The sequence below is a fragment of the Mustela lutreola genome, chromosome 5 (genome assembly GCF_030435805.1).
Source record: "Mustela lutreola isolate mMusLut2 chromosome 5, mMusLut2.pri, whole genome shotgun sequence".
Classification (NCBI taxonomy): Eukaryota; Metazoa; Chordata; class Mammalia; order Carnivora; family Mustelidae; genus Mustela; species Mustela lutreola.
In genome coordinates, this window is record NC_081294.1 from 110,829,435 (window position 1) to 110,901,523 (window position 72,089).

The 72,089-nt window shown below is 35.5% G+C and overlaps 1 protein-coding gene and 1 pseudogene across 1 annotated transcript; both read left to right on the top strand.

The window, feature by feature from the left end:
* Positions 1 to 16,031: 16,031 nt before the first annotated feature.
* LOC131831172 (small ribosomal subunit protein uS10-like) lies at positions 16,032 to 57,498 on the top strand (annotated as a pseudogene).
* Positions 57,499 to 65,554: 8,056 nt separating this feature from the next.
* On the top strand, positions 65,555 to 66,109 carry LOC131831403 (BH3-interacting domain death agonist-like). The gene has a single exon (XM_059173485.1). It carries the CDS (start codon positions 65,769 to 65,771, stop codon positions 66,066 to 66,068), a length of 300 nt encoding a protein of 99 aa, XP_059029468.1. The 5' UTR covers positions 65,555 to 65,768; the 3' UTR covers positions 66,069 to 66,109.
* Positions 66,110 to 72,089: the final 5,980 nt, after the last annotated feature.

A 72,089-nucleotide genomic window follows, 5' to 3' on the forward strand; every position in this document is an offset into this window, starting at 1 on the left:
TACAGCAGATGAAACTGACTAGAAGTCATTTTAGATAATCTTTAATAGGGCTAATCATGTGTCATTTAATAGCTTTCCAACAGCAGACATATATTTTATACACCACTGCCCCATTTTTGGAGCACTATAAACTGCTTTAGGTCTAGGGGATACAAAGTTGCATAGTATCTGCCTCAAAATTCTATCTAGAATTTAGTTATTAAATGATTCCTCCATGTCAGTGCAGATGAGGTTATGTGAGACACTAGACTAGAATTTGCTCTTGCTATGTTTTTGTTTTGTTTTGCTTTTTCCTTTTCTCCTCTCTTAGCTCCTAGAAGTTACCTGTATTCCTTGACTTGTGGGCCCGTTCCATCCTCAAAGCCAGCAATGACTATGTGAGTCTCACAGTGTGTCAAACTGACACTGACTCTCCTACCTCCCACTTTCATTTACAAGGACCCTGAGATTTTATTAGGCCTATCCAGATAACCTAGGATAATCGCCTCATCTCCAGGTCTGCTGATTAACAAACTTAATTCCATCTGCAACTTTAATCCCCTCCATAACAAATTCATTGGTTTCCGGAATCAGGTTATAAAGAACTTTGGGGGCCATAATCCTACATTACCCTACTTACCACATCCTGAGATACAAGATTGAACTGAAGTAAGCGTGGACGACATTTATATATTTTCCGTATACCATAGTACATTGTGCAATTCTCTTAGCAACTTCAGAGCATATCTATATTTATGTATGTGTTAAATGAATAAATCTCTAGCTCCAATTGTTCTGACTTTGCTCTGCGCAAAGTTGCTGTCTCCTAAGCTGACTATGAGTAGAGACACACACAACTACTTTCAATTCAGAATCCTTTTGACTTAGAATCTCCTTTGATTGCATTTTTTCAGTTGGTGGCCACACTTTCCAAATTGTATATTCTTTGTTCCTTATTCTCAAAGTAAAATGGCCACAGATGTTACATAAGAAGATAATGAGAATGGGAACTACAGGAGGAATGAAAGGAGTAGCCCAGATAAGGGAAATCTCCATGATGGTGTAGTGAATCACGTACACCCTTGACCTTATGACCTGATCATCAGTTACCTTTTCTCTATGGGTCCTGATGATATGATTTCTATTCTTTATTTTTTCAAGGTTCCCTATTATCTGAGGTTTTCTGAGTATTACAGCATTGCAATCTGACAACGTCTAGTAAAAAAACTCCCTATTTTTCTCCCTCCATCTCCAAATCTGTGTTATCCATTTTAGTGACTGGTTTGACACACAGTTGCTCGAAAACCGAACTCATCTCTGCTCTTTATTCTCCTTTATCGTCCAAGCCAATCCTTTTAAGTCCTGTCTTCTCCACTCTTTCACCTCTATCTTTACTTCCAGAGCATACTCAGGCCTCCTCAGCTCATGCAACTTTAATCTGTCTCTTCTGCTTCCCATTTGTCTTTTACATATTGTCAGAAATAAATTTTCAAAATTCACATACGACTGTAATAATCTTCCACTTAAATTTTATCAAGGACACTCCATTTATTATAAACTCCTGAGCCTGGCATTTAGGGATGTTCATAATTTTACGTGAAACTATTTTTTCAGACTTCTGTGCAATCGTTCCTTTGGATATATCCAGTATTCTAATCCCCCTGACTCATTAGCAGTTTACACAGCACACACACTTACTTACAAGCCTTTATTCAGGGCTGCTATTAGGAATGCCCATCCTCTCTTCTGCTTCTTAGGTTCCTATAATTACCTAGGAAAACTGTGAATTCTCCTCAGCTTCCCCTACCAGCTCCCAAACCTGCTTAAGTAAAATCAATCCCTGTCTTCCTATTTCTTCCACATCTATTTAAAATTTCTATTATAAAGATGGTCTTTCCTCTTTTCTACTTTCTTTTTTTCTTTGTTTTGTTTGTTTGTTTTTCCAGTTTGGCCAAGAAGTATTTAGTCTGGTATTTAACTCTCTTGCATTGAGCTCCCTGACTTGAACTCGGATGGTATCCTGAATATGTACATATATAGTGTGTGTGCATAGATATCTAAAATTTCCCTCAGCTTGGAAAAAAAGAGCACTGAGTAGCAGAAAGAATTTCCCTACCCAGGCATGTCATACAAATGTACACAGCAAGGTCTGGACAACCTTCTAAGTTTGGGGGCTTTTTCATCTCCTTGTCACTCCCCAGAGTAAACCCTCAGGATGTTCCCCTCTCTTAGACAGATGCTCCCCTGAGAGCCTGGAGACTCTTATTCCTCAGGGTAATATAGCCACCCAATGCAGATTTAATAAATGTGCAAATAAATGACATCAAATGAAAAATAAAGCACCTTGGCCTCACTTCTTTTATGCTTTTCTCCCAGATGTGCACTGACCCATTACTTACATCAAACTTAGACTACAAATCTTTGCATTTACACATCTTTGGAGTTCTGTGAGTCAGACTTCACTTGAATAATTTTAAGAGGCTCCTGGGGGCAAAAGAGATGGAAAATTACATGTTCATCCAGAGACTAGATTACATCAATTATTATTACTGGGCTCTATTATCCTGCTACCAGTCTCCCCTCTGTGACCATTTTTATTACATAAATTTTCTATTACTATTATTTTTTTAATTTGTGAGTACTAAGTGTGCACTATGGTGCAGTACATGACATAAAGAATTCATCACTCTATTTCAGGGTTTTGCAATGTAAGTAATCAAGTTCAATATTTAGGCATTAGTGTTATTTTATACACACACATATATACAAATATACACACTACACGCACAAATATAAATGTCAATAAATGAACTGACTGAAAACCCATTTGCTAATACAAAATGATTTGTAGCTGCCTGATAAGGACAATTTAAAAGGAAGTATATATGATAGCTCACAATTTTAAATTACAGTAATTTTTTTTTCTATTTCTATTTTTCGAATAGAATTCCAAAAAATTAAAGAACTTCATGGCACATTCTACAGATAGCCTTTGGCACCATTACCACATATTCTCAAAGTACCCTGCATATTACACAGTCTCCTCTCATAGTTTAAAGCTAGAAAATGTCTCAGGTGGACATATCAAAGTCATTTACCGAATAGCTGAAAAGAAGTAGTAAAATAGTCCACATGAATTTCATGGAAATTAGATCTAAGTAGAATCAGAGTTATTAGAGGAAGAGTAATTGAATAATTAGGTAGTAAAACAAGAAAACACGCCATTTGGTGGAGATTTTACACCTTAAGTATGCTAGTGCAGGAGCTCATGACTGGTGTAGGTGCCAATGGCATGTTTTACTTTCGGTGACTAATAAATATGAAAGGACTTACTGCAGCCAGTTTAAGGGAGAAAAAGCAGGCTGTAGCAGTTGTAGGAGTAGATGGAGACAGAAAGAAGGCGCATCACCAGACTGAGCTAAAATCCAATCCTGCTTGAGGCCTAGCTTGGTGACTACTGAGACACTGTGCTCTACTTACCTAATGCCCCTAGAGATCGGTGTCATATGCCTTCAGTACTTCATGTATTCTGAAAATGCCTCTATTTACAACGTGAGGAAGCTAAAGGCAGGATAACTGAGAGGTGAGAGGTTGAGACAGAAGGAGAAAATTAAAAAGTAGGGAAAGGATGGATGGAGGGAGAGAGTGGGGGAGTGAGCAGGAAGGCTGAGATACTGGGGGTTTGGGAGAATCCATCAAAGGAATTAAGGGTGTAAAGCTACAATTGGGGGTACTGAGTTATTTTTATGACACAGATAATTTTCAATGTGTTTTTAACAAGTTTTGAAAATAACAAAAAATTACCTCCAAGGTATTTTTTTAATTGACTATTTTTTGATGAATTTTAGACTCCCGATAAACTGGTTCAGAAAGCACAAGGTTTTTATAAACCCCAACTCCACAAGCACAACCTCCCCACTATGGACATCCATGCCACAGTGGAACATTTGTTACAGTCAATAAACCTACACTGGCACATGATTGTCTAGATCTTTACACTGTTTCTGTCTTGCCTTTTCCTGAATGTCACACCGTGAGAATCATATAGTATGTAGCCTCTTCAAATATGTACTACTGTTTTATACAAGGAAAATATATGTGTTCTTCTGAAACATTTTATTATTTCAATGTAATACTAATAAAATTTTATCCATGTTATTCATCCAGCATGTATACCTGCTTCATACTTTTTATCTCCTGAAGGAATTGTAAGTATTAACTGTAGGTTGATCCATTCACTTTGAGGGATAGTTCACAAATATTATGGACAAATCCTTTCTCTTGAATGTTTCAATCGACTCATAGGACAATCTTCCAATTTTTTTCTGAGGGGTACAAGACTATGGCCATCTTTATAGGAACCAAGGGGTAAGAGATAAGAAGTAGGGTCTCTCCAGTTAGTACAACAAATTTTTCCTCGTAATTGCTCTGATTTTAGTATGTTACTTGGCCTGGCCCAGTGTTCTGAGACCACCTCTTCTAGGACAAGAGTAGTTTTCCAGGACAAAAGCTTCCAGTCATCAGACATTAGAGGGGAGTTACCTGGCAGTATAAAATCAAGAATATGTATGGAAGATTCTAGTTTGTTCAGTCATCTTTCTATTTTCATCCCCTTCCCAAAGTACTTCTTCAGTCAGAACTTTCTGCTAGGGGAAATCCATGAGATGTCCGTGCTATTGACACTTAGTACTCAGTCTCCTCTCTCCACAAATGGTATCTCCAAAATGGAGTCATCTCTACCTGCTATTTTTTTCCTGTTTTCTTTACCTATGTGGGCTCATATTTTATTACTATTGTTGATGCTATGAGTATTATTATTGCCATTATTGTGACTATTATGCATTTTCTGTCAGTTAAGTAAAGGCTTTGGAAGAATTTGAAATAAATATGTTACCATATTCTTCTGATATTATTTTTAAAGAAAGATAAAGAAGACACTTTACTTTTCTTTTCTTTTTTTTTTTTTTTTTTTACAGGTTTGGCATTTTTTTTTTAATTTTTTTATTTTTTATAAACATATATTTTTTATCCCCAGGCGTACATGTCTGTGAATCGCCAGGTTTACACACTTCACAGCACTCACCAAAGCACATACCCTCCCCAATGTCCATAACCCCACCCCCCTTCTACCAACCTCCCTCCCCCCAGCAACCCTCAGTTTGTTTTGTGAGATTAAGAGTCACTTATGGTTTCTCTCCCTCTCAATCCCATCTTGTTTCATTTATTCTTCTCCTACCCACTTAAGCCCCATGTTGCATCACCACTTCCTTATATCAGGGAGATCATATGATAGTTGTCTTTCTCTGCTTAACTTATTTCGCTAAGCATGATATACTCTAGTTCCATCCATGTTGTCGCAAATGGCAAGATTACATTTCTTTTGATGGCTGCATGGTATTCCATTGTGTATATATACCACATCTTCTTGATCCATTCATCTGTTGATGGACATCTAGGTTCTTTCCATAGTTTGGCTATTGTGGACATTGCTGCTATGAACATTTGGGTGCACGTGCCCATTTGGATCATCACATTTGTATCTTTAGGGTAAATACCCAGTAGTGCAATTGCTGGGTCATAGGGCAGTTCTATTTTTCAACATTTTGAGGAACCTCCATGCTGTTTTCCAGAGTGGCTGCACCAGCTTGCATTCCCACCAATAGTGTAGGAGGGTTCCCCTTTCTCCGCATCCTCGCCTGCATCTGTCATTTCCTGACTTGTTGATTTTAGCCATTCTGACTGGTGTGAGGTGATATCTCATTGTGGTTTTGATTTGTATTTCCCTGATGCCGAGTGATATGGAGCAATTTTTCATGTGTCTGTTGGCCATCTGGATGTCTTCTTTGCAGAAATGTCTGCTCATGTCCTCTGCCCATTTCTTGATTGGATTATTTGTTCTCTGGGTGTTGAGTTTGCTAAGTTCTTTATAGATTCTGGACACTAGTCCTTTATCTGATATGTCGTTTGCAAATATCTTCTCCCATTCTGTCAGTTGTCTTTTGATTTTGTTAACTGTTTCCTTTGCTGTGCAAAAGCTTTTGATCTTGATGAAATCCCAGTAGTTCATTTTTGCCCTTGCTTCCTTTGCCTTTGGCGATGTTCCTAGGAAGATGTTGCTGCAGCTGAGGTCAAAGAGGTTGCTGCCCGTGTTCTCCTCAAGGATTTGGATGGATTCCTTTCGCACGTTGAGGTCCTTCATCCATTTTGAGTCTGTTTTTGTGTGTGGTGTAAGGAAATGGTCCAATTTCATTTTTCTGCATGTGGCTGTCCAATTTTCCCAACACCATTTATTGAAGAGGCTGTCTTTTTTCCATTGGACATTTTTTCCTGCTTTGTCGAAGATTAGTTGACTGTAGAGTTGAGGGTCTATTTCTGGGTTCTCTATTCTGTTCCATTGATCAATGTGTCTGTTTTTGTGCCAGTACCATACTGTCTTGATGATGACAGCTTTGTAATAGAGCTTGAAGTCTGGAATTGTGATGCCACCAACTTTGGCTTTCTTTTTCAATATCCCTTCGGCTATTCGAGGTCTTTTCTGGTTCCATATAAATTTTAGAATTATTTGTTCCATTTCTTTGAAAAAGATGGATGGTGCTTTGATAGGAATTGCATTAAATGTGTAGATTGCTTTAGGTAGCATAGAGATTTTCACAATATTTATTCTGTTCAGTTGTGGTAGTTTATATGTTTCTAGGAATGCATCCATTTCTTCCAGATTGACAAATTTGTTGGTGTAGTAGTAGTGCTCATAGTATGTTCTTACAATAGTTTGTATTTCTTTGGTGTTAGTTGTGATCTCTAATCTTTCATTCAAGATTTTATTTATTTGGGTCCTTTCTCTTTTCTTTTTGATAAGTCTGGCCAGGGGTTTATCAATTTTATTAATTCTTTCAAAGAACAAGCTCCTCTTTTCATTGATTTGCTCTATTGTTTTTTTGGTTTCTATTTCATTGATTTCTGCTCTGATCCTTCTGATTTCTCTTCTCCTGCTGGGCTTAGGGTTTCTTTCTTGTTCTTTCTCCAGCTCCTTTAAGTGTAGGGTTAGGTTGTGTACCTGAGACCTTTCTTGTTTCTTGAGAAAGGCTTGTACCGCTATATATTTTCCTCTCAGGACTGCCTTTGTTGTGTCCACAGATTTTGAACTGTGGTATTTTCATTATCATTTGTTTCCATGATTTTTTTCAATTCTTCTTTAATTTCCCGGTTGACCCATTCATTCTTTAGAAGGATGCTGTTTAGTCTCCATGTATTTGGGTTCTTTCCAAACTTCCTCTTGTGGTTGAGCTCTAGCTTCAGAGCATTGTGGTCTGAAAATATGCAGTGAATGATCCCAATCTTTTGATACCGGTTGAGTCCTGATTTAGGACCGAGGATGTGATCTATTCTGGAGAATGTTCCATGTGCACTAGAGAAGAATGTGTATTCTGTTGCTTTGGAATGAAATGTTCTAAATATATCTGTGATGTCCATCTGGTCCAGTGTGTCATTTAAGGCCTTTATTTCCTTGCTGATCTTTTGCTTGGATGATCTGTCCATTTCAGTGAGGGGAGTGTTAAAGTCCCCTACTATTATTGTACTATTGTTTATGTGTTTCTTTGATTTTGTTATTAATCGGTTTATATAGTTGGCTGCTCCCATGTTGGGGGCATAGATATTTAAAACTGTTAGATCTTCTTGTTGGACAGACCCTTTGAGTATGATATAGTGTCCTTCCTCATCTCTTATTATAGTTTTTGGCTTAAAATCTAATTGATCTGATATAAGGATTGCCACTCCTGCTTTCTTCTGTTGTCCATTAGCCTGGTAAATTCTTTTCCACCCCCTCACTTTAAATCTGGAGGTGTCTTCGGGCTTAAAATGAGTTTCTTGGAGGCAACATATAGATGGGTTTTGTTTTTTTATCCATTCTGATACCCTGTGTCTTTTGACAGGGGCATTTAGCCCATTAACATTCAGGGTAACTATTGAGAGATATGAATTTAGTGCCATTGTATTGCCTGTAAGGTGACTGCTACTGTATATGGTCTCTATTCCTTACTGATCTACCACTTGTAGGCTCTCTCTTTGCTTAGAGGACCCCTTTCAATATTTCCTGTAGAGCTGGTTTGGTGTTTGCAAATTCTTTCAGTTTTTGTTTGTCCTGGAAGCTTTTAATCTCTCCTTCTATTTTCAATGATAGCCTAGCTGGATATAGTATTCTTGGCTGCATGTTTTTCTCGTATAGTGCTCTGAAAATATCATGCCAGCTCTTTCTGGTCTGCCAGGTCTCTGTGGATAAGTCAGCTGACAATTTAATATTTTTACCATTGTATGTTACAGACTTCTTTTCCCGGGCTGCTTTCAGGATTTTTCTCTTTATCACTGAGACTTGTAAATTTTACTATTAGGTGACAGGGTATGGGTCTATTCTTATTGATTTTGAGGGGCATTCTCTGAACCTCCTGAATTTTGATGCTCGTTCCCCTTGCCATATTGGGGAAGTTCTCCCCAATAATTCTCTCTAGTATACCTTCTGCTCCCCTCTCTCTTTCTACTTCTTCTGGAATCCCAATTATTCTAATGTTGTTTTGTCTTATGTTGTCACTTATCTCTCGAATTCTCCCCTCGTGGTCCAGTAGCTGTTTGTCCCTCTTTTGCTCAGCTTCTTTATTCTCTGTCATTTGGTCTTCTATATCACTAATTCTTTCTTCTGCCTCATTTATCCTAGTAGTGAGAGCCTCAATTTTTTATTGCACCTCATTAATAGCTTTTTTTATTTCAACCTGGTTAGATTTTAGTTCTTTTATTTCTCCAGAAAGGGATTTTATATCTCCCAAGAGGTTTTCTCTAATATCTTCCATACCTTTTTCGAGCCAGGCTAGAACCTTGAGAATTGTCATTCTGAACTCTAGATTTGACATATTACCCATGTCTGTATTGATTAGTTCCCTAGCCTTCGGTACTGCCTCTTGTTATTTTTTTTGTGGTGAATTTCTCTACCTTGTCATTTTGTCCAGATAAGAGTATATGAAGGAGCAAGTAAAATACTAAAAGGGTGGCAACAACCCCAGGAAAATATGCTTTAGCCAAATCAGAAGAGATCCCAAATCGTGAGGGGGGAGAAAGGAGATAAAAAGAGGTTCAAAAAGAAAGAAAGAAAAAAAAGAAAAAAAAAAAAGAAAAGAATTTTAAAAAGAAAATGAATAAAGAAAAATATGAAAAAGAAAAAAATATACATATATTAGATAAACTAGTTAAAAAACGTTAAAAAAGAAAAGGGTAAAAGTTAAAAAAATATTTCAGCAGAAGAAGAGAAAAAAATGAAAAAGAAAAAAATTAAATTAACTGCAAGACTAAAAAAATCACAGGGAGAAAGCCATGAGTACCATGCTTTGCCTTCTCCTCCTCTGGAATTCTGCTGCTCTCCTTGGTATTGAAACCCCACTCCTTGTTAGGTGAACTTGGTCTTGGCTGGATTTCTTGTTGATCTTCTGGGAGAGGGGCCTGGTGTAGTGATTCTCAAGTGTCTTTGCCCCAGGCGGAATTGCACCGCCCTTACCAGGGGGCCTGGCTGAGTAATCTGCTTGGGTTTGCTTTCAGGAGCTTTTGTTCCCTGAGCGCTTTCCATAGAGTTCCGGAGGACGGGAATACAAATGGCGGCCTCCTGGTCTCCGGCCCAGAGGAGCCGAGAGCCGGGGCCCCACTCCTCAGTTTCTCCTCAGAGAATGGCGCCCAGTAACTCCCGTCTTTCTGACCTCCGGCCGCGCTCCAAGCTCACTGAGCCTGTGGCAGGTTCAAGGTAACCCTGAGCTGTAAGCTTAGAGTCGTCTCTGTAGCCGGTTTTCCCATTCCAATACCCGCAAGCTCTGCGACACACAGATACCCCCGATCCTTCTGTGACCCTGTGGGACCTGCGGCCTGACCCCGCGTGGGCTTTGCCCCGGTTTAGCCTCTGGAGCAATGTCCCTCAGTGGGACAGACTTTTAAAAGTCCTGATTTTGTGCTCCGTTGCTCCGCCACTGGCTGGGAGCCAGCCTCTCCCCCTGGGGTCTATCTTCCCATTGCTTTGGATTTACTTCTCCGCTGGTCCTACCTTTCAGAAAGTGGTTGTTATTCTGTTTCCAGAATTGCTTTTTCTTCTTTTCAATCTGCCGATGGATTTTTAGGTGTTTGCAATCTTTAGATAAGCTCTCTAGCTGATCTCCTGCTAGCTTAAATAGTCTCAGCCTGCTACTTCACCATCTTGACTCCTCCCCAGGTTTTTTTCCATTTTGCTTTTTCTACAATAATATTGGTCTGTTCTGGTTTTCTGTTTGTACCAAATATTAAAATACATTTCTTAAAAATTATTTATTTCATGAAGATCTGAAAACTTTGTCAAAATAAAGCCACTTATGTTATTTCATTCAAGTATTCATCTAAGCAATATTTATTGTGTACTATTATACTCTATGCTCTGTTCTAGATACTTAGGATATGCTGGTGAACAATGCATACACAAATCTCTGCCTTCATGGAATTTTTCTTCTGGTGGAGAAGGGATGGATAATAAGCAATAAAAATAATGACTAAGTCAATTATATAGTACCTCATAATTTAATAAATACTATGATAAAAAAAGAATAGTTTATGGTAAGAAATCTGTATTACTCATTTTATAAAGAAATGCAGATAGATTACCAACAGAACACACATGTTAACCACTTTTGTTTACGATTTTTATTTATTGAGTATAAATTATGTGATATGTGATACTTGTAATGAATCTATGACTAAAACTGATTAGAACAGATTCCATCAAAATCTAATTTTATAAATACATATTTGTATTATAAAGTGAAACCTTCAAAAATAACCACAGAATGGTAAAAGTACACTTTTTAAAGAGTAACCTATGCCTTAGCTGAAATGCAAAGAAACTATGTGAATGAATCACAAAGTATGGATTTTGTAGTTTTGACCTGGATTCAATTAACCATTTTCCATTTTTATAATTTATTCGAAGGACTTAAAAGTTAGTCACTTCATATTTGATATAACTCAAGTAGTTTCAGATATTTCCAACAAAAATGAGAGTTCCAAACAAGGTTTTTAGGGAATGAAAACATACAAGGTAGAATATAATTTCACCTATTTATCAGTAGGTGTAAAGTTACCTTTATCAATTTTGTTTGATATACTGAGTGAAAATACACCTAACTACCTCTACAGCAGCATCTCTAGGGGAAGTTGGATCACTGGATATTCACATACATAAAAAATATATTCAAACACACTTACACTCATACTGTTAGTCTGTTCAAAACATTTGTAAACAACAACAAAAACAAAACATTTGCTAACAAATACCTTCCTTTGCCACTCTATTCTTCAGAGTACCTAATATCATAGGGTGACTTTATCAAAAGAGATTGCTGAGTGTAGCTCTATGTGATATGACCTCCATTTGATGTAACTGGCCATTTCTTTAATGGAAAGTGCTTAGAATTTCACAGCAATTGATTTTGTTTCTTTCCTATCGTGGCCAATAAGTGTTCCTACTTTGATTACTGTTGCATCATAAAGATACATTCAAAACTCCTGAGAAAACAATGTCAATAACTAGAATCACAATTTTGTTTCCGTAGTGTAGTGGTTATCACGTTCGCCTCACACAATTTTTCTTTTACAATATTAACTTGCATACTATACATACCTGTGCACAATTAACATAATTAAAATAAGATTCTTTTTAGAATCAAATTTTTCTTTGAAATCTGGCCCAAGGTTACTTTTTTGTCCAAGAATTTCAAGTGAATTCTCCATAAAAACTTACTTTTATCTTTCAACTTTATGCTTTATAAAATGACAACATAATTCTATAAGACATATATTACATTCAAAATAAATATTTAAAATGTATAAATGCATATTTTATATGCCTTAATGACTACATGAAGACATTTCTTTTGTAGTGTTTGGCATTCACATCAGATAGCTATGCTCCATATATTATACAAACATTTTAAAATTATAGTTAGTTGATTTCTGTTCTATGATATTTTGTTCTGTATAAGTGCTGAGAGTATTTCAAAGCTCAAGAAAATTTGCTAAGTATCCATTTTTATAACATTTTTATAACAAGGAAGAATTAACTAAATTACTGATATGATAATTATATATACATATATTCATATATATAGATATGTCTGCATAATTATTAATATAATTTAAGACTGCACACAATTTTTAGACAATAGCTTTGTGATTTTTATATAGTATCCTGGAAATATAAGAAACATATTTTTAAAATCATAAATGATATATTTTAGAAAAACAAAAATAGATTATTTTGCAAGTATTTTGGGTTAAAACGGCACTTTTGAAAGACAGTAGCCAAACACATTTAAAAAAAAGATTTTTTTTCTTTAAATAATCTCTATACCCAACGTGGGGCTTGAACCTACAACAATGAGATCAAGAGTCCCATGCTCTACTAACTGAGCCAGCCAGGCACCCCCAAACACATTTTTGCTCTAAATAAATCTATCTATTCATGAAGCAGTAGTTAAGGAAAATGTAGAGATTTTAAATCTAATTGGCATGAATACATTAATCAAAAAAGTATTTTATGAAATCAGTGGTTAGCAGAGAATAAAAATAAACTTTCCAGATGCGAAACCCTTAATGAAATTATTAGAGGTAATGCTATTATCACCTCAATCTACATAATTTTTAATATGTAAAAATGTTTTCCTTTTGCACAGTTTTCCTACTTTCTAGAGTTTTTAATATGTAAATGTTAAAAATTCTAAGAATCTCAGCTTTAATTTCTCTTTGTATTTTTGTTTTAAACTCATTATTTAATATTGACTTAACACTGTATGCACAAAAAGTATTCATTTGCAATTAGAAATTGGCTCTGGAAGATTTCCACTCCAAATTCACTTTATTTGCTTTTGAATGATGATAAGAGTAACAATACCCACCAATGTGTACAAAGCCCTCTGCCCTCAGTTTAGGTATTTATATGTGATATTTTATTTAATCATCATGATGACCTTGTTAGGTGAATACTATTTAAATAATTGTCCAATGTTCCATACCTAACAAATGAAGTAAGGGAACTTCAATCTTCTGGGTTGCAACCACTATTTTCTTAAAAATATTGAATCTACCTTTGTATAAGCATATATATAAATAATTCCAGACAAATCACTGACTACCTACAATGTGAAAAGTCACTTATTTTATACAAAATTCTACATAGCTGGGAAATGCTACATTGCTAGTTAACCTTAGAACTTGAATTAAATCCAAATTGCCTGTAGCACATTTTAAAAATGTTTATTAAATAACTCAAAACTCAAATTGCCTTTGTTTTTATTAACAGAAACTTGCTTGAACATTTTGGTAGACTTGATTAGCAAGGGAAGAAACAAAACAGATAATAAAAAGACAAACTATTCTAAACATGTTGATCGCTTTTGATGAACAAGTATTCATTAGTCAAAACATGTTTTATGCTTGCAAAACTATTACGTAGCATAGGAGGATATACATCACTATGACTCTTAAAGCTGCCTATGATTTTTCTGTAGGTTTAATGACAGATTGCAACATATTTCCTGACATTGTTTGAATCATTACATGTGCTAAATTCATAATTGTGGGTTATATGTACCTGTGAATCAAATAAAATATATAATCCTTTGTTTATTTCATCCATTCATTTATTCATCCATTCATTGGACAAATAACTTTAAGCATCTACTCCTTCCTACGATTATTCTATCTGCTGAGGATAGATTATGAAAAAGACTGGCTCCTTATACTTACAGAACTTACATTTTAGTAAGTGAGACAGACAATAAACAGGTAAAGCATTACATGAAAGAAAAAAATAAGATACTGCTTTAGAAATCAATGGGTCATCTCTAAAGACCTTTCACAGAAACTAAAATTTTTTTAAATTAATTTATTTATTTTCAGAAAAACAGTATTCATTATTTTTTCACCACACACAGTGCTCCATGCAATCCATGCCCTCTATAATACCCACCACCGGGTACCCCAACCTCCCACCCCCCTGCCACTTCAAACCCCTCAGACTGTTTTTCAGAGTCCATAGTCTCTCATGATTCACCTCCCCTTCCAATTTACCCCAACTCCCTGCTCCTCTCTAACACCCCTTGTCCTCCATGATATTTGTTATGCTCCACAGATAAGTGAAACTATATGATAACTGACTCTCTCTGCTTGACTTTTTTCACTCAGCATAATTTCTTCCAGTCCCGTCCATGTTGCTACAAAAGTTGGCTATTCATCCTTTCTGATGGAGGCATAATACTCCATAGTGTATATGGACCACATCTTCCTTATCCCTTCGTCCGTTGAAGGGCATCTTGGTTCTTTCCATAGTTTGGCGACCGTGGCCATTGCTGCTATAAACATTGGGGTACATTGGGCTACAGATGGCCCTTCTTTTCACGACATCTGTATCTTTGGGGTAAATACCCAGGAGTGCAATAGCAGGGTCATAGGGAAGTTCTATTTTTAATTTCTTGAGGAATCTCCACACTGTTCTCCAAAGAGGCTGCACCAACTTGCATTCCCACCAACAGTGTAAGAGGGTTCCCCTTTCTCCACACCCTCTCCAACATATGTTGTTTCCTGTTTTGTTAATTTTGGCCATTCTAACTGGTGTAAGGTGATATCTCAATGTGGTTTTAATTTGAAACTCCTTGAGGAACTACAGAACTCTCATGAAAGAAATTGAAGAAGACACAAAAAGATGGAAGACCATTCTATGCTCTTAGATCGGAAGAATAAACATTGTTAAAATGTCTATACTGCCTAGAGCAATCTATACTTTTAATGCCATCCCGATCAAAATTCCACCAGTATTCTTCAAAGAGCTGGAGCAAATAATCCAAAAATTTGTATGGAATCAGAAGAGACCCCGAATCGCTAAGGAAATGTTGAAAAACAAAAGTAAAGCTGGGGGCATCATGTTACCTGATTTCAAGCTTTATTATAAAGCTGTGATCACCAAGACAGCATGGTACTGGCATAAAAACAGACACATAGACCAGTGGAACAGAGTAGAGAGTCCAGATATGGACCCTCAACTCTATGGTCAATTAATCTTCGACAAAACAGGAAAAAATATACAGTGGAAAAAAGTCTCTTCAATAAATGGTGCTGGGAAAACTGGACAGCTATAAGTAGAAGAATTAAACTCGACCATTCTCTTACACCGTACACAAAGATAAACTCAAAATGGATAAAAGACCTCAACGTGAGACAGGAATCCATCAGAATCCTAGAGGAGAACATAGGCAGTAATCTCTTCGATATCAGCCACAACAACTTCTTTCAAGATATGTCTCCAAAGGCAAAGGAAACAAAAGCAAAAATAAACTTTTGGGACTTCATCAAAATCAAAAGCTTCTGCACAGCAAAGGAAACAGTCACGAAAACAAAGAGGCAACCCACGGAATGGGAGAAGATATTTGCAAATGACAGTACAGACAAAAGGATGATATCCAGGATCTATAATGAACTCCTCAAACTCAACACACATGGAACAGGCAAACATATCAAACAATGGGAAGAAGATATGAAAAGACACTTCTCCAATCAAGACATACAAATGGCTAGCAGACACATGAAAAAATGTTTATCATCACTAGAAACTAACATTTTGCAAGGAAGTAAAGATAAGAATCTACCAGCCAGGGAGTGGTGGGAAATCTATTTCAGGAAATATTATGCTCAACGTCTCCCAGGTGGGAAGAGCCTGGTGTGTTGCAGGACTGACAGAGGACCTGTGCGATGCTGTAGAAGAAAGATGGAACATGTGCTGGGGAGAAAGACAGGAGTCTGTCATGCTAAGATTTACAGGCTGAGATAACTAGTGTGAACAGAAGCCATCAATAGGTTGTTAGTAGGGGAGTTACATATCCTGATTTATATTTTATATAGAAAACTCTGGGTTCTACTTGAGAATGGAAGGGAGAGGAATGGGAAGGAGATGGGGACCAGTTCAGAGTCTGTTTTGATAATTTGTTTCATAAAATGACATTGGAACAATGGTGGAGGTAAGGGAGATATGAAGTACATGCATATGAGCAAGAAATTGCCGACCTTTCTGGGGCAGCTTCTGATCTAATGACAAAAAACACTGCACTCTAGTGAAGATCAAGGGGAACTGTGCCTGCCTCAGGTTTCCTAACATATGCTGGCTTAGTATTCTGTTCACTGCTTAGTTTAAGTGGCTGCATTTGCCTGGTGGTTGTTGAAAGTAGGTGCAATGGTCTGAGAAGCAGGCGAGGAGATGGGGAGCCTGCCCCACTGGGCAGAGGGCCCTCTTTTTGCCAATGCTCCTACTCTCTGCCTTTGAGGCCCAGATCCTCCTGCCAGGCCTCTAGAGTCCTCTAATGAGTACAACTCCTAATAGTTAGAAAAGAGGCGTCTGGGCTGAGATGCGTTGAGAATGGCCATCTTTCTAAGTAAAATTAAACGATTCCTATGGCTGTTGAATAAAAAAGAGAAAAAAGAGAAAAGTTCAAGAAATACTCATTTCCTTGAAGTTCATTGTATCACAAGTTTCTCCCTCCCCTCTAACTGCTCTTTTCAATTTCCTTTGAAGGCTTTTTCATCTACACTCTACCTCTAAATATTGGATTCCCATTCTCAGTTCTAGTTACCCAATACTCTTGCCCTGGGCCTTTTCACTCATTTCCAGTACTTCAAATATTTATAAGCAGTAAATGTAATATGTCTCATTCAGAGTCATCTGAGTTTCAAATCAGTTTATCCTGTCTCTAAACGCCCTGTTCTTAGAAACATCTATAATAAAATAAGATAAGCTAAGATCAGATCTACTCAAAAATAAATTCTTGCTTTTCCCCACATGGGGGTGATTTTTTTTTTCTCTCATTAATGATACTTCTATCCTTCTAAGTTTCTATTCGAGTTCAATGTATTAGTTTAAATCTTAGGACTTCCCTCTCTGCTACTCAAATAAAAAGAAATCATCATCAAACCACGATTCAACTGACAATAAGGTTAGTGTCAACTCACTAACCTTAATGTAATCTGTAAATGTGCTCCTGGCCCCTGCCCACCTCTATGGCTTTATCTTGTCCAACTCTTTCTCTCACCCAAATCTTTCCAGCCATCTGGTCTGCATTTTGACCTCCAATGCTTCACACACTTGCATGACTCACGGCCCTTCCAAAGGCTGTATTTTCTGCTTGGAGTGTTCTCCCCCTCTGCCTTCTTGCTTCTGCTTTTTTTTTTCTTAAAGGTTTTATTTGTTTATTTGACAGAGAGAGAGAGACCACAAGTAGGCAGAGAGAGAGGAGGAAGCAGGCTCCATGCTGAGCAGAGAGCCCAATGCGGGGCTCGATCCCAGGACCCTGGGATCATGACCTGAGCCAAAGGCAGAGGCTTTAACCCACTGAGCCACCCAGGCGCCCCTGCTTCTGCTTTGATAAAGGTTAATTTCTATTCAATGTCCATACTGAAACATAAATGTCACTTTTTCAATCAGGTCTTATGCAACATCTTCCTAGTCTAAATTATGTTTTTCTACTAAATTTCCTCAAAGCACACCCCCATTTTTCTCCTACATAACCTCTATCATAGTTTGTCATGACACATTTGTAATTATGCCTCATTTAACATAATCTCAAACACTAAACCATATGCTCCATGACAGTATGAATCTTGTCTATTTTGCTAACTATATCCATGGGTCCTAAAGTTGCTCAAGATTTGGGCTTCCAAGATTTACATTCCCAAGTAGGAATCCTTTGCTTGTTTTGTTTGCAAAGGAGAAAATATTATTTTAAAGAATAATTTCTAACAAGCAATATGAAATAAATTATATTTCAAAATTAACTACCCTTCCAGTTAATAAAGAAAAGTAAAGGTTAAAGCAGCTTCAAAGCATGAACAGATTATTACAAAGTAGAGCACTATAGCATTAAAATACCAGTGATTATTGTGGTTTTTGAAATTTTCGTCATTTTTTACAGATTTCATATGGCAGAGGAATTATCAAAAAATCAGTAAGATAATTTGAAGTCATTGCATTTTCTCACTTTTTATCCTTTTCAATACATTGCATGCAAATATGTGTATTTTTTCCACTGGTATGCCTTTGAACAAATGGTTGTTCACTAACAATATATCATTTCTTTTGTGGTATAGTTTATTAATTTGCCTAGAAGGCAACGGAATTTAGAATTGGATACTTAAAAAATTTTAAGAGCACAGAAATTATTCAACTTTTATTTTATTATTTTTTAAAGATTTTATTTATTTATTTGACAGAGAGAAATCACAAGTAGTTGGACAGGCATGCAGAGAGAGAGAGAGGAGGAAGCAGGCTCCCTGCTGCGCAGAGAGCCCCATGCGGGACTCGATCCCAGGACCCTGAGATCATGACCTGAGCTGAAGGCAGTGGCTTAACCCACTGAGCCACCCAGGCACCCACTATTCAACTTTTAAAAGTTAGCACTATACTAGGTTGGGTTAATCTTAGGCAATTATTAGATAAACTATTCAATAGGCTGTTTAAATGAAACATTTTTTAAAAAGATTTTATTTATTTGAGAGAGAGAGACAGAAAGAGCTAGAGAGAGAGCACGAGCAGAGGTGAGGGGTAGAGGCAGAAGCAGACTCCACACTAAGCAGGGAACCCAGTGTGAGACTTGATCCCAGGACTCTGGGATCATGACCAGAGCCGAAGGCAGTTTCTTGACTGACTAAGCCACCCACGCATCCCTAAATGAAATATTTTTAAGTAAATGACAATAAAAGGAATAAGCAAGAAATAGAGACTATCTACTGAAATATTTTCAGTAATTCTCTTCTTTCCTAAAATTATACAACACAATTTTACTCAAAACTATATTATTAAAACATATTCTAAGATATGTTGGGATTTTTCCCGTACTAAATAATAACTATCATTGATTTGTGATTATGAGCTAATAAAGCTTCTAACTTAAAAAAAAAAACAAAAAAACTAGTAATATTTAGGAGGGTATATATTATCTTGTTTTAGGGAATGGATTGCTTATTGGATGTTTTATTTATTTTGCTCTTAAGTAACCTAAATGGAATACTTTTATACAAGACCGGAGTTATACATTTAGTACGTAAAACTTGGTAGATGAGAAAATAAGATATTCAAAGCAACATTTTCTCATCAACTTAACCTTTATATTTTTCTTGGCTTATTAATACATTTAAACCTGCATGAAATCTTAATTTTTTGTAATAATTTGAAAATCTGGTTTGGAGAATGAACAATACACCCATGATTATGTGATTGTGACTATGCAATTCTCTGTAATTTCCTGTATATAATTTATTCCTTTCTTTATAGAATTTATTTCTAAATGGTCCAATTCACTAAAAGAGTATCTGAAAAAAGTTAAAAAAGACTTTCCAGTGTATCATGAATATCAGCCTGGGTAACACTGTGATAAAAGTTCTAGGACTTAGCCAAGAGCCCTGCTATTGTCTTCCCCTCCTCTCCTCCTGTTTTCCTGCAAATTAAAATCCAGTTGCTCTGTCTGCAAAGCTGTTTTCCAGATGTCTCCAAGTCTAAGTGAAAAAACGACAGATGAAACATAAAAATGGAAAAGGCTTAAAAAATGAAAGCCAGAAAAATGAACCAGGTTGGGCTCAGTGTAGTGTATATAGTCTTGCCTTAATTTTCTTACCCACACCTGTTAGGATCAATATAAATGATAAAACTCAGATCATTAGTCCTAAAATGAAATTCTATTAAAGAAAATATCACACAGTGTAGCTTTTTAAATGCTCAGTCATTCAATTTCAGCAGTGCCAAGTCATTAAAAAATAATTTTATAGATCTGTACAAGCTGAGCCATGGATATTTGTTTTTCCTAAGATCTTAAATATACAATTTTAAATAGTGGGAAAGATGAACAATAAAGACGTCCTGCAGATAAGAAAATAAACTATTACAACTACTATTAACATCAAAAGTGATCAAGGTTTTCTTAAAAAGGGCCAAAGAAGAGAGAGAAGCCCTAGACAACTTGCCAACTCTTCCTTAGCCAGGGATAAATATTATAGAAAAAAAAAAACAAGAATGCAGGGAATGTTGCCTAGTTATCAAAACATACCCTCAACATCCTAACAAATACTTCTTTTTTTTTTCTTGCAGGATTTTATAATTTGAAATACAAAAAGTGCCAAAGCTTACTCATGTCATTAAATATATTTGTTATTTTGTCTTTCTAATAAACTGTTGGTTTATTTTTCCTAAAGTAAATTCCTTGAAGCAACTGACCCATTAATATTTTTATTCTATTTTTTTATCAGCTAATATTTTGAACTCTTCATACTGAATCCCTGCCCTTCTATTCTTGCTGACTGAAATGTTCTTTCCCTATTCCTATATGCGGTCTCTTGACTGATAGGCCTTCCTGATCCCCTGATTTATACTACACTTTATTTATACCTTCTCCACAACTCCTTATTATATTATTTTAGATTGTTTTCTTTTAAAAAAATCACAATTTAAAATTAGTTTTGCTATTTATATTTGTTATTAATTCTGTCTTCTCTTTCATGAGAACCTATTGGCCCAAATAGCAAGAACTGATGGATTTACTACCTAGTGCTTTGAATATTTTCTGACGCATAGTAGGCACTTAATAAATATTTGTTTAATTGCAGCACGTGTTTTTTTAAATAAAGGAAAAGAAGAGTGGAGGCAATGTTTCATTATTTTATATACGGCAGTTTCTTACTTTATCAATCTTTCTTTTACTTAATAAAAACTTCTGTATTAGCCTTAAAATTTATATTTACTTATGTTATTTTACTGACTTTATTAACATTGATGTTAATGTTTGTCCTCTCCAACAACACTTTAACCCATGTAAGTATTTGTCTTCTCCTTTTTAAATCGTTCCCAGGACCACTACATTACCAGTATAAAGACCGTGTTACTAGTATTAGTTGAAACTGAAAGAAAACAAATAATAAAGAAAGGATTAAAGAAAAGAAGGAAAGAAGAAAGGAAGACTTGAAGGAACAAGGCAAGTGTTGAGGAATAATTTTTGATATAATGGACCTATTACAGGGATTCATTCAAAGACACATGTGAAAAATAACCCACTTATTTGAGAAATGATTATTTTTTACTTTTCTGATATGTAAGTTTTTTTCTACTTTTTTAAAAAAAATAAATACACAGTAAAATTAACTTTTTTCTTTAGATGCCAGTCTGAGTTTTAGCTCATCTATAAATCTGTGTAAGCACCACAGATATTTACAGGATTTGAAATGGTTCTACCCTAGAAACCCCCATTCTACCTATTCCTCTGTAGTCAAACCCTCTCACTACCACTAGCCTCTGGAAACCACTGATTTGTTCTATTTTCTTATAGTTTTGCCTGTTCCGGGATATAATACCAATAGGCCAGTACACTATATAACTGTCTTAGACTTTACTCTTGCACTCAGCATAGTTTTGAAATTCATCTACGTAGTGTTTACCTGTAGTTTGTTCTCTTTTATTAATGTGTGGCATTTCACCAGATGGATATGTAAGAGTATATATCCCACCGAAGGACACACTGGCTGATTCCAATCTTTGGTTATTATGAATAAAGCTGTATAAACATTTGTAGACAAGTTTTTATGTGTACATAAATGTTTACTTCTTAAGATAAAAAAAAAAACTAGAAATTGCTTAAAAACTAGAATTGCTAAAATTATGGAAACAATATGCCCAGTTTTATAAGAAATTGCCTAAATGTTAATTTTGTTTCATTTCTATTAAAACTAAAATGTATGTTGCTGATGCTCTTTATCTTGTCTGTAATGCTAATTCTGTGTGTTCATGTGTGTGTGTATGCATGTACATGCCATTCTGAGGTGTGCTGAGGTATCTCATAGAGGTTACCATTTTTCATTTCCCCACTGACTACTTATGTTGAGCATTTTGTTGTGTGCTTATTGGCCATTCCGTGTATCTGCTTTGTTGCTTCACCTTTAAACACGTGCTGCTCATTTTGAAATTGACTTGTTTCCTACTGATGAGTTTTGAGAATTCTTTACATATTCTAGATAGAATTACCTTGCTTGATACCTGACTTGCAAATATTTCCTCTTAGTCTATTGTTTGTTTTGAGATTTCCTTAAGGATGCCTTTGTCATAGCAAAGATTTTTAATTTTGATAAAGTCCTAATTACCATTTTATTCACTTATAGATCATGCATTTGGTGTCACTTCTAAAAACTCTTTACCTAACCCAAGGTTACACAAATATTCTCATGTTTTTCTCACTAAAGTTTTATAGTTTTACATTTTATAATTCAATATATGATCATTTTGAGTAGGATGTGAGGTATAAATCAAGATTCACCTAAAAAGAAACATATAAATGCCTAAGTGTGTCCATTTGCTTAGAAAAACTATCTTTTTTCAATTGATTCCCTTTAGGTCTATTTCTAGAATCTGTTCTACATATATACATCTGTCCTGCCAACACCACATTTTCTTTACTACAGTAGGTTTATTGTAAGTCTTAGGATCAGGTAATACGAGTCTTACAATTTTTTCTTTTACAAAATTGATTTGGCTATTTTATGTCTTTTCCCTTTTCATAAAAATTTTAAAATGTCTATAAAAAGCTTGCTGGTATTTTTTTTTCAGGAATTGCATTTAATGTATACATCAGTTTAGGGAAAATTAACATCTTAAGGATGTTAAGATTTCTAACTCATGATATATGCCTTCCCAATTATTTAAGTCTTCCTTTATTTTTTTTCAGGATTTTTACTTATCAGCATACAAATCCTGCATATATTTGTAAGATTTATATCTACAAAGATCATTTTGTGAGAGCAATTGAAAATATATTTTTTAAAGATTTTATTTATTTTATTTGACAGATAGAGATCACAAGAAGGCAGAGAGGCAGGCAGAGAGAGAGGGAGGAGGAAGCAGGCTCCCTGCTGAGCAGAGAGCCAGATGTGGGGCTCGATCCCAGAACTCTGGGATCATGACCTGAGACGAAGGCGGAGGCTTTAACCCACTGAGCCACCTAGGCACCCCGAAAATATTTTTTTAAAGTACATCTAATCATTGATTAATAGCATAGATAAATATGATTAGGGGCGCCTGGGTGGCTCAGTCGGTTAAGCATCTGCCTTTGGCTCAGGTCATAATCTCAGGGTCCTGGGATTAGTCCCACATCATAAGGCTCTCTGCTCAGCGAAGATCCTGCTTCTCCCTTCCTGTCTCCCCGGCCACCCTCCACCCCTCTGTCCTGTCTTTGCCTCGTGTTCTCTGTGTTCTCTTGTGCTCTCTTTCTCTTTCAAGTAAATAAATAAAGTCTTTAAAAAAAGGAAATATGATTGAGCTTGGCAGCTTGTCCTCGCCAAACTCATTCATTAATTTTGGGGACTCAAAACTTATTAGTTTTAGGAGGTCTTTGGTAAATTTCTTGAAATTTCAATTTAGAAAATTGTCTCTGCAAATAGAAAGCTTTATTTCTTCCTTTATAAACTGTAATTTTTTCCCTTATTACACTGACCAGGACTTCAAGAACTGTACTGAAAAATAATGAACGTATAAATCCTTGCCTTGATTATGATCCCATGATAAAAGCATTTACTTTGTCCCTATAGAATGCTATCTGTAGGTTCTTGCTAATGGCCTTCATCAGGTTCAGAAATTTCTTTCTCTTGCTAGGTTGCCAAATTTTTTTTTTTTAATTTTTTTATTTTTTATAAACATATATTTTTATCCCCAGGGGTACAGGTCTGTGAATCACCAGGTTTACACACTTCACAGCACTCACCAAATCACATGCCCTCCCCAATGTCCATAATCCCAACCCCTTCTCCCAAAACCCCTCCCCCCGGCAACCCTCAGTTTGTTTTGTGAGATTAAGAGTCACTTATGGTTGCCAAATGTTTTATCTCAGATGTTGAATTTTGTTAGATATTTCTGCATCAGTTTATACGGTCATGTTTTTAAAAATTGTTATTAATCTATTCAACTGTGAATCACATTGATTGTTTTTTGAAATTGGAAACTGGCTTAATATTCTAGATAATCCCTATTTGGTACAATTGATTTCATGTATTTCTGGATTAAATTTGTAATATGTTATTAAGGATTTAATTCCTATATTTGTAAAGGATATTGGTCAGTAGTTTTCTTTCCTTTAATGACTTTGGATGACTTTGGTATCAGGGTATGTTGGCCTCATTAAAGGATTCGGGAAGAATTTCTTTCCCATTATATTCTGAAAGTGATTATATGCAATTGCTATTGATTTAAAAAAATTTTGCTAGAATTTGCCATCTGGGCATCAGATTTTCTTTTTCAGAAGGTATTTAATTAAGAAACAAATTTCTTTATAGATATGGCACTATTCAGGTTACCTGGTTCTTCTTGAGTGAGTTTTGATAGTTACTGGCTTTCAAGAAATTTATGGTCCATTACATTGAAACTGTTCAATTTATGCACATGGAATTGTCCATAGCATTCTACTACTTCATACACCTATATGTAATATCCCTTTTCATATCTGTGGGATCTGTACAGAGACCTTTCTTTCATTCCTGTAATTATTAATGTCTTTTGTCTGTTGTTGTTGTTTTTCAACTTTAGACTAGAGTTTATCAATTTCATTAATCTTTTCAATGAACCAGTTTAGAGGTTTATAGATTTTCTCCATTGTTTGTGATTTTCTATTTCACTGATATCTATTTATTATTTCTCTTTTTCTTGTTTGCTTTGGGTTTGTTTTTCTCTTCTCATCCTAATGTCTGAAGGTAGAGCTTATTATACTGATATGAGACCTTATTTTCTAATATAAGCATATAACATTATAAATGTTCCCTCAAGATCCTTTTAGCTGCATCTTACACATTTTGGTATGTGTATCTTTATTTTGTTCTCTTTGAACTATTTTTAATTTTCCTTAAGACCTTCCTTTTATCAATGTATTATTTATATGTCTTATTGATCTTTCAGCTAATTGTGAGACTTTCCATATATTTTCCTGGTATTCATGTCTAGCTTAATTTTAGTATGGTCAGGGAGCATAATTTGCTAAGGTTTGTTTCACAAATATCATGCATTTCAAAATACTATGTATTCTATTTGATATAATACTTATATAAATATTGATGAATTTAAATCAGTTGATAATATTTCTCAAATCTCTGTCCTTACTGGTAGTCTGTCTACTTTTCTATCTATTGCTTTTAGCACAGTATTGAAGTTCCTTGCTACAATTGTGGTTTGCTCTTTTCTCTTTTAACTTTACTAATTTTTTACTTCATATATTTTGTAGGTCTATTGTTAGGTTTATACATAATTAAATTACTGTATCTTCTTAGTGGAATAACCTTTTTATTATTGTGCAATGCCCAGGAAAGTCTACTATTACGAAGTCTAAATTGCTTGATATAAATATGCCTCTACTGCTTTCTTTTGCTCCATGGTAGCATAGTACATATTCTTCTATCCTTTGCCATATAACCTATTTATATCATTATATTTAAAGTGGGGCTTGTATATCTCGCTTAGAGTTGGCTCTCCTTTATTTGTCTAAATAATCCCCATCTTTTAACTGGTTTGTAGAACATTTACATTTAATTATAATATGTTTGGGTTTAGATCTACCCTTTCATTCATTACTTGTTTCCTATCTGTTCTCTTTTTTTTGTTGCTCTGTTTCCTCTTCCAGGTTTAATTTTTGTTATTTAAATATTTTTAGTATTTTACTTTATCTATAGAGTTTATAACTGTATCTATGAATAGTGCTTATTTTTTTCCATTGATTGCTTTAGAGATTACAGTATACATTCTAAACTCTTCACAATGTCAAGGATGATGAAGTGTCCAAGATTTTGCCTCATGACACATAATCAGCATGAACTTTATATTCACATCTCTTCCCCCTTCCTGTCAAATCCCATAGAGATTACATGAAGAGTCCAGATGGATACTGCACACACATTGGGTTTGTGCTGTTGCTGGAAAACTAAGAGATAGGGAAATCACATTTTTATAATAACCACAAGTATACCTCCCAGGATAGAGATACTGGTTTATCATCCTGAAATAAGTAAACCTGTCCTCTGTTCTGGATAAATACACTGTATTTGTCTTCAAAGTCTTCAAAGTACACTTTGTTCAGTATATAAGCATTCTTAAAGAGATATTCTGAAAAAATATCTCTGCTCACAAAATATAAAAACATAAAAGACTCACCGACAATTGTTTCCAGCAATAGCCATCCCTCATTTCAATTATATCTCAGCTTCTGTCAAATTTTCTCATGATACATCCCTCTGTTGGTCACTTTGAATAATGCAAGTTACAGAGGTTAATTTAATTGGCCTTATATAGTATTTAATTAAGGCTACTATCAAGAGGACTCCAAGAAGCAGGTTAATACCAGTCTTCAGTACTGACCTCAATCATGCTTCTCAGAGTCTTAGAGCCAACCAGATAAACAAAGCCCAGAAACCATCATAGTTTTCTTAAATTTCTGTATTGACCTTTCTACTTGGCCTAATGCTTCAATCTAGGTACAGTAGAATGTATTAGCTATTGCACAGACTGTTTTGGCCCATAAAGAGGAAAACAAGGTAAAATATATCATTCATAACAACTCTGCTTAGTGAGTTGAGGTTGATATGAATGACTTTCAGTGCTGACATAATGCCACTGATAAGCACAGCCAAAGACATATTTCATACCACCTTATCGACTTCAACACTCCTCTCGCAAGGAGAGATGTATATGCTCACAGGGTGGATGTATATGATTCAGTTATCCCTCTGTGAACTTTCTTAAGTATCATTTTGGAGAGTTATCCAGAGTCCTCTGTTAGTGTTTCCTTAAGAATCAGGAGGTCTTTTATGAAAACCCCTAAGGTATATGTTACCTTGTTTTGGAAAGGGAGACAAATTAATGCTTGGCTCTGGAGGGCAATCTCGAAGGATCACATAATGACATCACACCCAAGAAAGAAATTGTGATATTTTGTTTGTTTGTTTGTTTGTTTGTTTTACAAGCATTGGTACCTATAACATTAGGGACATTTTCTCACCCACAAAGAATGACAGAGTGACAACTATGAGAATGGGGATGAGGAAGACATCTGGAAGTGCTGAAAGGCATTTCAAGCAGGATGTAGAAAATGAAGCTATTTCTGTTGCTTCTAACAGAATTCTTAGAAATATTAAAGAGAATTCGATTAAGTAGCTGTCTTCAGTTATCAGGCAGAGAATAACATATTTAGAAGTCATTTAAATTTAAGATGCCCATAGTAATTTGGAATAATCATATCAGGGAGTTCTGTGAGGAAATCTTCAGGGGCTTCTTTTGAGTCTGGAATGGAAGATGCACAAGAGAAAAAACATAGAAAATGCACTGCTCTTTTGTTTGTACTTTGTGTCCTGGTTTCCTTTCCTAATTTATCTTCTGCCATTTACTTTTCAGAACACTCAGACAGTTACTTTATATATTCTATTCTGGTTTTGATAGTCAGCACTGCTATAATTAAAAAAAAAACATAAATGGTGTCAAGTTAAATTTTAATTTCAAAGAAACAACAACTATTTTGCTATGATAAATTTGTCCAAAATACTGCCAGGAGCACACTTTTACTAAAAAAAAAAAAAAATGTTGTTTATCTGAAATTAAAACTTAACTAGATGCTCTACATTTTGTGTAAAGAATATAGGAGAGATGGAATGGAGTGGAATTATACCATCTCAGAATCAGAACCAAAGATGTATACCAAAACACTGCTTTTATAGCCAGAAATATAAATATTCAAACCCTTAAACAGTTGTATTTGCACAAATTATTTTTGGTTCACTTATTTGTTATAATAACATGCAGTCTTTTAAAAAGAGGTAATAGAAGAACATTTGATTACATATTAAAATGTTCATACTTCAGCACTACATGAAGAAGTGTTTTACCATAGCTAGCTAGCTAGACAGGTATACAGATTGAGAGATATATCCTCCTGTACTCTTTGTAAGTGCTTGCTGAAACAAAATTTAAATAAGATCCTGAGTCTTACGTCCAAATTCCAATTACAAAAATCTTATCATACTTAGAACAAAGGAGATCTCAAACTGGATGAGAAAAGATAATCAACAGATGCCAGCATCAAGATGGCAGAGATGTTGGACTTACCTGACAATCATTTTAAGGTGTGAATCATAAAAATGCTTCTACATTAATGAAATACACTTGAAAAAAATTTAAAAATAGAAATTCTCAGCAAAGAAACATCTCAGCAAAGAAAAAAACTACAAAGAGCCAAACAGAAACTTAGAGGTGTGTAAAACAATAGGAAAACCAATGAAGGAGTTCAACAGCAGAATGGAAAGGACACACAAAAAAAATCAGTGAACTTAAAAATTGAACAATGGATATTATCCAATGTGAACAATGACAAGAAAATGAAAAAAAAAAAATTAGGAGAGTCTCCAGGACATGTGGGACTATAACAAAGAGTCTGGCAATCATGACACTGGAGTTCCTCCTTTTATAAGGAAAAAGAGAAAATGGTTGAAATGCATTTGTGGAAATGATCATAGAAAAAGTATCAAATTTAGGAAGATTAAATAAACCTCAAATAGAGTAATTACACCCCAGAAAAGTCATACCAAGACACAGTCAAACTTAAGAAAATTAAAGACAAAGAAAAAGTAATCTTGAAAATAGCCAGAGAGAAATGATACATTCTTTATAGGAGAAAGAACATGGTAGATCTCTCAGCAGAAGGAACATGCCCTAAGAAGTGACACAATATTTTTTCAAGCGATGAAAGAAACAAACTCTGAATGTGGAATTCTATATCCAACACAAATGAAGAAGAAATCAAGATCTTCTAAGATGCGGGAAAACTAAGAGAATTTCTCACAAGTACATATACCCTGGAATAATGGCTAAACGAAGTTCTCTAAACAGAAATAAAATGGCAACAGAAAGAAAATATGAACATCTGAACAGAGGAAAAAAATAGGAAAAATGAAAGGCTTTCCTTTCTACAGTTTTCTAAATTATGTTTGAAATTGAAGCAAAAATTACAATCCCATCTTGCTTATTTTTCAATGTATGTAGACACAATAATTCAGACAATTATATTAAAAGAGGGGGAGGGTAAATAGTTGTAAAGAAAAGTAATGTTAAAACACTGCAATTCATCTGCTAGAGTGCTGACATCAGCAGGCTTTGATAAGTTTTATATATATATAGAGAGAGAATATACATATTCTCTCTCTCTATATATATTGCTATTCCTGGAGTGACCACTTTAAAAGGTACACAAAGAGATACTAAAAAACATTACAAATAAATGAAAATGGAGGTCTAAAAAAGAATATTGAAGTAACTTGCATTAATGCAAAAAAAAAAAGAAAGCAGTGAAATTTTAAAAAGGTAATAATAAATAAGGCAATAGTAATAATAAATAAATAATAAAAGGCAAATGTAAGCCTTATAGCAACAGTTACATTATGTATAAAAAATCTAAAAATATAAATTAAAAGACAGTAGTTGGCAGTGTGGTTAAAAAGAAGCATGGCTAAACTATTTGCTGTCTTTAGGAACTCAGTTGAAATATAATGATGATTATAGGTTGAAAGAAAATGATGAAAAAGACTTAATATGCAAACAAAAATCAAAAGAAGTAAGAGTAGCTACATTAATGTCAGGTAAAATAAACTTCATATAAAAGAGAAATACTATGGAAAGAGGACTATTAAATAACTATTAAAAGGTTAATCCACCAAGAAGCTATCACAGTCTTAAATGTGTATTTTATAAAAGAGGCAGAAGAAATTCCAGTTAGTTAACATACAGTATAATATTAGTTTCAGGTGTAGAATTTAGTGATTCATCATGTACATACAAGACCCAGTGAAAAATGATAAAATTTAAATGAGAATTAGAAAAAACCCCAATTAAAGTGGGAGACTTCAACATCCTTATCTATACATGTGATAAAAAGTGACACAGAGGGGCGCCTGGGTGGCTCAGTGGGTTAAAGCCTCTGCCTTCGACTCAAGTCATGATCCCAGGGTCCTGGGATCGAGCCCTGCATCGGGCTCTCTGCTCAGCAGGGAGCCTGCTTTCCCCCTCTCTCTCTACCTGCCTCTCTGCCTACTTGTAATCTCTGTCAAATACATAAATAAAATCTTTAAAAAAAAAAAAAGTGAGGGGCACCTGGGTGGCTCAGTGGGTTAAGCCGCTGCCTTCGGCTCGGGTCGTGGTCTCGCGGTCCTGGAATCGAGTCCCGCGTCGGGCTCTCTGCTCAGCGGGGAGCCTGATTCCTCCTCTCTCTCTGCCTGCCTCTCTTCCTGCTTGTGATCTCTGTCTGTCAGGTAAATGAATAGAATCTTAAAAAAAAAAAAAAAAAGTGACACAGAACTATAAACACACATTGTACCAATGCCAACCTCTTGATTTTGATATTGTATTCTAGTTATATAAATATAAAATGTAACGATTGGGGGGAAACTGGGTGAAGTCCCTCTTTGTATTATCATTGCAACTTCTTGTGAATCTATAATTACACTCAATTGTCATTGTTCCTGATAGTTACGTTCTATAAAAGTCACTCTGAGCTCTAAATAAGCAAGTAGTGAACCAATGCCTCTGGAGAAAATACAGGTTACGCTCCTGTGACCTTCCACTCACATTTCACAAGTGATTAATACATAAGCTTATTTTATGTATGTTCCTGTTTAAATACACCTTATTTCATGTGTAGTCCTTTAAAATAATTAATTATATAAAGTATTTACCAAAAAACAAAACAAAACAAAACAAAACACACACAAAAACAACAACAACAACAACAGCAAAACCTAGCTTAGAAGTGTTTAACAATTTCTTGATGCAGGGTAATGCAGCCATGAATTTCCTTGTCTTTTAGCTTCACAACAATGTTGTATATTACATTTCCTATTCAGTCATCATTTCATGAATCTACAAATGTAGCCACTTTTCCATCTTTTTCACACCTTCATCACGCACAATTGATGTTATGTGTAACTAAAGACGTTACTTCCCAGTGCAGCTTCACATACAGATTAGCAAAACTTTCTCTCTCTTTTTTTTTTCAATATACCACAATGTTGATTACCACTGAACTCACTAGCACTATAACTCATGCCTGAGCCAAGCTAATCTAACACAACATATTTTCTCTCTAAGGCACATCATGACATTCTTGTGCTTAGGAACACTAGACAGTACTTCAGCACACTACACTTGGGGGCAGTTTAAACAACAAAATCACTAGCAAAAAGTACAAAAGTGCCAAAACCGAAAAAACACATGGCACTAAATAGACCATGAAAATGACACTCAAGTATGAGAGCTCAAACAGGAGGGCAGAGTGTTGCCTTGCTCAACCTTAGCTGGGAATGTGCATTTGAGGACTCAAAGCCTTTGTTACTCTGTGCATGTCCACAAATGACCAAGAACTGGAAGTCTTGATTTTGAGGTTGCAAATAATGTTAAAAAGAGAAAAATGGTGATTACCAGAGCCTATGGGGAGATGTTAGTTAAGAGATACAAAGTTTTAGCTAGGCAAGAATAAGTCCTGTAGATCTATACATAACAATATTGTAGAGTGTACTTGAACTATCTTTAGAGGGTAAATCCTAAGTGATCTCACCACACAGTCATACACAAGAAGTTAACTATGTGAGGTGATGGAAATGTTAATTATCTTCAGTGTGGTGATTACTTCAGAGTGTATACAGATATCAAATCATCAGGATGTACACTTTAAATACACACAGTAAAATATGAGTGGATGAATTTGCAAATACGAATTCATAAAGAATGAGGAATGACTATTTCAAATTATAGAGATAAAAACTAAAAAAAAAAATTAAAAAATAAGTGACTGGAGGTTGCTGTGCATGAAATCTCACTACCATTCAAAACAAAAACTAGCCAGGGGCCTCTTCTGGAATTAATTGATTAATTCCAGAACGAACTGTCCAATACATAATAAGCACAATTATGCACAGCAATAATGGACACTGCATATTTTAGGAATACGTTATACGTAGTTTAACTATATTCGTAATTGCTAAATTGAAAGCATCAGAGACAGACATCCCTACTGTGGAAACTGCTGAGGGACAAAGGTGAAGCAACAAGTCATTGCGAATTATTAAAAAATTCACAGATGTATTACTTTGGAAAGTGGTCAGGGAATGCAAAGCTAAACCGAAGAAACAATGAAAGGAAACCCTCGTCAATTCATGTGGTCCATTGCTAATGGGGGAATAGCTTTTAAAAGTGAGCTATTGTATTACTAGAGAGGCTTTTCAGTGTTTAATTTTTTTAAAGTTAGTAAAAAGTGATGAGTACTGGCACAGTAGATATTAATGAACTGCAGCAACTGTGGTTTAGCCTTAGAAACTAAAAGGTAAGCAACCATATGTGCACTTTCTACAGAGTAAATAAATTAAGCAATTAATGTGTTTTTCTAAGATCCTTGTCACTTTCAAGTAGATATTAATTCTAAAAAAATAAATTATGATTGAGACAAATGATATTTAGCTAATGGAAATGTTTATGTTGGAAAATGAAGGATCAGGAAAAAGAAAAAGTAATATGCCCTTTAGGATTGGCTTAGGAAACAAATTATGTGAAATAACAAAAATGTCTTCAGCAAAGATCACTGATGCTTTATAATCAGTTACTGATGTCATTAGTCAGCATGGCTATAGTGAGATGGAAAAGAAATCTAAGATAGCAGCCATTAAAATAAAGCTCTTATTAGTTGCCAGTGTCTTCATCCACTTATTTTGTCACACATAGGCAAATAAGGAGATTATGATTTGTTCTTTTAAAATAGGTTTTAGGTTTTAAGTGCATGGTAACATTTTAGTGACACACTCTTCTGTAACGAATTTAATTAACTACAAGCCCTGGGTTTATTACTGATAATTATCCTACCATTGCTTGCAAAATATACCTGTGGCTAATTCCATTATAGTTGTAAGGCAACAGCCCTCTTGAAGATCAATATTCCGTTTATATGTCTGATTTCTGCTGCTGGGTAGGCCTGATTTAATTAAGCTTAGTGTCACATAATTTTATTTAATGGATTTAAAACAGGATAACTTCAGGTCACAAAGAATAGACAGTGATTTCACAGTGCAAAGGTTAGCATTAATACATTTTGGTTAATATACTAAAATTATTCAGTAATAGCAAGTAGTCATTCCTTGTTAGGTAACTTTCCCACTCATAACCTTGTGAAAAGAAAATGTTCTCAGTATATACTTTACCGCAATTGTTAGATCAGTGGTTTCACAATGGAGACAATTATATATTTGTGTCTGCTACTGAAAGAACTTGAATTTTCTCAATTATATATTTTGTCCTTGTTAGTTACCACAATATATATTCATGGTGTATGTATTCTATTTGGTGAGCTTTAGGGCAGCTTTAGAATATATATATTCATATATATATATATGATTTAAGAAATTCATGGTGTATGGGTACAATGTGTATATATATACACATATATATATATATTCATATATATATATGAATTTCTTAAATAACATAGACTTCTAATTTGACATAATTAGGGTAAAGTCCAGACTGATTAATGAAATCTAAATTAAAATATATAAAAAAAGATGTAGTTTACTACTGTTCTCTACATCAATGTTAATCATTGGCACTACTTTTGAACTGCATGTAATGTTGCTAAGTCATTATAAGGGTTTAAAATATTTTCTTCTTCAAGAAGTGGGCTTAGTAATTTTTCATAGAATTTTGTGAAAACCATTAAATTGCACAGCATACTTCCTTCCTTAAATAATAATGACAGCAACTGCAACTAAAACACTCAAATAATGTATATAGTATGTCAGGCACTTCATGGCTTTACAGATATTCCCTTACTTAAACCGCAGAGAAACCTTATGAGATAGACACTATAATTGTACTCATTTTACAATGGAAGAAATGGAGGCACAGAAAGATTAACTAACTTTCCCAAAGTCACAGAGCTAGTTAGTGGTAAGTTCAAGATGAAAATCCTTACTTCCTTGCTTTAGAGCTCATGTTTCATATCTACACTTTCCTTCCCAACATTTAGTAGCATTGCTGGTAAATTTTAGATCCTGAGCAAGAATTGTACTCCTGCTTTGACACTTTCTGCCCTGACTTACTTTCATATTTGATGCTCCTATAAATAACAGCACAAAGATAAGTCGTTTTTAAGCTTTTCCGGAGGAGGCGGTACCCTGTAAATGTGAATGGACCTACAAACTATTTTGCAAGACAAAATGTAAATATATACACTTACATGTTTTCATAAAATTTAGTCTACAGGCTGCCCAAAACTCACCTTATACAGTTTTAAAACTCCTTCCTATGACTTACTCTATTGATCCTGTCTTTATTTAAACTTTTGATATTCTATCAATCATGGGTGTCTTTGCATTAAATTCAATTTTTCAAAATGCATCAACACCTTTCATCTTGATTATGTAAGGTTTTTATTCATTTTGTTTTGTTTTGGTGTTATGCCCAGGACTTGGAATAGGTGAGTGAGGCACTGGTGTCCCAGCCTTACAGGTCAAACTTTGAAACATGAATAGATTTTATTGTGTCCAATAAAGACAATGAAAGCTGCCTTCTAAGCCCCCCAGTTCTGTATACTACTAATCATGTGAATATAAATAAATGAAGTTTATGACCAATTTATCCTTAATGCAGTAGACTAATAGCTCAATGTTTAGTTATTCCTAAATTCCTCATCTTGATATAACAAAATAATATTAAATAAAAAGGACTAGTCATGAAATACTATTTTATAATAGAATTTAGATATTTAAGATGGCAAGTGAGATTGTCATTATTCTGATGTATTTTCAGTTTCTGAAAAGAAAAAGAAATTCCTAGGTAACAAAATGATTTGGGATTACTCATGTTTCAGAATACCACATATTTAATACTCATTAATGATTACCTATGATTAAAACCCATGAATGTCTCATCATTTTCTTTTTTTTTTTTTTAAAGATTTTGTTTATTTATTTGACAGAGAGTCACAGGTAGGCAGAGAAGCAGGCAGAGAGAGAGAGAGAGAGGAGGAAGCAGGCTCTTGCTGAGCAGAGAGCCCGATGTGGGGCTCGATCCCAGGACCCTGAGATCATGACCTGAGCTGAAGGCAGAGGCTTTAACCCACTGAGCCACCCAGGCGCCCCTGTCTCATCATTTTCAATTGTACCATTCAACTATAAAATATTTTGTAATAAATCACCGGCATTGTTGCTGAGCCTTAACCCTATAGGCTTCTGTCCATGATAAAATCTTAAGTCCACATACTGGTACAAGTTTTCTACCTCATAATCCATATACTGTACTTTTGATAGATTATTAATCTTCCAGTCTTTAATATAGGACCATGAATTATTTCATAATTATTCTATGATAGCAATTTTTTAAATTTTTATTTTTTTATAAACATATAATATATTTTTATCCCTAGGGGTACAGGTCTGTGAATTGCCCGGTTTACATACTTCATAGCACTCACCAAAGCACATACCCTCCCCAATGTATGACAGCAATTTGAAAGAAGAAAACAAAATAATTAGAAGAAACTGTTGGGGCACACTCAATTATTAAAAATATGAGAGTCATCTATTCTTGGCAAGGTATTAGAGAAGGAGGCTCTAGAGAGAAAAGGGGACAGGGAGAGGGGTTTAAAACCTGAGAAGCACAAACCTTAAAAAAAGAGCTTGGGATAAACAAGAAGAAATATGCTGGAAATGTTTCAACACAATTAGCTTCAATGAATTATTGTTAGTGTATGCATTCATTTATAATATAACACTTATTTTTATAAATCAAGATTGCCATGGAATACCTTCAGTAGTCAAATAAAGAAAGAAGACAGCATTGGTTATTTATGATCACAGAAAGTAAACTCAGGAAGAACATTTGCTGAGCATGAGAGGGTAGTAAAAACATATGAGTAATCAGAGATTTCATTTAACTTCTAGAAGCCACCAAAACATTAAATACCTAGAAACCAATATAACTTAGAAACGTATTATAAATCTCAAAGGCTTTGGCTTTGTTAGAATAGGTATATAATTTATACTCTTGGTTCATTGGGAATACTGATTTTTGTATATTCATTAACACTCCTGTATTTATTATGAATCCCAGCCTATTTAGAATTTTCCATAATAGGACATGAGGGTGGGGTGCCTGCGTGGCTCAGTCATTAGGCATCTGCCTTCCACTCAGGGTATTATCCAAGGGTCCTGGGATCAAGCCCCCACATCAGGCTTCCTTACTCGTGGGAAGCCTGCTTCTCCCTCTCTCTCTCCCCCTGCTTGGGTTTCCTCTCTTGCTCTCTCTCTCTTTCTGTCAAATAAATAAATAAAAGGAGAAGGAAGTTGGGGGAAATTGGAAGGGGAGGTGAACCATGAGAGACTATGGACCCTGAAAAACAATCTGAGCATTTTGAAGAGGCTGGGGGCGGGGGTGGGAGGTTGGGGTACCAGGTGGTGGGTATTAGAGAGGGCACGCATTGCATGGAGTACTGGGTGTGGTGCAAAAATAATACTGTTATGCTGAAAATAAATAAAAAATAAATTAAAAAAAAACAAAAAAAATAAAATCTTAAAAAAAAAAGTAGGACATGAATGTGAGATTGAGAACAAGAGAAAAAGAAGTAGGGCATGAGTGTGAGTGAGAACAAGAGGGAGGGAAGGAAGGAGACAGGGAGGCAGGGAGCACAGAGCACAACCCCCAGAATTTTTTCCTTTTGACATGATATTCTGAAGAAATGTAATTGGCTTGATATTTATGCACTCATTCATTCATCAGATATTTATTGACTGATTGTCAAATAATCTAAAATTTCTCTACTAGACCATTTGGGTTTGAACTAACATTATTGTTTTTCTGCTGAAAATGGTAAAGCTTTATTAAGAAATTTCTGATCACATAACTGAAATAAAACTATTTCACAACTGCAAAACCATATAGAAAAGAATATTCTCTGTAGCAGTTGGTACGACTGTGGTTTGCTTTAGTGAGAAAAAATGAAAGGGAATGATAGGTGCCCCTTCTGGGTGCAAGTTTAAAGAACTGACATGTGCTTCACATGATGTTTTCCCTCTGCCACAAGACTGGTGGTAGAACTTCATCTCCCATCTAAGTGTCAAAGTGAAGACATGAAGTCAGGGAGCAGGACCACAGATGACACATGCTGGGCATGTTACTTGAGGGAGAAATAAATTTTGGATGTTGTAAACCACTGAGATGTGGGAGAAGTTTATTTGTGCTGCCATATAACTTAGACAAAATTAATATATTCATTCCTATTTTTTTAATTTTTTAAATTTTTTATTTTTTATAAACATATATTTTTATCCCCAGGGGTACAGGTCTGTGAATCACCAGGTTTACACACTTCACAGCACTCACCAAAGCACATACCCTCCCCAATGTCCATAATCCCACCCCCCTTCTCCCAAACCCCCTCCCCCCAGCAACCCTCAGTTTGTTTTGTGAGATTAAGAGTCACTTATGGTTTGTCTCCCTCCCAATCCCATCTTTTTTCATTTATTCTTCTCCTACCCACTTAAGCCCCCATGTTGCTATTTTTAAAAGTTTAACTTCTTTTTAGAGCATAAGAATATTCTAGAAAATTGGTTAATATTATCAAGAAATGGACAACTATTCTGAGACACTTTTTGTGATCCTGATCTTAAAGTCATTTCTAAATGATTGAAAAAGGAATGCCACAACACCTATTCTCTGCGAAATTGCTTCAAGATTGTTGGTCATCTCAAACTGGACAAATAAGCCACCCATTATAAATATTACAAAATGTTCTTTTCATCTTGACAAGGAAATCTGGACGGAGGTAAAGATATTAAAGGAGGAAAACAAAGTGGGATAGGAAAAATGTAAAAATGTGCTTCTCATATGTTGATGACAGCTTACTGCAACAAAATTTGAGATAAAAATATTCTTGTGCATTCCTTTTTCCTATAATCTTATGTAAACTTCATTTGCACTCATTTTTCTGACAAACTTACAAATATGGTCGCAAAGCCCCAACAAACATATATGTGAATGACAGATAAAAGCTGAAATTTAACATAGTTGTCACTTAACAGGACCACCATATGTCTGAACATTCATTATGTAGAAAAAACAAGGAGATTTTGCCTGGGAGACAAATAGATCACATTGTATCCTGAAGGACAACCTTTAAATGAATTTGAAATACTTTTTTGAATGTGCCAAAAGCAGTAACATTTTCAGAAAGGTGGGAGTTTAGTTTGGAACCTACAACAATTTATGAATGATGATAGAAGTAATATATAGAGGGCACAAATTTTGCAGAACCCCAATATTCTGAAAAATCTTGCTCCACTAAACTCAGTTAACTTTTTTGAGAGAACAGTGATAATGGGGGTGATTATGAATAGTTATCACAAATGTAAAATGACCAATATTAAAGAAAACATTTATATATAAATGAAATAGAATTACTAAAAAAATTAATCTACAGAAGTAAAAAGGAGTATTTTTAAGTGAAAAGTAGCATTTTAAAAATTCATACAAGGCTTTCTGCACATTTCATCAAAAGTGCATACCTGCTGAATTAAAGAAATGTATCTACCCTGTAAAAATTATGAGTGAGGCACTTAGCTTTATCTGATATAGTGGATATACAAGGTTCAAAATTGCTGTTTTATGATCAGTCAATTTTGCAACTAATAAGGACAGGAAAAATTATTATTCCTATTGTTACATAAATTGAGAAAGAAAGCTAAATTATGTACTTTTGACATTTTTATGTTTTCCTAGCCTCAATATTTGCATCGGTATCTAAAAATCTATATGAAAACATAATTTTGGGAAAAATATAAAGCTATTTAGGGGTTTGAAGAAATGTTGGGATATACAACAGATCAGATAGCAAGATATCACTTAAAGTTTTTCAGTTATAATACCAATGAACTTGAAGCTATGACTTGAAGGTATTAAGTGGTAAGTGGCCTCTAAAGTTAAAAACCATGGGAAAATGAGTCTTGACAGGGCTATTTAGGGTACTTCCACATGGCAGATCTCTATTTTCAACCTAACTAAAAATATGACCCACAGTTAGTGAGACTCTTACTGCTACCTAACGTGATATCCCCAGTCACATCTTTAAAGAGCATCACTGCATGGATACAGACCCTGACACACTAACTCTATCAAGGTACTACAAAAGAGAAAAATACACATAAACAATTGAGGGAGCAGTAAATTATAAGCCATTTTATTACCAGATTCCCTTAAAGCTAACTTTGACATTGATGGAAAATGAAGGTCAAAGGATGATAGAAGTGTCATATTATTGGTATGAAAATACATTCGTTTCTTGTTTAAATATATTAGATGTCTAACCCTTTCTGCCACATGTCAGAGCATGAAAAGGGAAGATTACAGCTGCCATCTTTGTAGTCCATAATTTATCCTTTTCCTCCAAATGTACCTTTTTGATCATATAATTTATTGAAGAACTGAATAAACCACAAAATATAGATTAAAAATAAAAATTTGTATTGATATTTAGATGGGTATTAAGGAGGGCATGGATTATATGGAGCACTGGGTGTTACATGCAAACAATGAATTATGGAACACTACACCAAAAACTAATGATGTACCATATGGTGACTAGCATAATACAATAAAAATAAATAAATAAATAAATAAGAATAAATACATAAATAAATAAAGTATATATTTGTCATATAAAAAGTATGAAATTTAAAATACATAACTATTATATGTTCTTTATCTTAGTACATTTTGACAAGTAAATTAAATATATTACAGTATTTATAGTATCTAAATCTATATGAATTCAATATCATTAAAAATGTATGTGAATAAATATCAATTTATACTTAGAGAAATTATCTTTATCACTCTTTAAGAACCAATATATTGCCTTATAAACACTTTGTTTTTAAACTCCCAAATGTCAGAGTATAATCTGATTTTTTAAAAAATCTCTTCGAGGGGCGCCTGGGTGGCTCAGTCGGTTAAGCCGCTGCCTTCGGCTCAGGTCATGATCCCAGGGTCCTGGGATCGAGCCCCGCATCGGGCTCTCTGCTCAGCAGGAAGCCTGCTTCCTCCTCTCTCTCTGCCTGCCTCTCTGCCTGCTTGTGATCTCTGTCTGTCAAATAAATAAATAAAATCTTAAAAAAAAAAAAAAATCTCTTCGAATGGTTTTTGTGCTCCTCCAGCCAAACTACCTGAAGATGAAAAGTATCCTTTTCACTAAATTATCCCTTCCATTTTGTAAACACTAAAGGGGAGTGGAGGAGAATAAAGGGTAATGGGTACATTTTCTTTTACTGTTTTTATTAGACGGACACCATCTCCCAAATCTGCCAGATTAGAGGAGCTCTAATACTTGAAATCATCTTGTAGCCTTGCCTCTCCAGACTTTGTTGTTATGTGTTCTCTGGAGAGATAAAAGGCACAACTGTGAAGCATAATTCAGTTAGTGGTAGACTACATTACAAGTATATAAAATGACAATACACAGAATCCCCAAATTATCCCTTATAACCTATTCTCAGACACAGTCATAGCAACAACTATAATTACCTAGAAAGATTCAGTGTATTTAACTGCTCACTCAAGTGGAACTTCCAATTCTGTCCTGGGGGTTGTCATGTAAAAATCCCAGCAGATCCTGTGTTTAAGTGAAATGTTCTATTCTGTGATTTCACACCAGCTAAGGCTCAAATAATGATAGAGATGGACCACTTTTTTTTCCTCCCTGGTGATTTGAAATTATAAGGGCTACTAAATTCTTTTTTCTTAATGGTCCTATTTACCTCCCATATGGGGGGAAAATAAAGCCTAATACAAACCAATCATCAATAGAAAGCACTAAGTTGAAAAAAAAAAAGATGATTTATGAGATGCATTTTGCAAGATATGACAGTAATCATTACTTTAGTTTCTGCTCCACTAATAAATGATTGTAGGGAGTGAGCAGGGCGGGAGAGGGGGAAGGTGCCTGAGGAAAAGAACATTTTTATTTGTAAGTGTAGAAATATGAATTAAATGTAGACTTTTAACTATCCAGGCATGCCATCAACAGATTTCATTAAGAGAATAAAAAACTGTATAGAATGTTCAGAAAAAATGAAACTTGGTCTGAGACTTCTAAAGCAATGAAGAGCAGAAAGGCATTGGGGAATATGTAGGCACATCTAAACAAATATTGACTAAACAAAAGTAATAATACCATATAGGATTAAATATAATGTAAAACTCACATCTGTAATAACTAGTATATAAATCAAAAGGGATTGCAACTGAAATTAAGTTCCTTCTATTTCAGGGGTGAAGCTTAAAGGACAAATGACTTTAGATTTTGAACATTATAAAAGGGGCAAAGCTTAAACGGTAAATTAACATTTACATTCTGAACTTTTAAAACAGATGAACATAAAGGAAGGGGGAAAAGAGAAAAAGAAGAGAGGGAAACAAACCATAAAGAGACTCTAAATGATAGAGAAGAAACTGATGGTAGATGGAGAGAGGGGGGTTGGGGATGGGCTAGATGGGGAATGGGTATTAAAGATCATATTCGTGATGAGCACTGTGTGTTATATGTACTTGATAAATCACTGAATTCTACTCCAGAAACCAATATTGCAATGTACATTTACAAACTAAAACATAATTCTAAAAAAAGAATTCTTAAAAATAAAATAAAAATCAATAAATGAATAGAATATATAACTACCAATGTAGTTGAGGAAAACTATAGCATGTTAAAATTATTCAATGTAAAAGAAGGCAGAAACAGAGAAAACAAATGCACAGAAATGCAGAGTATACAGGAAGTACATAAAAGTAATGATATAAATACATTCAAATATTGTAAAAAAATAAAAATGTCCTAGTTACAAAAAAATTTTGGAAGAATAAAATATACAATTCCAGTGATGTATAGTTTAGCAAAATCTATATTAAAACAGAATAAAAAAAATAAAAGTAAAATGATAGAAAAAGTTATGCCAAAAAAAAAAAAGAAAAAGAAAACTTACCAAAGGAGAGATTTAATACTGATAATATACGCTTTACATTTTTCACTAGAAATAAGGAGGATGCACTTGAATCTGGCCTGTTTTCGCTTGGACCCACTCCTCACTCTCCTTGGCTGTGCCCATTGATACAGGGTTTTGGTCTATATCAGGCTCTGTGTCACCTGATCAAATGGTGGCATTGGCAGGAAGGAAAGAGGTGGACAGGAAGGGAAGTCAGAGTGTTGAAACCCCTCTCTCTGTGTGTCCCCTAATGGCCCTCTTTACCCTGTAGTTGAAGTTTAGGCTGGGCAGATCCACCTTGGCTCCTGGACTCAGTACCTACCTCTCCTGCCTTCTTCCCCACAGTTTAAGTATGATAGAGGCTTCCTTCTGTTGCTAATTCCTAGGCTGTCTCAACACCTCTTGTTGGCCCCTCAACTCTCCCATGGAGGTTAATTCTGGGTTTTATATTCCCTCTGTTTGAACCATTTCTTATGGTTTCTGTTTTCCTAACTGGACTTTGACTTATAGGGATCACCATAGGATGATGCATTTTTTTTTCCCCACCAGAAATGTGTAATGATTCCAATTTGGTGTACACCTAATTCCATAATTTCAAAAGATACAACACAAAATTTAGAGCATTACAAACAGAATTAGGTAAGCACCATCACACCAGATTTTAACACACCCCAAGCAAAGCTTCTTCTCATCTACAACATTCTCCTAAGCTCATTAGTTGTGAATTCTTATTTCTAAGTAAATTGTATATAAGGCATCAGTTGAAAAAGAACTTTTGGGTGCACGATTTTCATTTGTGCTACCCATGCTCATTCTTTTAAGCACATGTGGAACGCCAACTATGTGCTACTACTAGACACCTGGGACTGGGTGTGCGGCACGAGGAAGTCTAATTCAGTGGGAATTCAGTCAATTCACACCGTTATGGGATAGAACAAGTAAAGGTAGAGCTGTGTAAAGTGCCATAGGAGGAAATTGCCTATGAAGGAAATTAAAACTAGGTCTTGAAGAATAAAAGGAATCTGTGAGGGGGGAAAAGTCAAAAGCATATTCATTGATTCCTTTATTTATATATCCGATCTTGCTCCTACATTTAGCATGTTGGCCACAATTTCTGGTGTTGAGTATACATAATTTAAAAACAGAATAGTTACCCTTATGTAGTTCACAGTCCACTGGGAAACCTGAGAAGACTCAGGAAGGACCTGCTAACCAGGCTGCAGAAGGGAAAGCCAAGGAAAGCTTTTGAAAGGAAGGGAGTGAAATATAAGGATTTTAAAAATCAAGAAGAGCATTTATCAGGAGAATGAGAATGGTGGTGCTGGTGAACAAGATGGGAAGGGACAATTTCAAGTGGTGACAAAACACTCCTGCAAAGGAAAACATTTTTTTTTTACTTTCTTGGAAGGAAGGGAAAATCCAGCATACTGAATCCCTATTTCTAAACCAAAGGTTGCCCAATATGAGACTTCTCTCCCTACAACACCAGAGTCACACTATTTTAAACATGGTGATATTCTCAAGAGGGGAGAAGACGATTGCATTTCATATTCAAACTCTGTCTGCAGTACTATCATTCCTCCACTTGAACAAATATTTTTGTATTTTTATTTGCTTAGTATTCCTTAAAGTAAAAGTGAAAGAAAGTAAATTTCCTAAGCCCAGAAACATCAGTTGTTAGTTTAAGGCAACTTTGGCTATTGATGGCTCTAGAAGAAACTGTGAAGCAGAAAAAAAAAAAAAAAAAAAAAAAACCAAACCAAACCAAACCTAAACCAAAAACAACTTTATTTCCTTTAGGTAGAATTTTCTTTCTATTTAATTTTTCTCTCCTCAATTTTCCTGTAGGCCATCAAGTGTTTCTTCAGCTTCTCTACAGTATCTGTGTCACTCTTTGGGAAATGATACAGATTATGCACTAAACCTGACATACCAATTTTTGACAAATGCATATTAAAGCTTTTCCTTGTTTTAACATAAAGAAAGGAGTTTTGTAAAGTTTCTGGCAGTATTTTTGGTTGGTCTGGTGTTCTATAAATCATACCAGGGAAGTAAGAAGGAATAAAGCCCTCTCCTGGTGCAAACTATGTTCCTTTCCCACAAATAATTTTATCCCTTCCTGGAAATCTTAGGGGGGAAAGGACCCCCTTCCAATAAAAGAGCCAAAAAACCTCTTGTCGCAATTTTGTTCTCATTTGCTGTCTCCTTTTTCATTGAATTTTGATGCTATCCTGAATCCCGAATTAAATCAAAATATTGAATCCTGGGTACCCTATAATCTGCATAGAAGTAGACTATAAGTTGCAAAAGGGCCAAGGCATCATTCAAAAGCTGAACAGAGAACCTCACAATTTCTGAAGAATATAAAGTTTTAGAAATCAAGTCTATCCATTAGTACCAGCAAGAATCAATGGCTTAATTTGCCAATAAAGTTATCTACAACTGAGATGAATGTTTGATATTTGCAAAGTTATTTTTTTGGACTTCTCTTATTCTGTTCCATTTTTTATGTTGCTGAACTTATGATTCCTTCTACAATTCACTTAAGATTCAAAAGAAGAAAGAAAGATATTAAGAAGTTACAGGTATATTTACATACACTTTCATAGTTCTCCTAGCATTTAAAATTCCACAGATGCCAGATTACTAGGGAGAAAATCCACTATTACCATAGCAGTAACATTTATTATTAAAAGTAATACCTTTAAACATGGCTTCCAACTCCCAGGCCTGCAAATATTACTCCCTAGAGAGAAATTATCACTCATACCTTTTATGAAGGGCCATATCACTGTGCTACACTGCATTTCCCTTTCACTTCACAAGAAATAACTTCACTGAATCAAATAGTAAGCTTAAAAATTATTTTGTAGTTTTCCCCAGAATCTTGACATTTCAAGTTTTTGAGACTCTTGTGTTTTTTAATCTGACCTTTTCTACTTAAATATCATATTTTTGCATTGCATTTCGATAACTCAATAATGTTTTTAAATGAACATTTTTGTGCTTTCGTCTTCAAAGTATACAGAGCAACATGGCAAGAGCAAGTTTCATTTTTTTAATTTAAATTATTTTCATGGCTTTGAGCAAACTTTAACCTTTAAAACGGCCTGGGTACAATTCTGATTAACATCTCCACTATTTAGCCTGGCGATTTAGTGGAGATGAACTCTTTCCCCTATAGCAGCGATAAGCAAACTCTTTCTTATTTAAGCCAATTGATAAAAAAAGAAAATATTTCCAGGCCATGTGTCCTTTCATTCAATATGGAAATGTTATTATTGATTTCCATGATGCAGAAATAGAGAAACCATCTAAGTGAATGCAGAGAAAAATATAAAAAAGAAAACTGACCTTTTTATTAGACAAAAATATTAATATGTAGGAATATTTGTGATTTTCAGCATAAATGCTTATCCCTCATACTTGTATAGTACTTCAGAGTTTCCAGAGAAGACTCATGTATCTTATATTACCAGGGAAAAAAAGTATGAATTAGGCATTGTTACTTTGAATCAATAGAATCAGAGCTGTGAAGTGTGTTGTCTGTTTCTGCAGGAAAAATTAATTCTGATTACAGTGCTGCAATCACATTTTACATTCTATGACATATGAACTCTCATATACCCTAGTTATTCCACCACCAAAGAATAAGCCTGTTTTCATAAACAAAGAAGATATTTTTAAGGAAGTCTGTGCTGTGCGGCTAGAGAAAGCTGGGTTTCTTCTTGGGTTCTAGTGTCTAGCCACCAGCAAAAGGGCTCTGCTTTGTTCTCTAGGCCCTAAAATCACCTAGTTACTTGCTCCTTTAGCTTGTCATCAGTCTGCCCATAATTCTTCACTCCAAACACAGGAGCAGATTTCTCCCTTAATTCTACAAAACTCCGCTTAGTCCAAGCTGTAACTCTAACCAAACTTCAGTGAAAGCTTGGAGATAGCAGGAAGAAATTACAGCTCAGAAAAGAAAATGTTAGCACCAGACAGGGGCCATAAATTCTCCTGGATACCACAAAGGATAAGACTTTACAGGGTGAGTCTTTCTGGCTCTCTCTTGCCTTATTGTCCATTCTCCTGCTGTCAGATGGCAAGGACCAGTTTATCTCCCTCAATGGTGATGTTTCGAACCCGACTTCTGCCTTCATCTTCTCTAGATTGCTGTGATGATGGAGAGAAATATTATTTTCTACTCTCCTGCTCTTGCCCACCTCCAGTCAAAATCCTAATAAACCAAAGAAACACAAATAATCTACAATAAAGATAAAATTTCAAGCTATTGTGCAGAACAGTGTGCCTTGAATTACTCCATAACAGTTTGTGATTTGGTTTTCCTTTTCCAGAAGGAAAATGTTCATTAATGTTTTTTTATTAATTTAAAAAACAGTTTTTGCTAAAAAAAAAAAAAAAAAAGATTAGAAAATATTGCTGACAGCCTTAAAATATTGTCTTGTGGGGTTTTTTGTTGTTGTTGTTGTTGTTTTTTGGTTTTTGGTTTTTTTCTCCCCTTTGTGGCCAAATCCCTTCCCTTTATTTTGGCTACATTTAAGCAGCCTTTGCACTTATGTGTGGCAGTTAGCCAAAAGACTGGAAGAGTAAAAAAACACCTCTTCTAGACCATACCCACAAAAATCTTTCATACATCTTTACCCACGCTTTTCCTTTTTGCAGCTTCATGCTGAGGAGCATGACAACCTTGGAAGCCAAGTATTAAAGGTGGTAAAGTCACAGACGGCAGGCAGCTCTCTCTTATCACATAGTGAAGGTGGCAAAGACACTGACAACTGTGAGGTGTCTCCATCATCACTTGGAAAAGAATCTCCTATCAGGAGCAATGACACTGGACTATTCAGTAAAAACAATTTTCATGTGTTAAACAGTATCTATTTTTAAAAAATCATATTTCCTTAATTATTGCATCTCTTTTCTATTGAAAAAATCCAATCATTTTCCAAAACTTGCTTCATTGTTTTATGTTCCAGATTCTTTGGCGGAGAACAGGGGCAGAGATGAAAGCAGTTAACGCCTCAGTCCTTTTTGAAGAGGAATCTCCCTTTTCTGGTTGTTGGGAGGTTCTCTTTGCTGGGCTTTAGGAGAACTAGATGAGCTAGGCAGCCCCCAACTACATCAATGCAATGATGCCAATTTACCTACTTTATGCCTGTAATATCTGGCTTGAGGTAAGTACTTACTGCTAATAGGAAACCATGACAGATTACCGATTTTAGTGCCCATGTTTTTTAGCCCCAGTGCGTTCCTCAAGTACTGCCTCCTTCTGCTTCAGAAGATGTTTTCTTTCAGTTTTATTGCTTCTTAGTTTTGAAAATCTGCATTTTACATTAGATCTTGGGCTTTTAGTCAATAGCAACGTGTACCAAAAAAAAAAAAACCCATTCCTATTTCACTGAGATACCATTTTAAAGGAAGAAAAACAATGCATCTTGCCCCAAATTGCATTACCTGAAATTGTAGAATAATCAAAGTATAAAACCCCATTCCTCCATTTCTGGTAAAAGATAAGCATGGCCTGCTTAAGGTACAAAGCTGTTATTAAGTGTTAACTAAAATAACGTAAAAAGAGTCAAGGGGAAGGTAATGACTCGTATTAAGTTTCAGTGCTTTTTGAAATGAACAGTCTTAGCACTGACAAAAAAAGAAAGTAAAACAGAAGAGTGAAGAAGGCACATTGGCAAGGGGTTAGGGATTACACCCAAATGGACAAAATGTGCAAAAATATAGGCTGGACAGACTTAAGAGACATACACCAGTCTGCAAACAACAACAAAATTAAACTCTCTCAATCTTTCATGCTTTTCCTTATTAACCCCAAAGCCTCTCAAAAGAGGTTCTTTTCTAGTTGCTTTATTTTTTTTACTATTTATCTACTTCTTAACTCCTTAATTGATTTAGATTATGTGAAAAGTCACAAATTCTGTGGAACACTGCAGTGGTTAAGAAATGGTCTTCATGGTCCAACAGATCTGTCTTTGAATCCAAACCCTGCTACTTAACAAGTGAGTAAAAATGTTACTTAATCCCACTTAGCTGTTGTTCTTCACAAGCAAAATATGTATGACAGTATTTAACTCATATAATTAATATGATAATAAATGCATTGAAAGAAAGCAAATTACTTACAACAATTGTTGGTATGGTTAAATAATAAATGGCACTGTTATTCAGGGAGTGCAATGTCTGTCTTTTTTCCTCTTGACTTCTCAGAAACATGAGACTGCCCTGTTTTTGGACATCATCGGTCTCTATCTCCTTCTGATTGGGAAACACTGGTCTAAGCAATAGGAAATACACTCTTTATTGTGACATTCACTATTTCCCTTGAGCCATACTTAGCTGTATTTTTTTCAATATTATTTCCAAAAAACACTCTTTATGAAGTTTCACTCCAGTCCAACCAAATTTATTTGATTCTCCAGATACATGTCTCAAATTCTAGACTTTTTCATTTCTTCATTATAGTTCTTTTGCTTGAAACTACTTTCTAAGCTATCACTGCCATATTTTCCATAACCTGAGGGCAATTCCAATATTTTTTTAGAAGCCCAAATTTAATTCTACTCTAGAATAATACTGTGCTTTATTTAACACAATAATAAGTGACTGGATCATTACAAAAATTGCTCCTTTTTTTTTTTTTCACTTAATGAAAATTGCCGTAACTTCTTGCCCATTAACATTTTTATTTGGGGATTATGAATATGCTTGGACTAGGACAACGTGATTTGCATTTTGTCTAAGCAACAAATATCAGAATCCCGATATGGACTGTTGTTTTTCAACAGAGGTGAGACAAATTAATCCAGCAAGTGACATTTCCTATGACATGTTTTATGCCTAGCTTGACACTGGTAATTGAAACAGAAGGTAGAGTGGTTTTAAACCTTCCTGATAAGATATCACTTTACTCTGGTTTGTCAATTTTTGCTTCTCTTCCAGTTTCCACACAGTTCATGGCTCAGATAAGAAACCAAAGTTTATTTGGAAAAATAGTGTGGATTAGTTAAGGTAGCAGAAGTGACAGAACAAAGATAGAATGGCGGAAGCTGCAATTTTTAGGGACACTTTTAATGTTTTCCTTTTCAATTTACGAACATTGTGCACATTTCCCAAAGACAAGGACAAGTTGTTTAATGTGCCTTCATGTTTTATAAAGATTGCTATGAAATTATCAAATACCTGTTAATAAACCTTTTCAAAATACAACTTGCCAATATATACATGATCTCCAACACAGGCATTTGCTAGAATATTAATATGAATTTATAACCAGTATCTCTATTTCCTAGAATATTTCAGGTTAAATATTATTCATTTCCACAGAAATATCTTATTAACTTTTTTTTTTCATTTTTACTCTTTCCACACATTTGTTTTATCTAAATGAGCATTGTGTGTGTGAGGGAATGAGATAAATTCTCATGAGGGCTTATGTAAGTTCAGGTCTTCTGAGAAGCAGATTTCAACATGGAAAAAAAAAAGAAAACACTCAAAAAAGATTTATTAGGGAAGATACCTGCAGGAGTGAATTAAAAGGGCAAGGAGTGGGATGGTGCTGGGACAGCTATCCCCACTGCAAGTAGCACTGATCCTGGACAAAGAGAGGGAAGGAAAGAAATTTGTGGGGGGAGTCTTAGACTATAATACAGGTATAGCACGTTCTGTAAGGCTACTGGGGAGTCTTCAAGGCAACACTGTCCATTAGAAGAGTCCTGTACCTCCCAGAAATGAGCTGGCTTACTGTGTCCATGGTATGTTTAGTCATTATCATGAGGAGAGTGTCTCAGATCAAAGATAGAGACGGATGAAGCCCAACAGCCTGGGCTTCAGTCAGTTACGCTCTTTGATGTCAGAGATCTGAGGGAACACTTTTATGGCAGCCCCAGAACTCAAATTCAAAACCCTCAATTAAAGAAGAAAATAGGAAATTATATACAGAATTGCTCTTAATTAATTGAGGATTTTTACCTGGAAGCACTGTCTAATTATTTGGACCTTGTTATTTGTGATGTTTATACTTTTACAGTTGTTTATTAGAACATCCCATTAGTTTTTCCACAGCGGGGATAAAACAGTAAAGCACTTAAAATGAATGGATTCTTTATGCCTATCTTTAAGGCAACCAAAGAAAGGCTTGGGCCATCATCATCACAAAGCACAGCAACTTCTAGAAGAAGCAATTCAAAGGATAGAATGAAGGTGTCTCCTTTAAAAAAGTAATGATACAAGTTTAGCCCTTAAATTCCATTACAATGAAAAGGGGATAAGAGCAGCCTATGTAAATTTAACTCTTTCAGATATCTCATACAAATGGAATCACACAGTATTTGTCTTTTGCATCTGTTATTTCACTTAGCATAATATCTTCAAGACTCACTGCCAGGGGTTAGTTAGAGAATTATTGTTTGGTGAATACATAGTTTCAGTTTGGAATGATGGAGAAGTTCTGGAGATGGATAGTAGTGATGGATAGACAAGAATGTGAATGCACTGTACACTTAAAATAGTTAAATAGTAAGTGTAATATTGTGTACATTCTACCACAATAAAAATAAATAATTAAAAATACATCCTTACCACTATACATCTATCAAAACAGCCCAAATCTAGAACACTGACAATAACAAATGCCGGCAAGGATGTAGAACAATACAAATTCATTCATTGTTGGTGGAAAGCAAAATGGTACATTTTGGAAGACCTTTGGCAGGTTTCTCACAAAACAAAACATACTCTTACCATATAACCCAACAATCACTTTCCTATTTACCCAAAGCAGCTGAAAACCAATGTTTACACAAAAACCTAAAAACGAATGTTTTAAGCATCTTTATTCATGATTGCCCAGACTTGGAAGAACCAAGATATTCTTTAGTAGATGAGTGGATTAATAAACTGTGGTACATTCAGGCAATGAAATAGTATTCAGCACTAAGAATTGAGCTATCAGCTAAGAAAAAAATAGAGGAAACTTAAATATTCTACATAAAGAAAAAAGTTCTGAAAGTCTACCTACTGTATGATTCCAACAATATGACATTGTGAAAAATGCAAAACTACAGATATAGTTAAAAGATCAGTGGTTGCCAGGGGCTCATTGGTGGAAAGGATAAATAAGCAGATAAATAGGCAATTTTTAAGGGAACTGAAATACTCTGTATGATACCATAGCTATAGATACATATTATACTTTTGTTCAAACTCATAGAATATACAACACTGAGAGTGAACTGTAATGTAAACTATGGATCTGGGGTGACTATAATGTGTCAGTATAGGTGTATCAGATGTAACACATGCATCACTGGTAGGGGATATTGATAAGAGAATATGTGTGAAGAGGGGGTAGATGGGAAATCTCTGTACTATCCCTGCATTCTTTTCTGTGAACACTAACCTGTCCTACAAAGCAAAGACAACTAAAAAAATTTTTTAAAAAGAACAGCCTACATAGTATAAAATACAATGTATATAATACAAAATACAACACATATAGTAAAAAAGTCCAAAAAATGTGTGGCTCTGATAATTCCTAAAAAAAAACATGTTAAAGCTTTCAATTATATATAATGTTAGATTCTTACAAACCATCACCAAAAACACCAGTTGTTCACTGTTAGCAGTCTTAAATTTTACTAGGCAGTGTTTGAAATCTACTCATTTTTAAAAACTGAAAGCTGTCATTTTTGGTTCTAATTTGTAATTTTAAAGTAAAATTTAGTAAGCTAATGACAAATGAATACACTTACATGATTTTTCTATACATTTCCTCTGTTTACCTGAAGAATTTCTAAGGGAAGCTAAGAGATGCTGTTAGTAAGATGTGGCCAATGAGAAAATGGTCATAATGATATTCAGAAGAGACATGATTATATTCTTGCTAAATGTAGTCACAAATTAGGTCAGTGACAAAGAGAAGCTGTTACTCCTACTAGAAGAGAATAAAGGCACTTGCAAGTGCCTCACTTTCTTCTGGGTTCTTCTTACCACAGTGAAGACACCCATAGATACTTGGTACAGTTAGCATTAGAGCTATTCTTCTTCTCCATATTTGCTATTTATGATTGACAACTATCTGAATCACCATATATTTTATGTATTGATGTTTATTTCTGTTTGTAAAGCTATCTCTACCTCCCAGCATTGCCCCGGTACTAACAGTGCAGTGCTGAGCCAGTGGTGATATTTTAAATGCTGTCTGATCAACTGGAATGAACTAACTAACTAACAAACTAACAGTGCAGTGCTGAGCCAGTGGTGATATTTTAAGTGCTGTCTGATCAACTGGTATGAACTAATATTGCAGATAATGATATGAAAAACTATGAGCAACATAAGGAAACTAAAAATCAAGAAAATAAGATTGCCTTATCTTGAAAAGCATGAATATTTTATTCTTCATAATTTTTCTTAGATTACATAGAACTACTAAGTTCCCCCTCTTTTTTTTTTTTTTTTTTTTAAGAGGAAGTTGTTATAATGATGGGAAGACAATGAACAAGGAGGCAAGGACTGGGAGAGGCTTGATTTTGCACTATGGGTTTAACGTTGGGCAAATCTATTGCACTGTGCTCTGTATACATTACACTTACCCAATGGCCCCCAAGATATTCCAGTACTGGGAAGCAGGTCGGAAGCATCTTCTACTTTGATAATATATGCATATAAATCAAGGATGTAGCTGATTGGGAATGAACCTTGAAGGTAAATACTTTATAATTTATATTTGTTAAAGGAATAAAAGAGGTAGTGATATAATCATGAGCTACTACATAGGTCTCCTTTCTGTCCTTCATTAGCAAAACTAGATAATCTTAAGAGGAATTAGTTGGACTTCAAGTGGAAACATTTTAGTTCAATAAATGTCATTTTAATATATATAGTTAATAATCATGAAAATCTACCAAGATTTAGGTAGGTATCAGCATATCCTAATCACTTAATATACATTTTCTGGTTCAATACTTAAAGTACTCTATTTCGTCCATTTTTGGGGTAAGGAGTCTGAAAATAGGAAGTTTCTCCAATGTCTTGCCTAAGATCCTGTTAGTAGGAACAAAATAATTTATCTAGAGGCCATAGCTCAAACACTTGCTTTACTGGCTCCCTTGTTGCTACTGAGCAAATGACCCCTACAGAGAAGGTCATGGATAAAATTTATTTTATCTCATGGATAAAATTAGGCAAACAATATCTACATAATTGACTTATAAGAAGTTTTTTAAAGGAGATTCCTGAATTTGATAAGAAGCTATATAATTTCAGTTTAAACTTTTAATATTTTAAGTTTTATAATTTTACTCCATTCAGTAACATATTACCACTAAGGACAAAAAAGAAAAAAAAGGGCGGGGGGTTAAATTAGAAGTACACATTTGTTTTATCAATGCTATTACTGCTGCTGGGGAACCTGGAGAGCTCAGTGGGTTAGATGTCTGATTTTTTTTTTAAATTTTATTTGTTTACTTGACAGAGACAGAGAAATCACAAGCAGTCAGAGAGGCAAGCAGAGAGAGAGGAGGAAGCAGGCTCCCTGCTGAGCAGAGAGCCAATGCGGGGCTTAGTCCCAGGATCCTGAGACCCTGACCTGAGCTGAAGGCACAGGCTTTAACCCACTGAGTCACCCAGGTGCCTCAGATGTCTGACTTTTGTTTCAGCTCAGGTCATGATATCAGGGTCGTGAGATCCAGCCCTGTTGTCAGCTCCTTGCTCAGTGAGGAATCTGCTTGAGATTTTCTCTCCTTCTTCCTCTGCCCCTCCATTCCCTTCCATTGCATGTGCATGCACAAGTGTTCTCTCTCTAAAATAAATAAATAAATAAATAATCAATACTGTTATTGCTTAATCTATGTTATTTAGAAGTGTTAGTCATATTTTTAGAACATGTTGAAGTCTTTGGCTACAGAGCTATTAGAATGGCCAAAATCCAGAAAACTGACAACACCAAAAGCTGACAGGATGTGGAACAATTCTCATTCATTATTGCTGGGAATACAAAATGGTACAGACACTTAGAAGGTTTGATGGTTTCTTATAAAACTAAACATGTTCTTCCCAAATAATCCAGCACTATACTCCTTGGAATTTACCCAAAGGAGTTGGAAACATGTCCACAAAAAATTCCTGCATGCCAACAGTTGCAGCATCTTTATTCATAACTGCCAAAACTTGGAAGCAACAAAGATGTCTTTCAATAGGCAATGGATAAATAAACTGTGGTACATTAGAAAGTGAAATTTTATTTAGCACTAAAAGGAAATGAACTATAAAGCCATGCGAAGACATGGAGGAAACTTAGATGTACATAACTAAGTGAAAAAGCCAACCTAAAAAGGCTACCTACTGTATGATTCCAACTATATGGCATTCTTAGAAAAGCAAAACTATGTGAACAGTAACAAGATCAGTGGCTTAGAGAGATTGGAGTGGGAAGGATGAATAGGTGGAGCATACAGGATTTTCAGGGCAGTGAAAATACTCTGTATGATACTACAATGACAGATACATGTCATTATACATTCATCTGGACCTATAGAATGTAAAATCCCAGGACAGAACCCTAAGGTAAATCTGCACTTCAAGTGATTATGATGGGTCATTGTTGGTTCGTCATTCGTTATAAATGTACCTCTCTAACAAGAATTGTTGATAATTAGGAAAAATATTCACATGCAGGGGCAGGAGGCATATGGAAAACCTCTGTACCTTCCTTTCAATTTTACTATAAATCTTAAACTATTGTAAAAATACAAGGTTTAAAAAAAAAAAAAAAGCCTTGCTTTCATGTACTACAGAAAAAGAGCTTTTTCTTTTGTCTCCCTTCTGTTTTGCAGAATCTCCATTTATCTCTCAGCTTTCTTCTATTTACTACAGGTCCCCTCCCTGTCAGATGCAGTTTCTGACCCTACACCCATCACATTTACACTAGTCTGATTCTTCTTTCCTACCTCGCTATAATGCCAGTTCATCAAAATGTGGATCTGATGAGCTAAGACATGAGCAGAGAAATAGAGAAGAGACATGAGGAAGAAAGAACGGGAAAAAGAAAAAAAAAAAAGAAATACATTAACTATTTTGGAATACTACATCTGCCTGTTACCAACTCAGAGCTTTGAGGTAAAATGAATATGTAAAGGATGAGACTTATATTTTTCCATTTCTTCTCACTGTTAATACAACTCTTCATACATTTTCTCTAATTGCAGCCCTCGATAACCTTGGGCAGCAACAATCAGAATAGCAAAAGAAGAGAGCAGAGGGAAAATCTCTTCCAACCACTGCTCCTTCATTTCCCAGGATCCACATTCTGTTCCCTACCATTCCTTTTAATATTTTTTTCTTTAGATACTTAATCTGTTAAATAGAAATTTATGAACTTGTCTGGGATCCTAATGACCATATTTTTAAATACTAAATATATTTTAATCCTCAAATTATGAGAAGTATTTTAAAATACAACCAGTTTCTGGGCTGAAAACACAATGCAGCTAAATTACACACACACACACACACACACACACACAGAGCTGTATCTTATTTATGTGTTGTAATCTAGTCCGGTATCTTTCATCTAAGGTCCTCTGATCCTGATATTCTGGTAGAAAAATGGAGCATGAATTTGAAGATAAAGAGAAGACACTGGTCTTAAATCTATATTACTTAAAAGACTCATCTACAACTGATAAGAAATCACAATTTGAAAGTTGCTTATGTTTATATCTTCTTGTCTTTTGTTCTATGAAAAAAATGTAGGAAAGTTACAGTGGAAAAGTTACAGAATACACCACAGAAGGATTATGTGGTGAGATTTAATAAGTAGAAATTCTTGCTGGACATGAGAAAATATATCCAAGAGGAAGAACTCATCTCCCACTAAAACAGACCTCCCACCCATTAGAACCGCAACATGGGGACTGCTCTCATTTTAAGAAAGAACCTAGTCATTTGGTTGGGAAATTTTCCACACATTTGGCAAGAAGTAGGAACAGAATACAACTGAAGGCTTGTCCTCAAATAAATTGCTAGTGAATAGTGGATTATTTTGCTGAGTGAAGTTTTTTAAGACTTGATTCTCAGAAAAATAACCCAGGTTAAACAAACCAAAGCAAAAATGTTTTAAAGGATTATATACTATTTGAGCTACAAAGAAATATAACCATCAACTCCTACAGGTAAGAAATTTGACATCCAAAGACATATATTAACTTATCCATGTTTTTTAATTCATTTCTAATTATTACAAATCTGAATCCTAAAATAAAACATAATACATTTGATTTCATAAAAATTAAAAACTCTGAAGCACACAAATACAAAATCATAATAAAAGTCAAAAGATAAATGACAAAAAAAACAAATATTGACAATTTAAAAAAAAAGAATGCTTTTCTTTCTATAGAAAGAGGTTCAAATCAGTTATAGAGAGATGAACAATCCTATGGAAATGAAGCATAGAACATGAACACAGAGGTTCCAGGAAAACAACTATTATAAAAACTATTCATTTATTATTAAATAAATGCAAATAATAAAAATAAAAAGATATGACTCTCCTAATCTATAAAATATGATAGAATATGGAAATGTTTAAATGTTCGATAGCACCCACAGTTAAGGGACTGTGAGGAAATACAATCAGTGGCATACTAGAGAGAGCTTTCCCAACCTGTGAGAGCTGATTTTGTTCATTTTTGCATAACTCTGACATCACTAACATCATGCTTGATATTGACACTGGCTGGAGGACTTTTACCATGGAGTTTGTCAATCACTATCAAGAAAGACAGTTTCTTCTGTTAGTTTGTTTTTAAGCCAGAGAAACAGTTGTTAAGCATTTATCAGCATACCACTATGTATGCTCAAACTTTAAAATGAAAATTTAAATCTTTGAGGAAGACGTAGTCTTAGCCACAGGGGAGCTCTGGATACCTTGCTCCCAGTCCTAACTCATGGCTGTCTGCTCTTGGTGAGGAACAAGTTGGTCAGGAAGCTGTGCCATAGCCATTCCTTTGATAGACCATGGGAAGACACCGGTGGTACCAGAGGCTATGATTCACTGAATAAGAATTACTCTAAACAAATGCAACACAAAATCTGTGGAGAAGGTATATGCTTACTTGATCAGAGGCACAAAGGAAAAGAAACTCAAAGTGAAAGGACTGTTCAGATGCCTACCAAGACTCAGCATCACTGAGAAAAACTTGCAGTGAAGGTTTTAAGACTTGGGATCATTCTCAAAAGAGGATCCACAAACAACTCACTGATTTTCACAGTCCTTCCGAGATTATTAAACAGATTATTTCCATCAGTACTGACCTAGGACTTGAGATTGAAATCTCCAGTGCAAATGCTTAAATCAACCTTTTTAATAAACTGATTATCAACTGTAAATGAATAAAATGAGAATTGATACAACTTCTTCATAAGACTGCTACATATAAATCTATAACCAAAATTTTAATGTGGACAAATTGACTCAGCCATTTCACTTTTGTAAGCTTAACCTTAAAATGTATTTAAAGAGGTATGTAAATACCTGTTTAAAAAAAAAATGATCAAGCTAACATTTAAAACAAAACAAAACAAATGGAAACACTAAATGTCGAGTGACAGAAACTGACAAAAAGTTCTATGGACATCTAAACAAAGGGAAATTTTTTTTTATTAACATATAATGTAATATTAGTCTCAGGGGTACAGGTCTGTGAATCACCAGGCTTATACACTTCACAGCACTCACCATAGTACATACCCTCCCCAGTGTCCATAACCCAACCACCCTCTCCTTACCTCCTTCCCCCACAACCCTCAGTTTGTTTTGTGAGATTAAAAGTCTCTTATGGCTTGTCTCCTTCCTAAACCCATCTTGTTTCATTTTTTTCCTTCCCTACTCCTCAATCCCCCAACTCTGCCTCTCAAATTCTTAATATCAGGGAGATCATATGATAATTGTCTTTCTCTGATTGACTTATTTTGCTCAGTATAATACCCTCTAGTTCCATGCACATCATCACAAATGGCAAGAAATTTCATTTCTTTTGATGGCTGCATAGTATTCCATCGTGTATATATATACACCACATCTTCTTTATCCATTCATCTGTCAATGGACATCTTGGCTGTATCCATAGTTTGGCTATTGTGGACATTGCTGCAATAAACATTCAGGTGCATGTGCCCCTTTGGATCATTACATCTTTAGGGTAAATACCCAGTAGTGCGACTGCTGGGTCGTAGGGTAGCTCCATTTTCAACTTTCTGAGGAAACTCCATGCTGTTTTCCAGAGTGACTTCACCAACCTGCATTCCCACCAATAGTGTAAGAACAAAGGGAAAACTTTGCATTCATTTAAAAAGAATAGGAATTTGAGAGGTAAAAGATGGCAGAAGAGTAGGGGACCCTACTTCAATCAGTCCCCTGAAATGAGCTGGATATCTACCTGACCTCTCTGAACACCCTCAAAGTCAGCCTGAGATGTAAGAAGATGCACCTTGATCTCTACAAACATAGTATCTCAAGTGGTTGGTCTCGAGGTATGAAGCAGGAAGCCATGATTCTATGGGCAGATATTGGAAGATAAACAGAAGGGGGAGGAAGCTGCCATAAGCCCTGGTACTGGGAAGATGAAATAACACAGGAGGGTAAAAGTGTCCTGTGTTGGGGACCTGGCACAGACTGACAGACCCATAGGAGCAGGGAAAGGACTTTAGGGCACCCTCCCAGGCTAAAACCTGAAGCTGCAGGGGCATGCATGGGAACCAGGGCCAGCTAGCGGTTTTAGAAGCACAAAGGGCAGCGAGGTGCCCAAACCTGGAAGTGAGGGCTGGAAGTGCTGCTGTGGGGTACACAACCCAGAATGTTGTGGTTTTTAAAAAAAGCAGCACTGACAGAAATGGAGACAGTGTGGCCTGAAGAGCTTAGTGGAGAGTAGACTGTGATCTCTTTGTCCTGAGACAGAGGTTTGGATATGGTCACTTCTGCTCTGACTCTTGAAAGAGATGTGGAAAGCCACGAGTGAACAAAAGTACCCCCTCCCAAACCAGTTCTCACTGAGCCCAACCCCTTTACACACAAGGCAGGGCAACTCCGCCCAAACAAGGTTGACTGAATAACAGCGTGGCAGGCCCCTCCTCCAGAAGACAGGCTGAAAGAACAAGGGGCTGACAACTGTAAGGTCCCTATAAAACAAGTGCATCTTGCTTGTGGTCAGTAATTTGGACTCTGTACATTCCCTGAACCATCCCTCAACAGAATGATTAAGAGGAGGAACCCCCAACAAAGGAAAGAACCAGAGACTGTGGCCTCTGCTACAGAACTAATGGATACGGATATAACCAAGATGTCAGAAATAGACTTCAGAGTAACAATTATCAAGGCAATATCTAGGCTTCAGAAAAATATTAACGATATAGAATCTCTAAGGGCAGAAATGAGATCTAATAGGGCTAAACTTAAAAATGCTATGAATAAACCTCAGTCTAAACTGGATACTCTGACTGCCAGGGTAGGGGCAGAAGAATGAATTAATGAGCTAGAGGATAAGATGATAGATAAAAAGAAAACAGAGGTAACATGGGAAAAACAAATTAAAACCCAAGGAACCGGGGTGCCTGGGTGGCTCAGTGTGTTAAAGCCTCTGCCTTTGGCTCAGGTCATAATACCAGGGTTCTGGGATCGAGCCCCACATCGGGCTCTCTACTCAGCAAGGGGCCTACTTACTCCTCTCTCTGCCTGCCTCTCTGCCTACTTGTGATCTCTGTCTGTCAAATAAATAAATAAAATCTTAAAACAAAACAAAACAAAACAAAACCAAGGAATCAAACTGAAAGAGATTAGTGACTCAATGAAATGTTCCAATATCAGAATTATTGGGATCCCTGAGGGGATGGAGAGAGAGAGAGAGAAAGAGAAAGAGAGAGAGATCTAGAAGATATATTTGAGCAAATTATAGTTGAGAACTTTCCTAATGTGGGGAAGGAAACAAGCATTTGTTTCCAAGAGGCAGAGGGGACCCCTCCTAAGATCAATGAGAACAGACCAATGCCACGAAATACATTAGTACAATTTGCAAATCTTAGATGCAAGGAAACTGTCTTGAAAGTAGCAAGGGGGAAGAGATTTCTTATCTACAAAGGGAGGAACATCAGAATAATATAAGACCTGTCCAAAGAGATCTGACAAGCCAGAAAGTGCTGGCAAGACAATATCAAGGTACTAAATGAGAAGAACATGCAGCCAAGGATACATTATCCAGCAAGGCTGTCATTCAAAATGGAGGAAAAGATATGGAGCTTCCAAGATCAGCAGAATCTGAAAGAATATGTGACCACCAAGCTGGCCCTGAAAGAAATATTAAGGGAGGGGGGAGGTTTCTATAAAAGGAGAAAGACCCCAAGAGTGATACAGAACAGCAAATTACCAGAGACAATCTATAGAAACAAGGACTTCACAGGCAACATGATGACAATAAGAGAGATCTTTCAATAATCACTTTCAACGTGAACAGCCTAAATACAGCATTGCAGATTGGATAAAAAGACAGGACCCATATATATGTTCTCTACAAGAGACTCATTTTGAACCTAAAGATACATCCAGACTGAAAGTGAAGGGATGGAGAACCGACTTTCATGCCAACATACCTCAAAAGAAATCTGGGGTAGCAATTCTCATATCAGATAAATTAGATTTTAAGCTAAAGATTATAGTTAGAGATACAGAAGGACACTATATCATGCTAAAAGGGTCTATCAAATAAGAGGATCTAACAATTTTAGATATCTATGCTCACAACATGGGAGCAGCCCTACTCCCATGTAGTACCTACTACATAAGGTAACTGTTAACCAAAATAAAGAAACATATTGATAATAATACATTAATAATAGAAGACCTCAACACTTCACTCTCAGCAACAGACAGATCACCAAACAGAAAACCAATAAAGAAACAAGAGCTTTGAATGACACATTGGACCAGACTGACCTCATAGATAAATACAGAACATTTCACCCTAAAACAACAGAAAACTCATTCTTCTTGATGCACATCGAACTTTCTCTAGAATAGATGATATACTGGGTCACAAATCAGGTCTCAACTGATACCAAAAGACTGAGATTATTCTCTGCATAATCTGAGACCACAATACTTTGAAACTAGAATTCAGTCACAAGAAAACATTTGGAAGAAATTCAAACACTTGGAAGCTAAAGACCATTCTGCTTAAGAATGTTTGGGCCAACCAGGAAATTAGAGAAGAATTTAAACAATTCATGGAAAACAATGAGAATGAAACACATTGGTCCAAAACCCCTGGGATACTGCAAAGGTGGTCCTATAGGAGAAAAGCATAGCCATCCAAGTCTCACTCTAAAAAACAGAAAAATCCAGAATACAAAAATTAACTATATACTTAAAGAACTGGAGAAAGAACAGAAAATAAAGCCTAAGTCACACAAGAAAAGGGAAATAAAGATTAGAGAAGAGAACAATGAATTAGAATCCAGAAATACAGTAGAGCGAGCAACAAAACTAGGAGCTGGTTCTTTGAAAGAATTAATAAGATCACTAAACCACTAATCAGACTTATCCAAAAGAAAAGAGAAAAGACCCAAATTAATAAAATTATGATTGAAAGGGGAGAGATCATGACTAACAGAAAGGAAATAGAAATAATTATCAGAAATTATTATCAACAGGTATATGCCAATAAATTAAGCAACCGAGAAGAAATGGATGCATTCCTGGAAACCTATAAACTACCAAGACTGAAACAGGAAGAAATCGACAACATGAATAGACCAATAACCAGTAACAAGACTGAAGCAGTGATCAAAAACCTCCCAAAAAACGAGAGTCCAGGACCTGATGAATTCCCTGGGGAATTGTACAAAACATTCCAAGAAGAAATAATACCTATTCTCCTGAAGCTGTTTCAAAAAATAGAAATGGAGGGGTGCCTGGTTGGCTCAATGGGTTAAAGCCTCTGCCTTTGGCTCAGGTTGTGATCCTGCGGTCCTGGGATCAAGCCCCACATCAGGCTGTTGACTCAGCAGGGAGCCTGCTTCCCTTCCTCTCTCTCTGCCTGCCTCTCTGCCTACTTGTAATCTCTGTCTGTCAAATAAATAAATAAAATCTTTTAAAAAAATAGAAAAGAAAAAAAAAAACTTCCAGACTCTTTCTATGAGGCCAGTATTACCTTGATCCCAAAACGAGGCAAAGACCCCATCAAAAAGGAGAATTACCGGCTAATATATCTGTTGAATATGGATGCCAAAATTCTGAACAAGATCCTAGCTAATAGTATACAACAGTACATTAAAAGGATATCCATCATGATCAGGTAGGATTTATCCCTGGGATGCAAGGGTGGTTCAACATTCACAAATCAAACAGTGTGATAGAACACATTAACAAGAGAAGAGACAAGAGCCATATGGTCCTCTCAATTGATGCAGAAAAGCATTTGACAAAATACAGCATCCTTTCCTGATTAAAACTCTTCAGAGTGTAGAGATAGAGGGAAATATTCCTCAATTTCATAAAAACCACCTATGAAAAGCCCACAGCGAATATCATTCTCAGTGCGGAAAAGCTGAGAGCCTTTGCCTTAAGATCAGGAACATGACAACAATGCCCACTCTCACCATTACTGTTCAACATAGTACTGGAAGTCCTAGCAACAGCACTTAGAAAATAAGAAGAAATAAAATATACTCAAATTGGCAAAGAAGAAAGTAAAACTCTCTCTCTTCACAGATGACATGATACTTTATGTGGAAAACCCAAAAGAATCCACCTCCAAATTACTAGCACTCATACAACATTTCAGTAATGTGGCAGGATAGAAAATTAATGCACAGATATCAGCTGCTTTCCTATACACTAACAATGAAACTATAGAAAGAAAAATTAGGGAATCAATTTCATTTACAATAGCACCAAACACCATAAGATACCTTGGAATAAACCTAATTAAAGAGGTGAAGGATCTATACTCTAGAAACCACAGAACACTTATGAAAGAAACTGAAGAAGACACAAAAAGATGGAAAAGCATTCCATGCTCATGGATTGGAAGAATACACATTGTTAAAACCTCTATGTTGCCCAGAGCAACCTATACTTTCAATTCCATCCCAATCAAAATACCAATGGCATTTTTCAGAGTGCTGGAACAAACAATCTTAAAATTTTTATGGAACCAGAAAAGACCTTGAATTGCCAAGAAATACTGAAAAAGAAAAGCAAAGCTGGGGGTATCATGTTGCCTGCTTTCAAGATATATTACCAAGCTGTGATCACCAAGACAGCATGGTACTGGCACAAAAACAGACAACAGATCAAGGGGACAGAATAGAGAGCCCAGATATGGAACCTCAATTCTATGGTCAACTAATCTTCAACAAAACAAGGAAAATTATCCAATGGACAAGAGACAGTCTCTTTAATAAATGGTGCTGGGGAAACTGGACAGCTATAAACAGAAGAATGACACTTGGCTATTCTTTTCTATCATACACAAAGATAAATTCTAAATGGATGAAAGATCTCAGTGTGACACAGAAATCCATCAAAATGCTAGAGGAGAACATAGGCAGTAATCTCTTTGACATTGGCCACAGCAACTTCTTTCAAGAGAAAGAAGTGAAAATGTTTCAAGAGAAACAAAAGTGAAAATAAACTTTTGGGACCTCATCAAGATAAAAAGCTTCTGCAAAGCAAAGGAAACAGTCAATTAAACAAAGTGACAACCCATGGACTGAGAGAAGATATTTGCAAAAGACACTACAGATAAAGGGCCGGTATCCAAGATCTACAAAGAACTTCTCAAACTCAACACCCAAAAAAGAAATACTCAAGTCAAAAAATGGGCAAAAGACATGAACAGACACTTCTTCAAAGAAGACATGCAAATGCCTAACAGACATATGAAAAAGTGTTCACCATCATTAGCCATCAGGGAAATTCAAATCAAAACCACACTGAGATACCACCTTACACCAGTTAGAATGGAAAAACTTGTTAAGGCAAGAAATAACAAATGTTGAAAAGGTTGTGGAGAAAGGGAAACCTTCTTACACGCTTGGTGGGAATGCAAGTTGGTACAGTCACTTTGGAAAAGAGTGTGGAGGTTCCTCAAAATTTAAAAATAGAACTATGCTATGACCCAGCAATTGCACCACTGGGTATTTACCCCAGAGATACAGTTGGAGTGAAAAGAAGGGCCACATGCACTCCAATCTTCATAGCAGCAATGTCCACAATAGCCAAACTGTGGAAAGAGCCAAGATGTCCTTCAACAAACAAATGGATAAAGAAGATGTGATCCATATATAAAAAATGGAATATTACTCAGCCATCAGAAAGAATGAATACCCAACATTTGCACCAACATGGATGGAATTGGGGGACATTATGCTGAGTGAAACAAGTCAAGCAGAGAAAGACAATTATCATATGGTTTCACTTATTTGTGGAAAATAAGGAATAGCATGGGGGACATTAGAAGAAGGAAAGGAAAAATGTAGGTGGGAAAATCAGAGGGGGAAATGAACCATGATAGACTAGGGACTTCAGTAAACAAACTGAAGGTTTTAAAGGGGAGGAGAGTGAGGGATGGGTTAACCCGGTGATGGGTATTAAGAAGGGCATGTATTGCATGGAGTACTAGGTGTTATACACAAACAATGAATCATGGAACACTACATCAAAAACTAATGATGTACTGTATGGTGACTAATGTAACATAATAAAAAAGAATAAGGAATTTTCATGTACAAATGATACATAAATATTGTATATTAAATATCATTTAAAATGAAAAAGCAAGCTAACAATTAGTAGACATAGTATGATTTTCTTGTGTTAATAAAACTGTATAGCCAAAAATAAATAAGAGACATTGAAAGGGTTAAAAAAAAAAGTTCGTTAATACTATTGCTTTAAGAGAGTGTGACTACATGATACATCAGGTGAAAAAAATATATATATATGCAGACACATATTTTCTCTTTTAATACATAGAATTTATATGCACACATATGATGCATAAAATTTTGTACACATATATTTTATATACATATTATTCTTTATAAATTACCATGATTTAAATGTTTAATTTCATCAAGCATCACTTTTAAAGGGGAAATACTATTTCAAATAAAATTAATAATTAAGTAAAATGGTTCCTAAGACTTTGAGCAGAGTATTATTTTTGTGTCCACTTGCTTTCATGTCATTACTTAGTAGGAGCTAGAGTATGAGGCCAACCTGCCAGAAGAGTTTACTCTGACAGCATAAATATTGTTACTCTCCCAACAATCTGAGAAAAGGAATACAAAGCACTTAAAAATGTCAGGAGGCTAGCATTATATGGTATATTAACTTGCTGGTGTTTGTCTTCCTCCAAAGCTACTCTGACTCTAATTTCCACAAAGAGCTGGAGGTCCTGGGCCGGGAACTACCCATGCCAGCTCACCTGCAGGAGGAGCAAGACTATAGGCTACAGACGGATGGCAACTGCTGCAGCCACTTCCTGGTGAATGAGGAGAGAGATTCTCAGGGTCAAGAGGAAATCATTCAGGATATTGCCAGGTAGCTCGCCAAAATAGGGGACGATATGGATCGTAGCATCCACCCAGGACTGGTGAATAACCTGGCAACAGAGTTCACGAATAGGAGACTGTCGGAAGAAGACAGAAGGCAGTGCCTCGCTGCTGCGCTGGAGCGGGTCATGCAAACTTACCCCACAGACATGGAAGATGAGAAGACCATGCTGATATTGGCCATGTTCTTGGCCAAAAAGGTGGCTGATCACACACCATACTTGCTCCGTGAAGTCTTTCGCACAACAGTGAACTTTATTAACCAGAACCTGTTCACCTACGTGAGGAACTTGGTCAGAAATGACATGGACTGAGTGGACACCTCTGCCGAAGCAAGACTGGTTAAAACTTGATATGATGAGGGCGCCTGGGTGGCTCAGTTGGTCGAGCAACTGCCTTCGGCTCAGGTCACGGTCCTGGAGTCCCCGGATCGAGTCCCTCATCGGGCTCCCAGCTCCATGGGGAGTCTGCTTCTCCCTCTGACCTTCTCGCCTCTCATGTTCTCTCTCACTATCTCTCTCTCAAATAAATAAATAAAATCTTTAAAAAAAAAAAAAAACTTGATATGATGAGAACAAAGCAGCTGCCTCCAGCCGAGATGGAGCAATAGCCGAGAAGATACTCATGAGATAATAGCTATTTATTTCTATTTTAAAGATGTTTTAAGCTGTGATCCATTTAGACATCTTACATTAACATACTTGAATGGAAATATTTCACATTGTTGAATGAGTTTCATACCATCTTCTAAATCCACTACACATTGTGCATTTATCTCATTTCAGTACAACTTCACTTGAAAATTAAACTCATACAAACATCACTTCTTATTTGGACAATTACAACACCTTCCCAAACTGGACTTTTAACATCTTAGCTCCAACAATTCTGTTCTTCACATGTAGCCAAAAGACCTTTTCAAACCAAAATTTGATGAAGTTGTTGCTCCACTCTCTTTATTCTTTGGATTTAAACAAAGGAACAAATATAATCATCATATTCTCTAACACGAGACTTTTTGCTGAGTTAGTTTGTGTCTCTCACTCACCTTTAAAAAAGAATTTTTTTTTCAGGTACGGGATTTAGTAATTCAACACTTATATACAAACAACACCTTCTGCTCATCATAAGTGCCCTCCTTAATCCCCAGCACCTATTAACTCATCCCCTTACCAACTTCCCCTCTGGTAAACATAAGATTGTTCTCGATAGTTAAAAGTCTATTTCTTGGGTTTTCTCTCTGGTTTCCCCCATGTTCCTTTGTTTTGTTTCTAAAATTCTACGTATCAGTAAAATCATATGGTATTTCTTTCCCTGGCTGGATTTATTTTGCTTAGCATAATACTCTCTAGCTCCATCCATGTTGCTACAAAGGGCAAAATTTCATCCTTTTTCATGGCTATGCAATATTCCATTGTATATTGACACCATCTCTTCTTTATCCATTCATCAATCAGTGGACATTTGGGTTATTTCATTATTTGTCTATTTTTGATAATGCTGCCATTAACATCAGGATGCAAGTATCTCTTTCAAATTTATATTTTTGCATCCTTTGGGTGAATACCTATTAGTGCTATTGCTAGATCATAGAATAGTTCTATTTTTAACTTTTTGAGGAAACTCCATACTATTTTCAGGAGTGACTGAAACAGTTTGCACTCCCAACAGTGTATGAGGGTTCCCCTTTCTCTAAATCCTCTCCAACACCTGTTGTATTCTGTGTTGTTAATTTTAGCCATTCTTCCTGGTGTGAGGTGATATTTCATTATGGTTTTGATTTGTATTTCCCTGATGATGAGTGATGTTGAGAATCTTTACAAGTGTCTTTTGTCCATATGTATGCATTCTTTGGAAAAATGTCTATACATGTCTTCTGCCCATTTCTGAACTTTATTATTTGTTTTCAGGGTATTGAGTTTTATAACTTCTTTATTTTTTTTTTTAAGATTTTATTTATTTATTCGACAGAGAGAGATCACTGGTAGATAGAGAGGCAGGCAGAGAGAGAGAGGGAAGCAGGTTCCCTGCTGAGCAGAAAGCCTGATGCGGGACTCAATCCCAGGACCCCGAGATCATGGCCTGAGCCGAAGGCAGCGGCTTAACCCACTGAGCCACCCAGGCGCCCCTATAACTTCTTTATATACTTTGGATACTAACCCTTTATCAGATATGACATTTGCAGACATCTCCCATTCCAAAGGTCGCCTTTTAGTGTTTTTTGTTTTTGTTTTAAATATTTACCTATTTGAGAGAGAGGCAAAGATAGTAACAGAGAGCACAAGCTAGCACGAACAGGGAGTAAAGGGAGAAGCAAGCTCCCCGCCAGTGAGGGAGCCCAACACACGGCTTGATCCCAGGATCCTGAGATCATGACCTGAGCAGAAGTCAGATGCCTAACCAACTGAGTCACCCAGGTGCCCCTACCTTTTAGTTTTCTTGATTGTTTCCTTCATTGTTCAGAAGAAATACCAATAGTTTATTTTTGCTTTTGTTTCTCTTCAAGTACGTCGTACCTAGTAAGAAACTGCTAGTGCCCATGTCTGAGATTACCTCCTGTGTTCTCCTCTATGATTTTGATGGTTTCCTGTCTTATATTTAGGTCTTTAATCCATTTTGAATTTATTTTTGTATATGGTATAAGAAAGTGGTTGAGTTTCACTCTTTTGCATGTTGCTGTCCAGTATCCCCAACACCATTTGTTGAAGAAACTGTCTCCCCCCCCCCCATTGGATATTCTTCCCTGTTTTGTCAAAGATTAAGTGACCATACAGTTGTGGGTTCATTACTGGGTTTTCTATTCTGTTCCAATCATTTATGTGTCTGTTTTGGTACCAGTACCATATTGCCTCAATCACTACAGCTTTGTAATATACCTTGAAGTCCAGAATTGTGATTTCTCCAGCTTTGCTTTTCAAGATTGATTTGGTTACTCAGAGTTATATGATTCCATATACATTTTTGGATTATTTGTTATAGCTCTGTGTAAAATGTTGTTGGTATTTTGATATGGACTGCATTAAATGTGTAGATCACTTTGGATAACATAGACATTTTAACAGTATTTGTTATTCCAATATATGAGCATGTTGTTTTTCCATCTCTTTGTGTTATTCCAATATATGAGCATGTTGTTTTTCCATTTCTTTGTCTCCTGTTCAGTTTCTTTTATCAGTGTGTTATAGTTTTCAGAGTACAGATTTTTCACCTTTTTGGTTAGGTTTATTCCTAGCTATTTTATGGACTTTGGTGCAATTGTAAATGGGACTGCTTCCTTGACTCCTCTTTCTGCTGCTTAATTATTGGTATGTAAAACTGCAACAGATTTCTGTACATTGATTTTGTATCCTGAATATTTACTGAATTTGTGTATCAGTTCCAGCAATTTTTTGATGGAGTCTTTTGGGTTTTCTATATAGAATATGATGTAATCTACAAAGAGTAAAAGTTTTGCTCCTTTCTTGCTGATATGGATGCCTTTTATTTCTTTTTGCTATCTGATTGCTGTGGCTAGGACTTCCAGTACTGTATTGAATAAAAGTGGTGAGAGTGGACATTGTTATCTTGTTCTTGACCACAGAGGGAAAAAGTTCTCAGTTTTTCCCCAATGAAGATGATATTAGTTATGTGTTTTTCATATACAGCTTTTATTATGATAAAGTATGTTTCTTTTGAGGATTTTTATCATGAATGGATGTTTACTTTGTCAAATGCTTTTTTCTGCATCTATTGAGAGGATCATAGTTCTTATACTTTCTTTTATTAATGTGGTGTTTCATGTTGATTAATTTGCAAATATTGAGCCATCCCTGCAGCCCAGGAATAAATCCCACTTGATCATGGTGAATGATCCTTTGAATGTACTATTGGATTTGATTTGATAGTATTATGTTGAGAGTTTTTGCATCCATATTCATCCAGGATATTGGCCTATAGTTCTTTTTAGTGGAGTCCTTGACTGATTTCGCTCTTAGGGTAATGCTGGCTTCGTGGAATGAGAAAGTTTACCTCTCATTTCTACTTTTTGGAATAGCTCTAGAAGAACTGGTATTAATTCTTCTTTAAATGTTTGGTAGAATTCACCTAGGAGGCCAATTGGCCATGGACTTTTGTTTCTTGGGATTTTTTTTAAGTTACTGATGCAGTTTCTTTGCTGGTTATTAGTCTTTTCAAGTTTTCTATTTCTTCCTGTTTCACTTTTGGTAGTTTATATGCTTCTAGGAATTCTCCATTCCAGGTTGTCCAATTTGTTGGCATATAGTTTTTTATAATATTTTAATTGTTTGCATTTCTGTATTGTTAGTTGTTATTTATCCTCTCTCATTTGTGATTTTATTTATTTGGATCCTTTCTCTTTTCTTTTTGGTAAGTCTGGCTAGAGGTTTATCAATTTAATTAATTTTTTCAAAGAATCAGCTCCTGATTTCATGGATTTTTTTTACTGTTTTTTTTTTTTTTGTGTGTGTGTGTGTGTGTGTGTGTGTTGTTATAGTAGTCGCTCCTATATCATTTATTTCTGCTCTAATTTTTATTATTTTCTTCATTCTGTTGGCTTTAGACTTTGTTGGTCTTTTTCTAGCTTCTTTAGGTGTAAGTTTAGGTTCTTTATTTGAAAAGTTTCTTGCTTCTTGATGTAGGCCTGTATTGCTATATACTGTTTTGCTGTATCCAAAAGCTATTTGATCATCATGTTTTCATTTTCATTTGTTTCCATGTATTTTTTTTAATTTCTTCTTTTATTTCCTGGTTGACCCATTGATTGTTTAGTAGCATGTTGCTTAACCTGCATGTATTTGTGGTCTTTCCAAAGCTTTTATTGTGCTTGGTTTCAAGTTTCATAGAATTGTTGTCAGAAAATACGCGTGGTATGATCTCAATCTTTTTGTACTTGTTGATGGCTGAATTGTGACCTAAAATGTCATCTATTCTGGAGAAGTGCCACGTGCCCTTGAAAAGAATATATATTCTGCTGCTTTAGAATAGAATTTTCTGAATATATCTGTTAAGTTCATTTGGTCCAGTGTGTGTTTCAAAGCCATTGTTTCCTTGTTGATTTTCCATTTAGATGATCTGTCACTTGATCTAAGTGGAGTTTTTTTGTTTTTTTTTTTTTAAAGATTTTATTTATTTATTTGACAGAGAGAAATCACAAGTAGATGGAGAGGCAGGCAGAGAGAGAGAGAGGGAAGCAGGCTCTCGCTGAGCAGAGAGCCCGATGCGGGACTCAATCCCAGGACTCTGAGATCATGACCTGAGCCGAAGGCAGCGGCTTAACCCACTGAGCCACCCAGGCGCCCGATCTAAGTGGAGTTTTAAAGTCCCCTGCAATTACTGAACTATTATTAAAGAGTTCCTTTATATTTCTTATTCATTGTTTTATATAGTTGGGTGCTCCTATGTTGGGTACAAAAGTAATTAAAATTATTATATCTTCTTGTTGGACTGTCCCCTTTAGGATGATATAGTGCCTTTCTTCATCTCTTATTACTATCTATGGTTTAAAACCTACCCTGTCTAACTAAGTATTGCTATTTGGCATTCTTTTGATGTCCATTTGTATGATAAGTGATCCTCCGAACCCTCATTTTCAATCTGTAGGTTTCTTTAGGTCTAAAATGAACCTCCTGTAGGCAACATATAGATGGTTCTTGTTTTTTACCCATTCTGATACCTACGTCTTTTGACTGGAGTATTTAGTCCACTTGCTTACAGAGTAATTATTGATAGATATGCATTTATTGACATTTTACTTGTTTGTCATTGTTTCTGCGGATTTTCTTAGATTCTTTCTTGTCTTTGTCATTTTTGGTCTTTCCTTCCCACTGAACGAGACCCCTTAACTATTATTGCAGGGCTGACTTAGTGGTCACAAATTTCCTAATTTTAGTTTTTCTGGGAAACTCCTTATATTTCCTTCTATTCTGAATGATAGCCTTGTTGGATAGAGTATTTTTGGCTGTAGATTTTTCTCACTCAGAACATTAAATATATCATGCCACTTCTTTGTGGCCTGCTAAGTTTTTGATGAGAGATATGCAACTAGACTTACTGTCTTTCTTTGTAAATTAGGGATATTTTTTGCCTTGTTGCTGGTAGGATTTTTCTTTATCACCATATTTTGCAATTAATTACAAAATGTCTTGGTGTTGGCCTGCTCTTGTTGATTTTGACTGGAGTTTTCTGTGCCTTCCAGATTTGGAAGTGTTTCCTTCCCCAAATTAGGAAAGTTTTTAGCCATTATTTCCTCACATAAACTTTCTGCCACCTTTTATCTCTCCTTCTTCTGCAGGGATTCCTGTAATACAAATGTATTTGATGGAGCCACTGAGTTCCCT

What these genes read in the sequence shown, in the direction of transcription:
- LOC131831403 (XM_059173485.1), top strand. Translation starts at nt 65,769, where the DNA reads ATGGATCGTAGCATCCACCCAGGACTGGTGAATAACCTGGCAACAGAG.